The sequence below is a fragment of the Podarcis cretensis genome (assembly GCF_951804945.1).
Source record: "Podarcis cretensis genome assembly, chromosome: 12".
NCBI classification, from domain to species: Eukaryota; Metazoa; Chordata; class Lepidosauria; order Squamata; family Lacertidae; genus Podarcis; species Podarcis cretensis.
Window position 1 is genome coordinate 54377882 of NC_137181.1, and position 72089 is coordinate 54449970.

The following is a 72089-nucleotide window of genomic DNA, read 5'->3' on the forward strand; positions in this document are numbered from 1 at the left end:
GTTCGAAGTCACACAGAGAAATGGGTCCGTTTCTTAGCTACAGAACTGAAATGGTAGCTCCACAGGAAGGCCGTCAGAGATCATGAAGCGCTTTCTTCCCTGCTGGTTTAAGAAGTCCAAATTTGGGTTTCTGTAGACATGTGGCAGTATTTGCAACCATTTTGTCTCACTCACTTCCCCCGTTTTATTCAAGACCCATGAATTGGGGGGGGTGGGGGAGAGAGAGAGAGGGGGGCCTGTTTTGTCCACTGGCTTAAATGGAGGCAGAGTAGTTAAAAGTGGATGGCAGCAGACATTTTCTTCTCAGGTCACCCTATTAAGAATGTCACCTGACCTTAAAATGACATTTGTCACAGCTGATGGCCCACAGCAGGCCATCTGCAAAGCGGCAGTCTGGTCCAAGAGCCATCAATCCCTTTTCCAACAGCCCGCTGGGTGGAGACAAGAAGAGAGGGAGCCAGGATTGGCTCCACACACTCCTGGCTTTGGCCTTGCCCACAGTCACCATGAGACCCATGGCGGATCACTCCTAAATGTATGTGGTCCTTGATTTTAAGAAATGTTTCCCAGCCTTGAGCTAAGAGAGGCAGCTGCTTGAGGCTATGCTTGCAGACCCTCCAAGTGTCCCTATTTTCCAGGGGAAAGTTCTGGATTTACAGAAACCTGTTACGATATAGAAGCAATGCAGCTGCAAACTGCTAGCTTGAAAGCGAAACATGATGGGAATGTTGGGACTGTCCGTTGGAAACAGAGGGACAGTCAATTCATAGTGCGAAGCACCGGAATTAGCTCAGAGTGTAATATGAGCTGTAGAGGAAGTGCAGGAAGTTTTTTTTGTCACTAGACTGCTGGAATTTGAAGAGAGCAGTCATGTTTTTTGTAACACTGCAAAGACAGGAATAAAGGCATGTAAATACGTTTACATGTGTGGGGGACTACCCTGAGCCCCCTAACCTTGCCTGCTGGCCTCAGTCCTAGCAGCAAGATTCAAGAGCCAGTCCTGTCAGCTTCTGTAGGCTCAGTGCCTCGCAGTCGACCCAACTGATGGACCTTATTTGACCACCAAGAGCCACCATTTTCCACTAAGAATTCAAGGGATCATGACTGTTGAGATTGCCGGTAAAGCCTGAGGTTTTCCCTGTGGTAGTTCTTTGAACCACAGGACTGCTTTGACCAAAGCTATTGAAACCGAGGATCAAATGACCCAAATGTTGTTGTTTAGTTGTGTCCAACTCTTCGTGACCCCATGGACCAGAGCACGCCAGGCACTCCTGTCTTCCACTGCCTCCCACAGTTTGGTCAAACTCATCTTGGTAGCTTCGAGAACACTGTCCAACCATGTCATCCTCTGTCGTCCCCTTCTCCTTGTGCCCTCCATCTTTCCCAACATCAGGGTCTTTTCCAGGGAGTCTTCTCTTCTCATGAGGTGGCCAAAGTATTGGAGCCTCAGCTTCAGGATCTGTCTTTCCAGTGAGCACTCAGGGCTGATTTCCTTCAGAATGGATAGGTTTGACCCAAATACAGAGAGTTCATCGCGCTTCAGGTAGACCACTTGAGCAGGGTATCATGGCCCATGGCCATCTTCCTTTCTTCAGGTAGGGTTCAAATGTGTACTTAACAGCATATTGAACAGCAAATGTGGGAATTTAACACTGACCTGCTTCTGAGCGCAGGCCCCTATTGCATTTCGTGTGATAATATGGTCTATGCTCTACACAGGAAAGCCACTCAGTAAACTTCAGATAAATGAGTCTTTCTTTCATTGTGCAGTTGGGTTTTTAAAATTCATCCTTTTGTGCTCCTAATTTGTCATAAGTGCACACACCCCCTTGCAGGAGCAGCAACAAAAGACCAGAATGATGACATAATAGATTCTGAACTCCCTCCTCCACCCTCTAGCAAGAGAGATTTGTTTTCTTCCTTAAGAATAAGCTGGCTGGTTAAAAATGAGAGACGAGAGATGATATTGAGCTCTCCTCCACAACCACCCACACACATAGTTGGTTTTAATCACAGATGAATGTGCTTGCTGCAGTGCTGCATGTTTGTGTAAGAAGAAATGGCTTCTTAGTAGCTATAATAAAATAAGCCCTCATACTTTGTAAGGTGGGATAGGCTGCAAGGCAATGTTTGTAACTCACTGACTGCCACCATGACACTGGAGTACTAAATCTGGACACTTGGAATGCCCAATCTGTAGAGGTTTTTAATATTTTATTTTAAAGGGAGGTGCCAGAGAAAAAATGCACTCCTTCCAGTGTTAAGTAGCGTTAGACAGGGCAGTGGGCTGTTGGTGAGATCGCTGAAATAAAAACTCATTAATCAACTCTAGGTTTCTGATTTAAAATGCTTCATTAACTGGTTCAGGAGAAATTGGCAGCTAAGCTGAAACAAAAGCAAACCGTATTCGCTAACTAGTGCTTACACTTGATGTAGATCCTAAAACTATTTTCAAAAACCTATGTATGAAAGCATAGTATCCTGTTGTGCACAAATGGCACAGTTCTCCTTCTAGAAGGGAAACACTCAAAGAGCTTCATTAACATGTGAATCCAAAATTCCAGATCCCCCCAAACTGATGTCAAACTTTACTGCTAGTTTCATGCCATTTTGTGCTGCGAACCCTGCATTTTGTGCTGCCCCCAACCACCACAACCGAGTAATTGACACAGAAAATTGGGGTCACAAGTTAATGCCAAAAAATCCAGCCTTGTCCGATTGACTCTAAACAGGTGCCAAAGTTCTGAGCTCGTTTTGTGCTGCAAACCTAACGTTTTGTGCCACCCCAGAATCCAATCTTGTCTGATTGATTGCAAACTGCTGCCAAAGTGTTGTGCTAGTTTGGTGCCTTTTTGTTAATGAAGTCCAAGCAAAGCTTCTCCAGCCAAAAAGACAAAGACATGCCCATTCAAGGTTTTCCACTTTCGTGCACACACACTGGTCATGATACTTAACACATTGAGAGCATGCACACATAATATGTGCAGAAATTAGCATACTGTACAAAGGCAAAATTCACATTATTGCTCCATCCACTTTTGCCTCTGACCGCACTCACCACTGGCATGCGGCCCCCAGCAGGTTGCTTAGAAAAAAATGCGGCCCCCCAGTTCCTCCCTCCAGTCTTGGTTTATCATGCCACCCAACTCTGTCTTGTGGTTTGGTTTTGGGCTTAGTGTTTCTGTTGGTCTGGAGGAGAAAGGCCACAAGCCTGGGTTTGGATGGCATGCCAAGCCAAATCATGGCTTCACTCTGAGCAACAACACAATAAAAGGAGAACTGGGTGCCACAATCTCCTCTCCAGGAACCCACACATTTGCATTTAGTCATGGTTTGGCTGGCATCACACGTAAACCAGCTCATTGCTGAGCTTCTGATGAGGTTAATCCGATACTTATGCTAAATGTGGAAGGGTCTGCAGTAGCAAGTGCTGCTTCACACACACACACACACACACACACACACACACACACACGACAGCCAAACAGCCTTTCCAGTCATGCCATAGTGACCTCTGAATGGACTAACTTATTTGGCTGCTCTTTTTTTAAAAAAAAGTGCACTGATTTCTGATTAGTTTCCAGGAGCTGGCTTTGACATTTGAAGCACTTAAGTATTTTACTCATTTAAAAATCTTTATAATAAACCACCTTTCCAAATGATACTCTGCCAAAGGCGGCTTTCATATTAAAATTCTAAAACATATCATTTCTATCCTTCTCCCCCCCACACACAAAAAAACCACACACCTGTGTATCACAATACAAAGAGGAAGATTAGTGTTATTTGCACATGAAGTGATTGTTGTAGATCCCATTCCTTTGGGTGACATTCCTGTAGTACATTTTAAAAGAGTGTTGCTTGAAAAAATTATTTGAAACTGGCATTATTGCATACACATCCTCGACCCCAGTGGCCCCCAAACTATGTTTTGGGTTCCTTAGATGGAAGGTGATTGTTGACAAGAGCTGCTCAGTGTACTAACAGCAGACAAAATTCCCTCAAAGGAAGCTTGCACTGACCTCTACTGATCTCTTGGAATAATTAAATTGGGGAGAATATTTTTTCCCCTTGTAATTGATGTCAGGGATCCGCAGACTTCAAGCTTACTTTTTTTTACTAGGACCCCTGATATCCACCAACCTGAGCCAAGCCAAACATACCATTAGAATCAAATAGTTCTGAGATCAGGAAACCGTTTTTTTAAAAAATCAGAATTCAATCGAACTTAAGTATTTCTACACCAGCACGTGTTCTTTATGTCCCCCACCCTTGGCACACTTTCTTCATTCCAGCAGAATAACTGGGAAGGGGTTGAAAAGCAATGCTGTTGTTTCCAAGTTGGGAGTCAGAAATCCTCATGATAAGACTTCAAGCCACCCACGCCTCTCTAAAACCGATTTTACAACCTCTGTAGAAAAAAGGCACGAGTCAGTTATAAACACCAATATTTGTTTTGTTTTGTTTTCTAAAATAGTACAATGATGTATTTTATTTTGTTGAATTGCAAAAGTATAAAAAACCCCTTTAAAATGCATATAAACCATAATGAAACTCTAGAGAAAGATTATCTTTTTTGACACATGTAGGAGAACAGTTGATATCAAAGTAAGTTTGTGAGAAAAATGAGCACTCTCTCGTTATTCCTTGCAGTTTCTAGGAGACACGAGGAAAGGAGAAACGAGGCTGAGCTTCACAAATTCGCAGCTGCTTCTCACTTGCATAAGGTATTTCTGAACATTCTGCAAAAGTTAAAATTCTATGAAACTAAAAAAACAAAAGCAAAAAAACCCTTTCCTGTTGTTGAGGATGCTCCTAGCCCAGCTTGTGGGCACATATTTAAAAATGGAAAGTAAAGGAGATGAGGACGGAAGGTGAAGGGTTATTTTCTCTCCCCTCCACTCCCAACTGCTTATGCATTGGCTCTGAAAGGTAGAATGACACATCTAACAATGGCAGGAGTTTTCAAAAGCTGGACTTTTGCCAAGCAACTGCAAAGTAGCAGAGGGAAGGTGCAATTTTAAATGGGGGAACAGGAAACAGGAAGACACGTTTTCTCCTTAATGCAACCAATATCCATCTAGGACACTGGTGGTGGTAGGAGAGTGTTACAGGGTGAAGTGGGAGATGAGCCAAAAAAACCCTAAGCATCTACCCCTCCTACCACTTCTGAGTTGAATTGTGTCCTCTCCCAACACTTTGTGTACCATGGGACTCCCTGCCAAATATGTTGCTCCAGATTCCTGTTGTGGAATTGACTCTATTCTACTTAAAGCTTCTTTGAGTACTTAAAAAACCCCAACCCTAAATTACTAAAAGCCGACTGCTAACCTTCTATCCAAGTTACTATAAGGGGAGAACATTTGTTGGCAGGTTTCACCTTCCAATTTAATTTGTGTTTTCACATTTCAATACTCAAGTTATAAAATGTAAACAAAATACAACCCAAATCAAAGGAGGAGTAAACCTCAGCTTAAAAAAAATAAAAATTAATTATTTTCTTCTTCTCTTCATCATCTTTCTTGAGGGTTTCTTGGGGTGCAGCTCTTCAAAAGTGTCCTCTTCGCATTTCACTTCACTGTCCAAGTCTTTGTCATGGTCAAACTCTAAAAGAGGAAGAATTGTTCAATTTTAAAGACAAAACAATGTGCCAAGGAATACTTACTAAGCTGCATCCTAGCAGGGGGAAAATTTTGTGGAGTCCCACAGCCTTGTTGTTCACTTTGTCATTGGCAAATATGCCAGAATGGCTTGAATTTCTATTTTATCTAAAACCTTTTTCAACATATGTAAGCCTTAAGCCTGGGACGCAGGTGGCGCTGTGGGTTAAAGCCTCAGCGCCTAGGACTTGCCGATCGAAAGGTCGGCAGTTCGAATCCCTGCGGCGGGGTGCGCTCCCGCTGCTCGGTCCCAGCGCCTGCCAACCTAGCAGTTCGAAAGCACCTCCGGGTGCAAGTAGATAAATAGGGACCGCTTACCAGCGGGAAGGTAAACAGCGTTTCCGTGTGCGGCTCTGGCTCGCCAGAGCAGCGATGTCACGCTGGCCACGTGACCCGGAAGTGTCTCCGGACAGCACTGGCCCCTGGCCTCTTAAGTGAGATGGGCGCACAACCCCAGAGTCTGTCAAGACTGGCCCGTACGGGCAGGGGTACCTTTACCTTTAAGCCTTAAGCCATCAAAAGGAGGTAAAACTTGCACTCGTTAGATGTCACTTATGAAATCTCCCCTTGCACGTGCAAGTTTAAACTGGTGAAAAAATGCTGCTAGAACTTTATAGGGGTTTCCCCCCCCCCTTCTTCACTAATGAAGCTGCTGGATCTCATCTTGTTTCTTCTCTGGTCACTTAGCCCCCATTGCATGAGCTGCTCTGTGACAATGCATGAGAGATATACTTTCCAATTACTGTATCACCTTACTGAGAAGAGCCAGGTGAATTTTTGTCGTGCAGCTAATAAAAGGTCCATGAACCTCTGTTCGAAAATAAAAGTGAGGATCCTAATCTCCTTTCTCAGCAAGTTCATCTGATTCAGAAAACACACAATTTGGGGTAGGGTGGAGGAAGGGTTGTGTGTGAAAATAATCCAACTTCAATAGGACACTTGAAGTTGATGCTTCTGTTTAAATGCCTTACTGCAGTGGTTTTCAACCAGTGTGGCATGGTGCCCTGAGGTGCCTTGAATGATGGTCAGGGTGCCATGGGCAACACTGGCCTCCGTCCCTCTTTCCTTCCCTTCCCTTCCTCCTGATGCCCTCTTGCGTCTCTGCCTCTCAAAGGCTTGTATAGCTGTTTGTATAGAAATATACAAAGCTTGTATAGCTGGCTACAAGCTCTGTAGGTGAATGGTGCCTCTGGAGCTGGCCAGGGGGTGCTGGTTGCCAGGGGCTGAGGTGGCAAGAAAGTGGGCGAGGAAGTCCAGCCAGCCAGCCAGCCAGTGTGCCGGCCCTTGCTGTTGGAAATGGGCAGCAGACAAGTCCCAGGCCCCTGTGGGGCAGTGTGAGGAGGCACCTCTCTTTGGGGCAAGGGTGGCAGCTCAGAGACCAGGGGTGGCGGCAGCAGCTGCCCAGAGGACTCCCAAGGAGATGGGAGGAGGCTGATGGAACATTCCCCGAGGGCGGGTGTTGAAAAAAAGGGTGAGGGGCTGCTAGCTCAGCAGGCAAGGGGTGACATAACAGGGCTCCTGAGTCCCACAGGGGAGCTGCAGGAAGAATATAGTTGTTCAAGGGAGCTGTAGACTCAAAAAGGGTGAAAACCTCTGCCTTACTGAATGGCCCATGTGTCAATTCTAATTGCCAAAAGGAGGAGAAAGAAAATTCCTTGTCCCTTCAGCAGTTGAGCAAGAAAGGAAGAATTTAGTCAAGAAAAGCTCCTGACCTAGCAATAAGGCTGCATACATACTGAATCCACTATCTCAAATTACAAGTTCCATGCTAAGTAACTGAATGGGCTGCCAGCATAGTATATCACTATTCTTACAAGCCACAGTACTGCTTACTTCTAAACAATACACGCTTCAGCATTAACAGATGTAACCTTATATAGTGAGCTGCATGTACTTAAAATTTAAAACGTACCTTCCTCCTTTAGTAGGCGGGACTCTGTTTCCTTCAGCCAATTAGAAGCTTTGTCTACATTAGAATTCAAATTGCTAGCCAACTTGGACATGGTTTCTTCAGCTAAAACATAAAACAAAAAGATGTAACCAATTAGAATCATGGGTGTAATGGGAAGGGGTAACACCCCATTTAACACTTATTATAGGAATGTAGAAACAATGGAAATTTGGGACAAGGGGTGGGCAGGAAACCACTACTTTCATCTGAAAAGGCAAGCCATTATTTAACAGTGTATGTGCATGATGGCTGGTTCCTTATGAAGTGCTAGGGATTATATCTAACACTTCATTACTGGAGTGGACTGTTGTTGTTGTTGAAAAATCACATCTGCATAGTGTGGATCCTGCCAGAATGCTTATATTCACTAAATAATTTTGATGAATGACATTTCAGTATCATTCCCTGCAAAGGAGAACATTCCCTGACTGCTGAGATGATAGACGTTGAAACAACTGAAATGCCTTACCATCAGCCCACGCCTTTCTCCTATAGATGTCCTCCACCATATCAGAAATCTTCTTAATAGCCGCTTGGATTCTGCTTTGCATGTGGTTAGACTGCTCATTCGATGCAAAGTGGCCTTTGATGCACGTGTTATCGGCAATACTTTCCATCACATCCATCCCCTTTCGGATTAATGGCTCCACGTTAATTCTGAAAAACTCAAAATACCTCTGGTAAGAGGCAAAATTATTTCCATGTTCGTCCAGCATGATGTGATTTTCAAACGTTTCACCAGCGGCAAAAATTTCATTTCTCTCCATGTTCTCTTCCCAGTCTGCCTCCGTTGGTGTTGTCACTTCTGTGGGTTCTTTTTCAGAAGGTTCTGTCTGAGCAGCAAAGTTTGCAGGCCTCTGGAGAAATTTGACTCCACAAAGGTCACACTGTGTTGGGTCAACGTCTGCTTTTTTGAAGACCCCCAGTGCCATATCCGGGGATTCTTGCTTTGAAGAGGAAATCCTTTTCCATCTAATGCAACAATAGACAAACAGGAAAAGGCCCCGCAGCTTCCGCTTGGCAGAAGCCTTTTGCTGTTGCTTCTGCTGCCTTATCAATGCTATATTGGCTAATGGGTCTTCTCTCTCTTCGATGTACATGTCCTTTTCAAGATCTATTTCTGCCTCTTCGAAATTCCTTGCCTGGCTCAGATATGCAAATCTGTCCAAGTCGGCAACCTCAAAGTAGATACCTCTGACAAGTTTGTTGTTCTCATACTTAGTAACCCTCGTTCCTTTAGGGTCCCACCTCCAACAACAGTCCGCTAAATACTCTGTATCTCGACAAAACAGCAGCTCCTTGAGGCCATCGACTACTTCTTTAACACTGGACGTCTCACTCATCAGATCCACAATCTTAATCAATCTTTCAGGCACTTTGGAAGGGAAGTCCCTTTTCAGTTCTGCAAGGAATTCTCGGAGGGTGGGAAAAGTTTTGGCTAAGAGATCTTTATATTTCCAACCAAGCACCTGATCAGCATTCACCAACATCACTAAGCAAAGCACCACAGTGCGCTCAGCTTCCCCAGACATGATGAAGCCAAGGTCACCAAAAGCATCAAAGAGTACATTGAAGTTTTCATACCTACACAGAACATTGGCTAAATATCTCAGGTGAAGCTTAAATTTCTCTATGGCTTGCTTTGTGTCCTGGGGCTTATATTCTTGTATGACAGAAAAGGTGAAGGCGTCTTTACATCGGTCCCCTCTTGCGAATAAATAGTCCCAGTAATGGAAGAGGGCAATATAACTCTTGGGGAGGCAGAGAGTCATGGTTTTGCAGAGGCGCATGAGGACAGCACAACACAGGACGAACTGAAATTCCAGCAAAGCCACAGTGTTTCCTATGCTTGGAATTAAAGGGTCAACGCATTTCTTCACCAAGACATTCATGAAACGATAAAACAACCACCTGCACTGCTCAAGGTTTCTGTGAATGTAGAGCTGGTCCATGGATTCCTGCAAGAGTCTGATGAAACACAAGTATGTGCTTTCAGCATTCCCTGCATATTTATCAGGTAGCAGCATTCCATATCTGCCCTCTATGCCTTTGGATCTCCCTCTCCCCCTTTCGTCCGCCATCTTCAGTTCTCTATTATAGTCATCTTCTTCTTTGGAAAGGAGTCTATCAAACTCTTCGGGGTAAGTGGAAGTAAAGGCAAAGACCTGCATCATTCTCAGCCACAGATCCGTCGATTCTCTCCTGTTCTGGGCCGTCTCGTTTCTAAATTCGGACCGGATGCATTCTCTCAGAACCGCCCTGCAAGGATTAGAATTTTTATTGCTAAAGCGATAATGGCTCAGGATCTGTTTGCATACCACTGGATTTTCGGACACCATCCTCAGGTGGAAGTGCTTGGGAAATATTGCATTGATAAGAGATTTGCACAGTGCATACTTATCAGCGGTCAATAACTCATCAATGGCATTGGGTTCATGAAGCAAATCTTTTGGGAACACTTGCTTGGCTTCTAACAGAAGCCCATTTATTGCAGCCAGGTGCATTTTACACCGAAATATAGATTTTATCTCGTGAAGTGACAGGGAGCTATGGAAGTCCTCACAGGTTTCTTCCTCACACTTCAAGCCTACAATAAACTTTGTGCAAATATTTGGGAATCTCAGACCATGTAAATGGTGAATAATGGCAGTAAGCCTATTCAACAAATGTTTATTCAGTGCAAATTTCACCTCTTCCAGGCTTACGCTGAGCTTATCACTTGTTCTCTTTTCTCTCTGTTTGTAATTCTCGGACAAATGTTCTAGAATACAGCCCGCTTCATTCTGGGAGACCTGACAACTTTTCCCGTCTATCAGGACAATTCCAAAGTATTCAAAACACGACTTCACCATTTCCTTCTCGGCGTTGGTGCCTGCTTTTTTGAAAGCCTTGACCAGATTTAGGAGGGCTTCGATTCCATAGGATGTTAATCCCAAGATGGCCTCACTCTCGACATCACAGCTTGTTGCGCCAAACAGAGCTTCCACAGCGCCAGCATTGTGATTCACACGCAAAAACATTCCAAAGGCCTTCTTCAACGTATAGAAGTCTTTCTCTAAAAGTCCTATCAAATAGGTAGCCTCTGCACTACCAGACTTTTGGTCTGTTCGCTCAAACAGATCTAAGGCTTCGCTCAAGATGTCTCTCACGTTCTCCACCTTACAAATGCCTGCCACACTAAGGCGGGCCGCAGCAAGCAGACACGATGCTCGGAACTCTTTTTGGTTAGTGAGCTTGGCTGCTTCCAGTACAAAGCCATGTTGCATCATCAGCTTTGCGGCTTCTTCATCTTTGCCTTCCCTCTTCAGCAGGTCAGCAGCTTCAGCAAAGCATTTGTGCGTTTTCAAAAACACAAGCTGGTCTTCGGTGTCAAGGTGAGACAGCACCTCCTTCATTTCACTCATCTTGTTTGTGCGCAAGTACTTGGCAGCGGCTTCCAAATAAAACTGGTTTGCTGTGTATGAAAGTTTGGAAATTGGCAGTCCTTCTTTTCTCATCATCTTTTGATATCTGAAACAGACATATACAAGTAAACTTCAACAGGGAATTGGAAGTAGATGCACAACTTAACATCCAGTGAGATGTTATCTAACACTGCTATAAGTTGTTCTGGAGACTCAGAGCTTAATATGCAGTTGAGCCAGGTCTCAATATTTCCGATTTCCCTTTCTTCATAATACTGGTGTTTGGTTTTATTATTGGTGTATATTTCATATTATGTTTTATAGTCTGGTGTCAGGGAACTGCCATCGGAGCTAGAGGCGGAGGAAAGGCTCCAGAGCGATGCCGGAGAGGGTCCCAGTAGGGAGAGAGGCAGCCCATCTGCTGGGGAAGGAAATCAGTGTAGCACCAGTGGAGAAGGGGGGCAGATGGGGGAATCGGGGAGAAGGCTCCAGGACTCCTCGCCGGAGACCAGCGGGGAGAGCACGGGTCCTCCGCTGCCCACACCCTCCCTGCGCAGAAGACTTCTGCACAGGGAGAGTAGGCGGAGACTTGGCGTCAAAGAACTTCTTTGCTGGAAGAAGTTCAAGAAACGCCCACTGACGGATTCTGCCAGCGATTGAGACAGCCACGGATGGGTGGCTGTCCGGACAGAAAGGGTTCACCCAGGTAACCCAGCCAGGTGTGGCGACAACTTACGCACGAGCAACCCCCTAGAACCATTACATCTGGTTATATGTCATGGCATTTGGCTAGTACAATCAGCTCATTGGTTGAGTGACTGAATGATTTTCAAAGCTGATTTAAAAACAAAAAAGTACTGGGCACTGTTTCTTTTTTTAAAAAAAATCAGCACTTTTACTTTTCTATAAGATCTTTGTATATGCACTGTAGAAATGGCTTAAACCAGGGGTCAGCAAACTTTTTCAGCAGGGGGTCGGTCCACTGTCCCTCAGACCTTGTGGGGGGCCAGACTATATTTTGAAAAAAAATAATGAATGAATTCCTATGCCCCACAAATAACCCAGAGATGTATTTTAAATAAAAGCACACATTCTACTCATGTGAAAACACCAGGCTGGCCCCACAAATAACTCAGAGATGCATTTTAAATAAAAGGACACATTCTACTCATGTAAAAACATGCTGATTCCTGGACCATCCACGGGCCAGATTGAGAAGGCGCTTGGGCCAGATCCGGCCCCCAGGCCTTAGTTTGCCTACCCATGACTTAAACTATCTTTTCCAAGTAAAGTATTAACATTTTCGTAGGCTATTTAGATATGTGGTTCTAAACGGCATGCATTGCAACCCAAGGACACAAATCAGCAATCTTTTCATAAAACTGGCAAGGCAGAAGAAATGCTATTTTTTTTAATGAAACAGGTTCTTGAAATACAGACCTTTCAACAGATTTTGCTGCTTCTTCATACAGCTCCTCATGGCAACACATTTTAAGCGCTAGATCAAACTCTTGCATCTGCTCAAAACATCTGTATGCATCTTTGTAGTATTGTCCTCTTTTATAGTAATATGCCGCTTCTTTCACCTGTACGATGATGACACCACATGGATGCTTACATCAAGCATACAATAGCTGGGAACACCTCTCTAATTCTAGCAAATAGGGCTAGACTGACTGCAAGAGGAAACAACTTGCTTATGCTAATAGGCTATCATCAAACATCAAATAGGAGTTTAGTTATCACCTGGAGTTCACTCAAGCACCACATATTTCAAGTGAATAAATACACATTCAGCAGCAAGTCACCAAGTCTACCACGACAAATGTAAAGAAAATCAAATCAGGTGCATGCGTGTGTACAAATTTCTCCCTTTTAACACTTCTCACAATAGAAAGGAAATTGATTTGTCTGTCCTCACCACACAACAACACAAGGGTCAGCATAAAATATTTACTGGTTCCTAGACTTTCCAGACACTCTCTCTCCCACCCCCCACCCCCATTTTCTTCTCCATGGCTGACCTCAATTAAGTCTCACCCACTTACCTAAAATTAAGGCTTCATACGCCCATATCCACACAACACACATATTCTGTTGGGGCAACCAGGTGTGCACCAAGCTAGCTTTCATTTCTGCCTACTGACTATGCAAACGTGAAGTAATATGAACAACAGAAAATATGAAATAAGAAACCTTTTGCATGCAGAGTAGCTGTGGGATAAAATATACTGACCCAAACAGCTCTCCTGAGTCAAATGTCACTTCCATTAACTGTTAAAATAGCTCTCCATGCAATGCTTTGATGAGCAGAGATAAATCAACTTGGATTTCTTACTCTCCCATAGTGAAATACTAAAGAGCCCCCCCCAAAAAAAAACCTGGAAAATGAAAGATAAAGAAGTGGGGAAACCACATTTACCTTTCCTAATTTTTCATAAAGTTGTGCACAAAGCTGGTACTCTTTGGCATGGATTAGACATTTGAGAGCCAAATTTGGTTCATCACATTCTAGATAAGTTTTAGCCAGTTCCATATATTCCATTTGCTTCTCTCTGTTTATATATATAGAGAGAGAGAAATAAAACAAAGCAATCACATTTTGAAAAATAGGCAGCCAATTGATTCAAGGTATTTCATTCCATTAGCTATTTTAAAACATTAACAAGCTGAGACAGAAACAGATTCCAACACGCGCTCTTCATGCAGGAAAGAAATATAATAAACAGTGACTTCATTGCTCTAAAGGGACCTCAAGTCTTCTTTTTGAATCAAGCCATGGTCTATGTTACATCCATCACAACTGTCTTTATTGGAAGCAAAAAGGAGTTAAGTAGTTATGACAAATTTGTTCCATTGGCTTCAAAAGGAAGCTCTAGATATGGAAAGAAGAAGAAGAAGAAGCGTTTGGATTTGATATCCCACTTTATCACTACCTGAAGGAGTCTCAAAGCGGCTAACATTCTCCTTTCCCTTCCTCCCCCACAACAAGCACTCTGTGAGGTGAGTGGGGCTAAGAGACTTCAGAGAAGTGTGACTAGCCCAAGGTCAGGGAACTGCCATCGGAAGAACAGGTGGTGGGAGGGCTCCAGGAGGATAGAAGAGATTCTGCAGCAGAAGAGGGAACCAGTAGGGGGGGAGCAGGAGCTTCCAGGGACAGGAAGTCGGAGGGGAGGCTCTGGGACACTTCCAGTGAGAACAGTGAGGAGGTATCAAGGCCCCCTTTAGCGACCCCCACCCCTCGCCGGAAGCTGTCACGCAGGGAATCTAGGAGACGCGTTTCCGTCAAGCAGCTTTTATGCTGGAAACGTTTCCGCAAGCGCCCACTGTCGGATTCTACCAGTGACTAACGGAGCCATGTCCAAGGGCTCCGCTCAAGGCAGAGCTTTGCTACGTTAAGCAAACTCCGAGGGACTAATCCTTTTACGCACAAGTAGCTCATTGTCCCATCACACCCAAGGTCACCCAGCAGCTGCAGGTGGAGGAGCGGGGAAGCGAACCCAGTTCACCAGATTACGAGACTACCACTCTTAACCACTACACCACACTGGCTCACACTGGTGCAAAGAAAGGCCAGGCAGGAGAAAGTCTGACGGAGAAACTATGTGGAATGATAATTGTAGGAAGCAGAGGTGGTAGCAGCATCCTAAAGAGCTGGGTGTGCACCCTAGAGTAAGGCAAGATATTTACTTTTTATAGCATCTAAGATAGGAAGCATAAAACTGCCACAGATTCCCTATCACCACCATGCCAATTCACAAGTCACAGCAAGCCACAAATAATGATTTACCACGAATACGCAGATTGTTCATGTGACTCTCTACTAACAAGTTCAAAGAACAAAGCAAGACTGATCCCTGAGCTGCAAATCATGGTTTGCTTGGACCAAAATGAAACAACCAATCTCTGGTTCAAATTAACATTAAACCAAGGATTATGGCAGGCATAGGTAAACTCAGCCCTCCAGATGTTTTGGGACTACAATTCCCATCATCCCTGACCACTGGTCCTGTTAGCTAGGGATGATGGGAGTTGTAGTCCCAAAACATCTGGAGGGCCGAGTTTGCCTATGCCTGGATTATGGTTTGCTGCTTCTATGTGCTTAAGTTGGGGGAGGGCAGGGTTTGCTGTAAACCAGCGTTTACGGTGATGCATCAAACGACTTTTAACCAAACACTTTCAAACAGATTTATGTTTTTTACATTTAGAAGACACTTACCTTGGGTTCATTTTCTTTGACTGTACTTTAAGCACAGCGTCATGTGCCAAGGCTAGTTTTTCCTTCTCGGTTGCTCCTCCTTTTTGATAGCATTTAGCAGCCACCTGAAACAGGAAAACAACATTTATCTAGAGCACTGGTTGTTTCACAGAGAAGCAGTGTAACTCACTTATTTGAATGGCAGACAACAGACCAAGTAGGCTTGCTCATTGTTGGGTATTTTGTTTGTTTTTAATCATCTCTGGCTCCTGCGCCTGTAACAGTATCTTAACGGGCCACCATTTGAGATATCAATGCTTCCCCAAAATGCAGCGCTCCTAGAAGGCTTCACAAAGTGGCGGGACAGATGCTTGTAGGAAGCCCACAAGCAGATCATTGCCCTTCTTCACTGTTGCTGCCCACCCCCACCCCAAAACAAAACTCAACATGGACCTTCCATCTAGTCATCATAGCAAATAGCCGTGGATAGACCTTCCCTCCATGAATTATCTGTTGAAAACCATCTAAGTGTTGGGGGGTTGCCGGGAGGCAGGACAGGCCCCCTGGCAAATGACATATACATGCCAGCCCATCTCTCCCTTCTTCGTGCTGCTCAGGAGATCCATCAACCTACTTCCCCGACATGCTTCCATGACTCATGTCTTGAGGCGATGAGCACACATTGACTTAGCAGAGTCAATAACAGCAGAGCTAGGCTTGAGGTGTGAGTACCAAGCTACTTTTATTATATACAAATCAGGACAAAGGAAACCATGGCTCCTCTCTCTCTCTTCTTCCTCGGAGAGAAGGAATACAACAGTACAACAGAGCGGAACAGTGTAAAAACAACATCCGCTCCCATGACTCCATCAGTGATGGAATGTAAACACAGACATGTGATGAAACAACCCCACATATCTGCACAACGGGGGAATGGAATTCCAACACTAAGCAGTGAACACTTGTAGCAGTGAACTTCATGTTCATTATAAACTGCAGAAAGATGCAGAATCAGAGTTGGCTCGTCCCACGCTTCAAGAGCCACTGCTGCTACAGCTTCCATGAGAGGTGGCCATCCAGCCTCTACTTAAAAACCTCTAAGGAAAGATAGTCCACCATATTCTGAGGCCATCTGCTTCACTCTCTACCCAGACATTTGCCCAACCTTGGCTTAAGGCTTAAGCTGTAAATTGCAACATGCAATTAGTGTGTATGCAAAGAAATTGAGCAACAAACTGCAATAGAGTTAGATCCAAAGAAGTGTAAATGGAAGGAAAATAACAAGCCCTGTTGGCACAACAGCTTGATTTGGAGTTCACGCAGTGCTGTATGTAGCAGGGCAGGCTTCTACAGCCAAGAAGAACAGCATCTTTGAATTTAGTTTCATTTCTTTGCACACAACTCTGTAACCATTGCCCTTCCATAAACATAAGCTGCCTTCTGCATCTGGAAAAGCACATCTGGATCCATTCCTAAATGTACATGCAAACCTCTCAAGAACATTGGTTAAAAAATATAAAATTCTTAATATAAAATCCAAACTGCAAACAAAAAAAAAGAAAAGTTACAAAACACACTGCTTTTCTATATTAACAAATATATATAGAAAAGCACACCCAATATTTCAAGTGTACCAAAGGTAACCCAAAACAAGCTGAGCATGCTCTATAGCATTTGGTTAATTAAACTACTGGGTTAAAAAACAAAAGCAGCACTGGATCTAGCCTTAATTCTTAAGCATTTCTCAAAATTGTGCCAATTCAGTTATGACACACTGGTACATGACAACAAAGACAAAATGTGAAATTAGTTCCACAATTATCGGTCTACTTGCTATATAGTTTTCACTGAGTGACACTTTACCAATGAAAGCAACAAAAACAAGCCTTTGTGTTGCACTGCAAAAAAGAAAAAAAACACTATTTTAAGTACAGCAAACATCAACAGGGCATACAGACTTAAACACAGTGACTCAACAGGATTTGCAGGTGTGTTCCCGGTTGTGAATTAAGAGGGGCCACATCCATGGCATTTTGCCATGCCTCATCTGCAAAATTATTGAAAAGCATTAAAAAAAATACTCAATTAAATGAGGTTCTGCCCCACCCTAGCAGAAGCCTGTCCCCCACAAAGCTCTACAGGTACACAGCCTAGCATAATTCTAATCTGTATTGTTGTTTGTTTGTTTGTTTGCAATTTCACTTCTATGATTCATTGCCAGAGTTACTGTATTTTTCCTAAAATGCCCTCCCTTTTAAGCAAGTCTGTGAATTTACCTTCCAACACTGATGCTTTGCATAATATTCTCCTTGCGCAATCCATTCTTCTGGAGTTGAGGTTTTAACAAACATGCTGTCATCGAAATCTAGGAGGCAAAACAAGGATGGAAGGAATTGTTGCACTGTTAAAATTCTTGTGACATCAACTCAGCTCACTTTTAATTCAGTCATCTGAGCAGTTCTCTTGACTGTAAGCCTGCTTTGGGGTGGAGAAAATGGGAGGTTGGTTTCCCCAACTCACATCCCCTTCTCAAAATGGCCTTCTGACAAAGCTAACTGTTGACCACAGATATAAATGTTCTCGGATATGTGACAGCCTTAGCCAATGCTTTCCTAGTATGTTGCAGTCAGCTGTGAGTTGGTTCCAAGGAACTCTTGAAGAGACAGAGATAAGAAGAAACCAGGAATATATCAGACACATCTTTTTAAGTCAGACTTCTCCAACCTGGTGTCTGCCAAATGTTGTAGAATTACAACTTCCATCATCCCTGACCTTTGGCCATATTGGTTGGGGCGGATGGATGCTGCAGTTAAAAAGAGGAAGCTCATTAAACTAGCCCTAACATTACTGAAGTCATTGGGAATTTCCTAAAATGTAGGCGATAAAAAACATTTAAGCATAAATTTCTCCTTCCTTAATTATTTGCACCTTCTGTGCTAAAATCAAATGTTGATTATGAGACAGTCTAGTTTGCAGAATTTTGCACTTACCTTTATCTTCCTCTGTTTTGACAACCTGAACGAGTTCTCGCTTGATGAAATACCGAAATGCAGGTGCACGCCTGTCACTGTTTTCGTCAAAGATCCACAGATTGACTCTGGCCCTTGTAATAGCAGTATATAACTGCTTTAGCTCTCCATTAAGCATCTAGGAATACAATGTTGATATGTGCAAAAGACTATCATAAAGAGCAGTGCTGCAGCTAAATACATTTGGACTAATGTTTCATCAAGAGAAATCAAACTCTAGGACACCATGTTTGAAGACACAGTTATCAAAATAAATTTACTAGTGCAACCTAACATGCCATTAGACTGCCAAGCCAAGTGTGGCCTTTGGTTTAAACTCGCCTGTTTGGAATTCACTGCTTGTTTATAATACAACTATTTTCCCAGAAGTCTGAAAAATCAGCAGGTAATTTGGTGTGCATGTTCAAAACCTCATTATGGGCTTCAAGTTCACATATTAACTTGCCTGCCCAGGAAAGAAGGGCAATATATTGTAATGTTGTAGTTCTCTTGGACGCTAAGATACTTAAGTGAAACTTGGAATGTACTTTTATACAGTGGTGCCCCGCAAGACGAACGCCTCGCAAGACGGAAAACCCGCTAGACGAAAGGGTTTTCCGTTTTGGAGGCGCTTCGCAAAACAAATTTCCCTATGGGCTTGCTTCGCAAGACGAAAATGTCTTGCGAGTTCCTGCGGGGTTTTTCCCCCCTTTTCCTAAGCCCTAAGCCGCTTATCAGCTGATCCGCTAAAAGCCGCTAAACCGCTAATAGCGCTAATCCGCTAAGCTGTCAAAAAACCACTAGACGAAAAAACCACTAGACGAAGAGGCTCACGGAACGGATTCATTTCGTCTTGCGAGGCACCACTGTAAGCACAATTTGTATCCAATTTAAGACAATGGATGAAAGATTAAAAATGCATTACAGTGCAATATCTTTGGTTAGTCCTCAAAGATTGGGATGTCAACTATTTAGAGATGTATTATTTATTTATTCTACAGGCTGATTAAGAGACAGGACAGAAACAATTACTTATTTAAAAATAGGTTTAAAAATAGGGACATGATGATTGCTTCCGGTTTTATTTTGTAATCACCTTGTACATTTCTGGATTCAGAACAGGATGTTTTCCTTGAGCATCAGCAAATTTCTCCAAGGGCGTTTCAATGACCATTTTGGTTTCTTCAGGTAAAGGAGAGGGAGGTTTGAAAGAAGAAATTATTTTCCATTCTTTGTAAGCCTAAGGGGGGGGGGGCGGGGAGACAAAAAAACCATAGCTATAATAGCACTACTGCACCCAGAAAGCTGTAACCAAGTTTTCAATTTTACTCGTGTTTGAAGTCAACCTCAGAAAGCAAAACAATCTTCAAATCAGTGCGCAAAAGCACACAGTGCAAAGAAACAAAGAAACCCTCTATCTCGGGCAAAAATCCCATATCCAGTCCCAGATATGAAAATGACTCCGGCTATAAGCTACGTGGAACTCGTTTGTCAAGTGTTCCCAAAACAATTTACTTGGGGTCAATGTCTTCACTGGTTCTGAATATATTCTATAAATTAAGATGTGCTGATATTGCAAAAAACAACATGTGATGGAAATCAAACCAGCAGATAAAAGAACATATCATTATTAGCAGGAACAAAGGATGACAACTCAACCTAGCCTATTTGAGTTGTTCAGCTCTCCCCTAAAGAGAAATGAATGATATCCCCCCCCCCTCTCTCTCTCCATCTCTATTTTTACATACCTCTGAATCTGTGAAAAAGTTGTAAAGGAGCACATCATCAAATTCCAAGCCTTTTGCTTCGTAAATTGTTAGCACAAGAGCTAAACTAAGTTCCTCAGGGATCTTTTCCTTTGCTATTTCATTTGCTACAAGAATCACCTACAATCAAAATGGGAGACATTAGATCACCAAAACCAACAGCAACCCATGAAAATAATGCAACAAGTAGAAAGTTGCCTGAAGTTGAATCTAGGTCTTCAGATTCTGGTGATTGATAAGCCTAGACAGATCCTATCACTCAGAAGAATGGCCTCATTTAGGTGCCTAGGTTACTGTAGTTATCCAGGAACAGTTTCCACACCTCCATCTGAAATTAGGGCTGTGGACTTTTCTTGAAGATTCAGACCTGGTGCCCATAATTTACAATGTATTCTGATGCTCCCAAACAAATAAACAAGAAAAACAAGTGGTCTTCTCTATTACTACAGACATGCTTAGTTTTATTAACATTCTGAAAAGCTGTTCAAAGAACTCAAGACAGCACACTGTCATTTACAATAGCGAAAACAGCAACGTTCTGTTCTGGTACAGAACATTATATGCTGAGAAAAGCCTACCTGATGCGCTCCAAACTCTATCGGCTGTGTTTTTCTTTTGTTGCCTCTCAGCAGAATTGCCAGATCGCTAACACTGCAAGATTCCAAGACGGTGGGTTTGGGCCCATCAAAGAGGCCTGAATCCCTAGGAAGACGATCAAAGGATTCTGGGAAATAGTACTGAAGCAAGTCAACAACTCCCGAGGCCAAGTGGAGAATACCTGCAAACGATAATGAGCAGGTAGAATTGACCTATTAAATCTGTCTCTCGGGTGGGAAACAAAATAAAAGGGTAACTGAAAGAACAATATTAATCTTGAAAAGTTAGCAAATGCCTAGCTCAAAACCGCAGCTGGGACACAAAGCTGTTTTACAGCTATGGCTTAAAAGCTGCTTCATTGATGGTGGCCACATGAGGGGACAGAGAAGGGCAGAACATGGTCGAGTCATATACCCTCCTTCCACATTTCTGATAAACTCATGTTCATCAGAAAGGTGCACAGAAGTGGGTATCACGGAATCACCGCTTTAGACCCTAAGGAACCAACCCAAGCTGGTGCCAGGGCCCAATCCTGCAGCAGCTGTGAGAATCAGTCACCAAAAGCCTCAACAGTTCTGTGAGGAGTCATGTGGGATTGATTTGGGTTACATCTACGCCATACATTTAAAACACTATTATACTACTTCAACAGTCATGGAGAACCTTTGTTAAGATTAAGGGTGCTGGCAACTGTCGCTCTGTGATGTCAGCACCCTTAAAAAAACAAACCTAGAGTCCTCAGGATTAAAATAGTGCAGGATATTAAAATAGTGCTTTAAATGCATGTTTTCCATGTGATCTTGGACTGGGGTCAACTTCCAGATCAGCCATGGCTTTACTGGGAGCAATGATTCTCCACCTCTTTTCTCCGTTCAAGAGATGCTATAATCACAAGCCCACATCAGAGAACTGTTGCAATGATGGGTAAGAGAAATCACACAGGTCAAACGGCAGAATTACAGGAAAATCCTCTGTAAAGCAGTGCTTCAGTATAAGACTGAAGAGAATATCTGTACAAGCTAAAATAAATTCTCTTTCAGCCTGGAAATTATCGTTTTCATTCCAGATCAGTGGTTCTCAGTTAGCTAAGCACTGTGGACCCTGTTTTTCAAAAGCCAAGCCATAACCCCCCTACTTTTAAAAATGATATTTTTATGGTAGTTTTTGTTATGTGAATGGTGTGGGTGGCTTACACAAACCCCTTGGGGTCCGCAGACCACCAATTGGGAACCACTGTTCTAGGCATAGCTGTCAACTTTTCCCTTTTCTTGCAAGGAATCCTATTCAGAATAAGGGAATTTCCCTTTAAAAAAGGAAAGGTGGACAGCTATGGTTCTAGGTTGTTCAACCTGAATACTTTTAAGGAACTTTAGCTTAATGGAGTACAGCTATCCTTTCTTTTAAACCTCTGTCTCCTCAGCCCACCCCATGTAATGTATGTATATAGATTTGAGATTTTGATACCTGAATGAGATCTGTAGTTCTGATAAAGCTGGTATATCCTTTTTGGTTTTCTAACAATACTCTGTTTCTTGTCAGCAGAGTTTTTGCTGGCATAGTGGAAAAGTGATTTCAAGTCACTGAAACGAAAAGCAACTCCTTGCATAATGCTCTGTGCTGTGTCGCCAGTCAGGAACATCGCATTCGGGTCATCAATGCATTTCATTAGCAATGCTAGCTCTGCCTGGGTGAAATCCTGAATTTCGTCCCCATAAAGCTCATGGATGCTCCATGGTAGATCACTGAGCTTTAAGAGTCTTTGAGACAATTTGTGCAAGACATCTTCTTCATCAAAATAATTTCCTTGTGATCTTATTTGTTGGTAAAGGCCAAAGAGCTGATAAATTTCGCTACGGTCTTCTTTGAAGTTTGGGGACCTCTTCCGTCCTAGTTTTTTGTATTCCTCTTCTGTAAGTATGCCTTGGTGGCTGCTTAAAGCCTCAAAAGACCCTTTCAAGAAAGATTTTATTTCTTTCCAAACTAACGCTGGGTTGTAGGGACATTTGCCTTTTACCATTTTGGGCCAGATTTCATTAGCAAATATACCGTAAGTCACAAAGACTCGAGGATCACTCTCTCTAATATGGACTTCTGCAACCTTTTCATCCTCATCATAATCTACGTCAACGTCTTCCTCTTCCTCCTGCCAATTTGAGATGGCGAGATCTTCTTTAGTAGACCATCCAGCAATGGTGCGCTTAAGACTTCCGTCTTCATTTCTCAGAAAAAATGGTTCAGGCATAGAGGCATCAAGGAGGAGCAGCAATTGTCTGGATGTGAGGAAGAGAGGAAAGTTTTCGTCTTTAACATCCTGAAGTCGGTGAACATTTGGTTCAATGGGCTTGAAATGACTAGTTGCCTTTGAAGACTTGCTAAGCTCTATGAAGTTCCTCTGAACTTCTTGGCACAGAACATGGTTTTTAGTAACAAAGATCTGATGCAAGTGTTCCAGTTTGTCAGTTTCTTCTGCAGCATGTTCCTCATCAGAGTCATACCCTAAATTCATTTCTGGGTCTCCTAGATTTGAACCCTGTTCATCTTCATCCTGCTCTTGCTCATCTGTACTTAGAGATGTTTCCAGTTCAGATGAATCAGTGGGGTCGCTGCCATCTTGCTTTTCACTATCTTCCTCCTCAGTGCTGTTTTCAAAATGCATATTAAATTTCAATCTGTGCCACATCTGTCTGACCAGCAAGGGGCCTCCTGCCAACTCTGCTTTCTCCCAGTAAGAATAAAACTTTTTCCAAAGCCTGTACAAGCAACAAGTAGTCTTCCCAGTTCCACTCCGTCCAATTAAGATGATTGGCTCCAACGGTCTAGGGTTCAAGTCAATGACTGCGTATTCCAACTCGCCCACTCTGAAGGGGTATTCAACAGCAGTGGTCATGTCACTGATGATATTAAGTGCCATGTTAGTACTGAAACTGTGAAATTTCATGATGTTGTATTCCGTTTCCACCGCACTAGCTGGGGGAAAGTATTCAGGCAGAACATGATCTTTTAACTTTTCTGCCTTAGTATCTTCAATATATATGCGAGGAATGCGCTTTTGTATATTCAAGTTAGAAGAAATAGGAGTTGCGTTGATACCTTTAAGCTTTTTCCTCAAAATACAGGACAGCCCACGATTGTATGCTTTACATATCTTTTCAACAGCAGGGTCAACGGTGGCACGGTCAGCAGCGAGATCAACAGCACGGTCGATAGCGCGGTCAATGGCTCGGTTGAGTTTGCAGTGATCAAGCTCAATGTCCCATATCCTGATGATTTCGGTGTAAACCCTCCCAGTTTTTTCTGTGGGATGTGTGGCATTCTCATTCTCTATTATCTTTTCCGCAGCCTCGCTACAGCGAGGAGAAAAGTCTATGGCAAGCTCCCAAAGCAGTCTGGCCCCTTTGTCCAACTTTGCCTCGTAGAGCCGAATGTCACCTTTCAAATGTTTCAGCCTCTTTTGTAAACCTTGGGTCCATTCACCGTTTCCTAGCTGCTGAATTGCCAATACTACTTTCTTCTTCATGTGGTGAGGGAAGCTTTTGTCTCCTAATTTCTTAAGCACCTCAGAGGTGCACTCAATTTCCCATGTCATATTATCAAAGTCCTGAAGGCACGTCTCAATTTCCTGAAGCTGTCGATTGACTTCGGCGTCTTCTTCCTCTTCTGCTTTGGCCTCCTCAAGCTCATTCTGCACCTTCTCCCCCAATTCATCTTGGTCTGGGCAAGCATTATAGGCCTCATGGGCACACGCCTGCCGATATTCACTCCTGTCATCTGCAATCCTAGTCATGGAAGGTGGCTGCTTTGGTACTTGGGATACCACTGAGTTCTCTTTTGTTGAGACTTCATTCAGTGCGAGTTTTTGGATTAACTGTGTGATTGCTTGTACAAGGCAATCTCGCAGGGTCAATGGCTTATTGGTATCTCTGAAAGATGAGCTTTGAACTCCAGCAACTTCTGCCTCTTCCTCTTCACGGGAAGCAGCACATAGATTACGTTCTGTGTCTGACGGGAGTTCTTCAGGCGGCATTTTGGATGACCGTGCAGCTGAAGAATGGGTTGAATTAGGGGGCTCTGACTTGCCGCAAGCCAAAGTGGATTTCGGTATTTTAGTTTGATGTCCTGCTGATTCATGTCGGGACCTCTTCTTGTTCTCAGCCACAGCTTCATTCCAAGCTATAAGCATCGGATCAGTTTTTTTTATTCTGTGACGCACATCTCTGCCAGATTTATTTTTTAAATTCAAGTTAATTTCAAACTTTGCAAGCAAGCCTAACATTTTCTTAACATGCTTTGTTAGGTTTTTCTGAAAAATAATGTGCATGACTGTGTCCCCATTCTTGTCTCGCCTATTGGGACTAAGATACGAAAATTTGGACGGATCCGAATCGTACAATTCTAGAAGGAGACTCAATAAATGTAAGCCATTCTCATCTAGAGAGAGAAAAAACCAAAATATACAAAATTAAGTTTTGTATGTCCATTCACACAAGCCACAGTAATATTTTAGATTAAAGTTGATCCTTTTTATCCATACTGTACAATGCTCAAAGTGGTTCATAACCATCTCTGTTTCCATCCTTCAACTTAACTTACTTCTAATGAGATGCTGCCTACCAGACACAATAAAAATTTCCTGGCCTGAGAGAAAGCTAATGGAGGGCAGATATTTCATTCCAAGTGGAAGGAATTCTCCACAGCCTTGGAACAAGTTCAGAGTTCTGCAATCTCTTGATCTAGGGAGTGTTAGGTGAATTTTTCTTTTTAATCCTTTTGACCCACCTTAAGGAATATTTCGTCCTTTTTGGAAGGGGGTGGGGTGGAAGAATAGAAAGGGTGCTTCAAGAGCTGCACTCTGCATACAGGTTGTCCCCATTTTACTCCCATCTGTCATCACCAGCGTATAGATTCTCCATACAATGCAATGGTTCATTTGTTCCTAATTAACTTGGCTAAATCTCTCGGCTCTGTTGAACTTTATACTTAGTTGTTCAGGTAAAGCTTCCAAATGAGGTAGCTGTACTCTAAGACAGGACAGAAAGGAGAATAAAAAGTGCCACGCTGTGTTCTTTGTTATTTGAAAGAACTAACGAATATTACACATGATGTTGAAGGTTTCATTTGTTCATGGAACCACAAGTTGCCCATTTCAACTGGCAGCAAACTCTCTGGGTTCTTTGGCAGAGATTCTTCTTATGATTTGCTGCCCACAATTCTTCCGAGCAGAAATCGTGGGGGGCAGTATGGGGTAGTGGTTAGAGTGGTGGACAAAGACCTAGGAAACCAGGGTTCAGATCCTTGGCTCAGCCATACAGATGACTGCCACTGCCTCTCAGCTTAATCACCTGCACAGCGTCATTGTGGGGATAAAAATGGGGAGGGGGAAGAACTGTGCATGTCTCCTGGAGCTCCTCGGATAATTAATAATAATAATAATAATAATAGGAGGTAAAGGGACCCCTGACCGTTAGGTCCAGTCCTGACCGACTCTGGGGTTGCGGCGCTCATCTCGCTTCATTGGCCGAGGGAGCCGGTGTACAGCTTCTGGGTCATGTGGCCAGCATGACTAAGCCGCTTCTGGCAAACCAGAGCAGTGCACGGAAACGCCGTTTACCTTCCCGCCGGAGTGGTACCTCTTTATCTACTTGCACTTTGACATGCTTTTGAACTGCTAGGTGGGCAGGAGCTGGGACTGAGCAACGGGAGCTCACTCCATCACGGGGATTCGAACCGCCAACCTTCTGATTGGCAAGTCCTAGGCTATGTGGTTTAACCCAGAGCGCCACCCACGTCCCTAATAATAATAACAATAATAATTTATTATTATTATTTGTAGCCTGCCCATCTGGCTGGGTTTCCGGCTGGATGAAAGGTGGAGTATAATTGGAATACAGTGGTGCCTCGCAAGACGAAATTAATCCGTTCTGCGAGTCTCTTCGTCTAGCGGTTTTTTCGTCTTGCAAAGCATGGCTATTAGCGGCTTAGCGGCTATTAGCGGCTTAGTGGCTATTAACGGCTTAGCGGCTATTAGCGGCTTTAAGAAAAAGGAAACAAACTCGCAAGAACTTGCAAGACGTTCCGTCTTGCGAAGCAAGCCCATAGGGAAATTCGTCTTGTGGAACGACTCAAAAAACGGAAAACTCTTTCGTCTAGTGAGTTTTTCGTCTTGCGAGGCATTCATCTTGCGAGGTACCACTGTAATAAATAAATAAATATGGACTCTACATTGAGCTATGGAACATTCCCATCCCCTTCCTGGTGGTTTTGCAAACCATGCCACTGACTTTGCAATGGTGAGAGGATGGCAGGAGAAGCTGCCGTCAACATGGCTGATGAAGGTTATAAACTATTTCAATAAACCACCACTCACAAAAATACCAAGTCAAAGCCCTTACCTTTCTTATCAAAATAAATGGACAACGCAGCATGTAAAGGGGTATCGCCTTCTGCCATGGATATATGGTGTGGATTTGCACCCGAGCTCAGGAGCACACATGCCAGCTCAAAATCATTGCTCTTTAAACATTTCTGAAGTGGTTTTTCATGGCTTGCTCTACTCCCCTCAGGTGACGCTTTGGGAAACGATATTACAAATACCAACATTACAAGCGCATGCTATCGGGGGAAACAGCAGCTAAATTTCAACAGTTCTAGAAAAGGCACAATGCATCCACAGAAGCTTGTGAGATTAACAAGAAGGATTTCGCTATGACTGCATGCAAGCTGCCCTTTGTCTACTAGCGTTTAGGTTGGAGGGGAGAATGAGGCGAAAGGGTGGCTTTCATTGTGCAGCCCCGTGATAAACAGGGCAGAGGTGTGAAAGGCATAATGGGAGCCTCTCTCTTAAACTTAAGGCAGGCTTAACAAAAATGCAGCTCCCTTCTACGATTGGATTGAAGACTTACACAAACTCGCAACATATGAACAACTTGCACATAAACGCAGACTTGCCATGGACAGATTCAATGCTATTTGGAATCCACTCTTACAAATACTGTAACAGGTTAAGATTTGGTGAAGAACAATACAGTGGTACTTCAGGTTAAGTACTTAATTCGTTCCGGAGGTCCGTACTTAACCTGAAACTGTTCTTATCCTGAAGCACCACTCTAGCTAATGGGGCCTCCCGCTGCTGCCACGCCGCCGGAGCCCGATTTCTGTTCTCATCCTGAAGCAAAGTTCTTAACCTGAAGCACTATTTCTGGGTTAGCGGAGTCTGTAACCTGAAGCGTATGTAACCTGAGGTACCACTGTAACAACTTTGCAAAATATACAGTTTTGGGTGTGTCCCCCCCCTTCCCACTTTATTCTCCTTTATACGTGGGTTCTGTTTCTCTGTTTCTTACTCAAAACAGCTCAAAAGCAAAGTTTATTTCCATGGGGGCACTGTGGGTTCTTAGCGCTCTGTACCACAGTAATTCCTAGCTTCTTAATGTTCCTGCAGCCATCTACAATCAAGTTAAACCCAACGATGGGTACATCAAGCTTGCAACTGAGCTAGCAGTACCAAAGCAGCTCATAGCGTCACAATTCAATATTGCTTGATTGTATCCCACACCACCAAGCCTCTGCCACCAATTTTGCTTGGTCACCCTCTGCTCACATAAAGCGCCATCTTATTATGCGACACAATACCCACAGCTTTTCCACGCCATAGTTCAGCAGGCACAAAAGGCTATTGTAGTTACAGTCGTACCATGGTTTTCAGACAGCCTAGTTCTCGAACATTTTGGCTCCCGAACGATCGAAACCTGGAAGTGATTGTTCCGGTTTTCAAACGTTCTTTTGGAAGCTGAACATCCGATGTGGGTTCCGCGGCTTCCGATTGGCTGCAGGAAGTTCCTGCAGCCAATCAGAAGCTGCACTTTGGTTTTCAAAGGCTTTGGAAGTCGAACGGACTCCATTTGACTTCCAAGGTACGACTGTATTTTTTTTTTTAAAAAAAAGGCAGAAGAGATAGACTGGCATTAGTTTAACTCAAGAACGAAGAGATATTCAAATCTTCAAAGAAAGTTTGGTATCTGTGAATACTCACCTCCCCTCTGGATCAAGCATCTCACGAGATGCAGCCGTCGCCCATCTGACCTGTCCATGTCTTTCAAGACAGTGCCAATGTCAACGTCCGACAGATTGCAGTTCTTAATAAAGCCGTCTCCCAATGTCATATTCCCTGTGGTTTTTCGGGTCAGCAGCAGCATAACTTCATGCCACCTTTGCTTCTCCAGCAACAGCTTCATGAAGCTGCTGGCGCACACAGGAGGAATGTCACAAACTATTTCTTCAGGAATTTCTGAAAGTAGTCAAAATAAGGCTGCCATTATGCCCAGCAAAGTTACAAGATCTTTGAAATACAGTTGACTATAAAAACAAATTCCTTGGCACTTCGGATTTGATTATTGCATGTGTAGAGGCGGGCAACCCATTTCACACAACCATACCTCTTGAAGCCACTCCATGGTTTCGTTCCATCCAAGTCCCTTCATTCTCATTTGTTTCCCTTCTTATTTTTCCTAGCTTTTTAAAATGCCTTTTCTTCCCTATGATGTAGTTTTCAGAACAATTAAAAGAGGTAGTATTTTACCCACTTTTTCCCTAGTTGTATGGAAGTTTCCCTCCAACTCTGCTGGCATGTTCAGTGTGCTGTGTTTGTGGAGCACATTAAAGACAGAGGTACAGTGGACCCTCTGGATACTAATGTAATTCATTCCAGGGGTTCGTACGTACCCTGAAAAATCAGCAAGTAGAGGCTTCTGCGCATGCATGTGCGGCTAAACCCTGAAGAATACACTTCTGGGTTTGCAGCATTCGCAACCCGAAACGTATGACAAGAGTCCACTGCAAATTACACCTCTGGGTTTGCAGCACTCGCAACCCGAAACGTATGACAAGAGTCCACTGCAAATTACTTTAACCCGCTTTCCAGGAAAGTAGTCCATGGGGGTGGGGGAGTGATATAGGTATCTCTTCTAGATACTCACTGAATCAAACCTAATCAAACCCAGTGGGGCTTATTTCTGAGGAGGCCTGGATGTAAACTGGAAATTCTAATCTGATTTAGACATGGTGAAATTTTTCGTTGTTCTAGAAAAATCCAAAACACTTTCACCTTTTGCTCTGTCCGTAATATGTCACAACTTCTATTGTAATGAATGTATGGGGGCTGCTCGTGCGTAAGTTGCCACCACTGCTGGCTAGGTAGCCTGGTTAAACCTTTCCTGACTGGACAGCCCTTCACTTTGTGGCTGTTCAGTCACTAGCAGAATCCGTCAGTGGGCGTTTCTTAAACTTCTTCCAGCACAAAAGCTCTTTGACGCCAAGTCTACGCCTACCTTCCCTGCGCGGAAGTCTTCTGCGCAGGGTGGGTGTGGGCAGAGGAGGACCTGTGCTCTCCCCGCTGGTCTCCAGCGAAGAGTCCTGGAGACCCCTCTCTGATTCCCCCAACCGCCCCCCTTTATCCCTGGTGTTACGCTGATTTCCTTCCCCAGCCGATGAGTTCCCTCTCCCCCTGCTTGGCCCTTCTCAGGCATCGCTTGGGAGCCCTGCCTCCACTTCTGGCTCCGATGTCAGTTCCCTGACATCTATCTTATTTAAATGCCAACTGAATACGTTGACATACAAAGATGGGCACTGATTGCCCTCCTCAAAACACTTAACACAGTTGTGCATTATTAAAAAAGCTACAAACCTAGGGAAGAAAAAACTGAACTCCCTGTAAACCTGCAAAATAGCCAATGTGACGTTTCAGTTCTCAATTTATTTAAGACAGGAAGAAGGCAACGAAAATACATCATTGTTTCCCTTTTGTTTCTCAGAAAGATTCCATTGGTGTCTCCTATTTGCTACAAACCGTAGATCACAAACTAGCACTAGGGTACATCAAACTTTCTGGCAAGCACTGAAAGGCTTCTAAGTGAGGCAGGAGCTACAGCCCCCGACAACAAGTGCTTTTCTTTTGTTAATCCAACGATGCGATAGAATTCTCTATGTTCCTCGACTCAGTTGGTTACCTTTCACAGAAAATCAGTTTACACAGCACATTAAAATATCCAACTGGACAACTTTTGCCGCCTCGAGGACAATATAAATGCTTTGCAATTAAGACTTTCTATCTGATATGCTGATCCCTCTGAAGACCGAAAGTGGACATGCATCAGGACTGCAGCTGTCTTTCTGGGGTTTTATGGAGCACATCAAGACAGGAAAACAAAGCAGTTAAAATGGATTAGTAAATATTCAACCTTCAGAATGTTCAAGCAAGCAGAGGATTGTATTTCAAACTGCTCCTATGTAAAATATCCCCCGCTGTGCTAATTTCCTACATACAGCAGCAGGGTGCAAGGGGCGGCAAGACTTGAACAACTGCCAAAATTGGCTATTTAGATGAAGCAACATGAATGCTCAAGTTCTAAAAATATTAAGTAGTGGAGGATTGGTCTTTATAGCAAACATTTTATTTGGTTTCCAAGTCATCCTTGTGTTTCGGAAATGATTCAAACAAGTCCCTGGCATATATCAGACACTGAGAATGAAACATATTTACCTCTTATTGAATTCAGCAGGTTCAGAAGCCTCTGAACTTTTTCATGCCTCAATACACCGATGTTATGCACTCTGTTTTCCGAACGACAAAACCTCACAAACTGCTCAAAAGCATCATGAAGCAAGGCAATGCTGTCTGCAGGGTCTGTGCATTCAGTCTGCTCTGTGGGGAACAACATTGAAAACCTCTCTGAGACATTTTTTCTCTCCTTTTTCGACGGGAACAGAGCTCATGGATCTGCAATCCATGATAAGGGGATATGAAGGAAAAAAATCAATAGTAAAGTGGCCCAACATTTCTACTTCCAATAGCCATATATTTCCCAAAAACCAGTGGTTTTCAAATTTTTGCATCATCCAAAACCTTCCGCTGTAACCATCTTGAAAGTGGCAGCTGTGACAATACCTCATGCATATAATCATGCTTATAAAATCATGCCGTTTAAAAATGGTTACATCTTTTAACTGCTATGCCATGGGACTCTTGTTGTTTTTCTCTTCAGGAACACATCAAGGTAACGTGCCTTGGAAATCCTGTAGAAAATTCTAGGAAACATTCTTGGATAACTCTTTCTGTTGGACACATAACTCTTTTGTGTTGCCTATAGATAGTTGTGATGTATGGAAGTGACAGCTGGACCATAAAGAAGGCTGATCACCAAAGAATTGATGCTTTTGAATTATGGTGCTGGAGGAGACTCTTGAGAGTCCCATGGACTGCAAGAAGAACAAACCGATCCATTCTTCAGGAAATCAGCCCTGAGTGCTCACTGGAAGGACAGATCCTGAAACTGAGGCTCCAATACTTTGGCCACTTCGTGAGAAGAGAAGACTCCCTGGAAAAGACCCTGATGTTGGGAAAGATAGAGGGCACAAGGAGAAGGGGACGACAGAGGACGAGATGGTAGTTCTTGAAACTACCAACTTGTGTTCGACCAAACTGTGGGAGGCAGTGGAAGACAGGAATACCCTGCGTGCTCTGGTCCATGGGGTCAAGAAGAGTCGGACATCACTAAACAACATATACAGTGGTACCTCTAGTTACGAACTTACCATATTTTTCGCTCTATAACACACACCCAACCATAACACACACGTAGTTTTTAGAGGAGGAAAACAAGGAAAAAAAATTCTAAACGAAACAGTGGATGTATGATTTTTGTGATCTGACAGTGAGTTTGGAGTAGCCCAGTGCTAAAATCCTGAGGATCCTTTGTAACCACGTTTTAAGTGGGGAGGGAAGGAAAAGCACTCAAGGGACAAGGAGCATGCGTGGGGTGGGTGGAGAAGGATGCTGCTAATAATGAAGAAGAGAAGGCTCCTCTCCTCTTCCGCTTTGCTCCTTTAAAGCAAGCAGGCTCTGCTTTTCTCCCTCCTCCCCACTCATCCCCAGCTTAGCGAGCTGAAAAACTTTATTTAGCTGCTATTTAGCTAGCTGAGTGGGGAGGAGAGAGGGACAGAGAGCCTGCTTGCTTTAAAGGAACCAACCGGACAGGAGCCGCTTACACTTGTGTAAGTGGCTCCTCTCCTCTCCCACTTTGCTCCTTTAAAGAAGCAGGCTCTCTGTCCCTCTCTCCTCCCCACTCAGCAGCTCTTCTCCCGCTTTGCTGTTTCAAAGCGAGCCACGGAGGAGGGAAGGAAGGGGAACCATGGATCCTCTGCTCACGACTGCAGCAGATCCCCCCCCCCCCCACGACCCGTAGGCATTCCCTCCATAACATGCACAGACATTTCCCCTTACTTTCTAGGAGGAAAAAAGTGAGTGTTATGGTGCAAAAAATACGGTAATTCGTTCCGGAGGTCTGTTCTTAACCTGAAACTGTTCTTAACTAGGTGTGCTTTTGCTCTTGTTGCTGCTGCACCGCCGGCACATAATTTCCGTTCTCATCCTGGGGCAAAGTTCTCAACTCAAGGTAACTCTTCCAGCTTAGCGAAGTTTGTAACCTGAAGCGTTTGTAACCTGAGGGGTTTGTAACTCGAGGTACCACTGTAGATATAGTTGTTGAGCCTTAGCACTGGGCCTATAACTGAAGAGCGTGCCCTGGAATAGAACTGAAGAACCTGTGTCTCTCCAGATGTTTTAGACTCCCATCTGCCCCAGCCAGTGCTCAGCGATGACGGGAGTCTTGAAAAATCTGGAGGGCCATCCCTGCCCTAGAATACACCCACAATACTTCTCAGCCGTTGTGAATTGTAGGAGTGAGCAAGATTCTTTCAGAGAAGCGTGTCTGGCATCTTCTCGTTGAAGATGACCTGAAAAGTTTCAGAGGAACCCCAGAGTTTCCCAAAAGAGCTTTAGGGGAAAGCTCCATCACTAGCACATAACAACACACAATTATATGTATCAACCAAAACAATGTCGCCATGCAGCCCTGTCGCTCAACTGGTGAGATATTACTAGTGCAGTAGCGGGCATACAAGCCTGAAGGACTGCACAAATCTCCTCGGCCTATGTGTGCTTGTCTCAGCTCTGCACCGGTACTGATAGCTGTCATAGTGTAGCAGCTTTCGGTTTCCAGTATCAAAGCCCAGTTTCAAAGCTTTGGCGACAAAAATACTTTGCAAAAACCAAACAGGAAGCCATGGTTAGGGGTGGGCACATGGGACATGGATGAAATTAACACAGAGATGGAAAGGAGCAGAATGATCATGACCTCCAGTCCCTGAATAATGGTTAAGTGTTATGTCTACAGCAGGGTTTCCAGCTGTTTTTGGACTACAGTTCCCATCATCCCTGACTACTGGTCCTGCTAGGTATGAATGATGGGAGTTGTAGTCCAACAAGAGATGGGAGACCCAACCCAGAAAATGAAGAGGACACTTTTGCCAAGTGTGGGTTATTACTGAGTTGAACAAGGAGGTCTGCTTCTGAAGTACCTGGTGACTCATCCCGGTGTAGATTAAATCTTTCCATGTGCTTGCTGATTATATCTATAACCCTGAACTTCTTGTGTTTTTTCAAGATATCCATAGCAGACCTTGACTGGGCATCACAGATCTTTGGATCCACCCCAGCGTTCAGAAGCATGACCACATTTTCTATCAGATCTGAAATACAAAACAAATAAAAGGAGTCTGCAATATTCTTGACTTGAATCACAACAGGCTTCACGTCATGAGTTCAGCTTTGTGATTTGACACTTGCAGGAAGGAAGAACCTCTGAGAAGTGTGTGGCGCTCGTATGCAGCAGTTCTGAAGCTGGTCCAAAGAGCAAACAATGAGTAACTGATTGCAGCAATCCATGCTTGCTAGAAACATCAAAACACACCACTCATTCATCTACCCCTGGTCTGTCACACAGGGAAAAGGGGATAACAAAAACTGCAAAAAGTTCCCAGGTCACCAATTGGGGCTGAGAAATATATGGTGGAGGATTCACATTTTGGGTGCCCACTAGACTGATAATTATTTTTTTAAAAAAAGAGGAATATAGGTGCATTTTTCAAATGGAACAGATAGATGCTTAGTTTCTCCCCTTCAATCTCAAAAAGGATTGCAAGACAGGAAGCCAACAAGACACCTGCTTCCCCGCTCCCTCACAAAACTAGTGCAAAGCAATACAAACTGTTACAGTGGTGCCTCGCAAGACGAAATTAATCCGTTCCGAGAGTCTCTTCCTCTTGCGGTTTTTTCGTCTTGCGAAGCACGGCTATTAGCGGCTTAGCGGCTATTAACGGCTTAGCGGCTATTAACGGCTTAGCGGCTTTAAGAAAAAGGAAACAAACTCGCAAGAACTCGCAAGACGTTTCGTCTTGCAAAGCAAGCCCATAGGGAAATTCGTCTTGCAGAACAACTCAAAAAACGGAAAACTCTTTCGTCTTGCGCGTTTTTTGTCTTGCGAGGCATTCGTCTTGCGAGGTACCACTGTATTTCAAAAAACCTGGGAGCACAAAATTATTGCTTTTCAATGGTGGCTCCAATCTTATGGAACTCCTAGGTTTAGATGGCCCCATTTTATTCTGGGACCTTCTATGCCCAGAGCCATTGTTCTATTAGTGAAATACAGTCCTTCCTGAGCATGTCTTTATCCCATTATTCATTCCCTTTCCGCGACAGCAGTGAATTTATTACTCATGTTATTCCAACTTTTCGGTCACCCAGTGGCTCTGGGAAAATTAACACGATGATGCTTACTACTGCCAACCCACTTATACCTAGGAGTAAGCCCCACTGAACTCAGTGGAGCTTATTTCTGAGTAGATCTACCTAGGATTGCACTGTAACTGAATTAGAAGCCTACTCTTGATGCTGGAACAGACACTTGTTTTCCCACTGCCACCTCATGGGCAAAATAAAACTTGCAGAAACTATCACGCTACAATTCTATGAGAATATGTCCACTAGAGATGGTCTCAAGGAAAGCAGATTCCTAGTCTGAGTATTCTGTTTGAAATGCAGCAACACAAAGCCAGTCCCTGTTAAAAGCACAATGTTAGCCAGAGTTAGCCCTTTCTAGGGTTTCTGTAAAAAGAATAGGAGAACAAGAATTAAACTAGCAAGATAGTGTATTGTCCAAAAACCAGGTTACCTAAACACACACACACTTACTTTTCATAGGATAGCCAGCTGAATGAGATGCTACAACATGGAGAACTGTGGCCCCCTCTTCATTTTGCTGGTTGATAAGATCCTTCAGTTCAGGCTTATAATTCAATAACCATCTGAAAAGGTAGTTTCCATCTAAATAATTAAAAAGAAGAAATACACCATCAATTTAAGGAAGACTGTGCTTAACCTTTCCAGAATACATAAAAAGGATAGGATATATCTTTGCAATATAATTTATTTTCCCTGCTTGGCTTTATCTAGTCTAGTTGGTGTATAGCAAAGAACCTTGCAGGGCAGAGATAGCCAATGTTCTTGGCACACGCGGTACAAATCAAGTCCAGAATATGAAATGGTGCCACTCTAGTTTGACGGTACAGTATTTTTACAGCTCCTCCCTGCCTTGGGGTTTGTTTTCTCTTTAAGACCAGTTTAAGGTAAAGGTAAAGGGACCCCTGACCATTAGGTTCAGTCCTGACCGACTCTGGGGTTGCGGCGCTCATCTTGCTTTATTCGCCAAGGGAGCCGGCGTACAGCTGCTCTGTCATGTGGCCAGCATGACTAAGCCACTTCTGGCGAACCAGAACAGCGCACGGAAACGCTGTTTACCTTCCTGCCGGAACGGTACCTCTTCATCTACTTGCACTTTGAGGTGTTTTTGAACTGCTAGGTTGGCAGGAGCAGGGACCGAGCAATGGGAGCTCACCCCATTGCAGGGATTCGAACCACCGACCTTCTAATCGGCAAGTGCTAGGCTCTGTGGTTTAACCCACAGCGTCACCCGCATCCCAGTAAGACCAGTTTACAGATACTCTAATATACTGAGGAAGGGAAAATACCAGACTTTATAACATAGCTACTTCTACGCTGCCCCCAACAAGTGTCCCCCCATCCAAAGGCTGGCCAGCCTATATTGTACATCTCTCACTATTTTCATAGGACCATAGCTTTATGTTTTGCATATAAAATTCATCTCCAAACTACCTGCAGCACCATTCAGGACATCATTTATTTTGATTTGATTTTTTTAAGCACTTACTTGCTTTGATACAAAGCATTATGATAGCATGAAGAGGATAGGTTCCAACACTTCTTATATTTGCTCCAAGGGAGACAAGCCACTCCACCAGTTTGGGCACCCTTTCCATTTTTTCATACTGGCCAAAGAGAACATATTTCTGGTTCAAGAGAAACAAAGAATACATGTTTAAGGCTCTGGTCACTTGGTGCACATAAAATCTCAATCCTCCATCATCACTGTATTATGATAAAATCCCCACCACGTAGAAATGCTGATGATTAGGCAGCATAACTTGGATACAAATTTTATTTCTGTTGACAGTAGTATTTTATTTAAGCACCATGTTTGCCTTAAATAAACAAACTAAAACCCTGTTATCCACGTCCACCCACAATTAAGGGAAATAGACAAGTCTGTTAAAGCAAGCTAGTAATGGAGTTGGGTTTTGGTTTTGTTTTTAAGTTTGCTGGACTGCATGCAGGCTCCTCTAACACCCTTTAGTTTGTAAAACAGATATCAGTTACCTATGTCACCTGCCATTCATGCAAGCCCACTGGTGAAATCCATTTCCTAATTCCATTCACCCAGGCCCCAGTAAAGGATTTCTACTGGAAGATTTCGACAAACCTCAAATAGCTCTCTTAGTGATAAATTGGTCACTTGCAGATTCCTTGGCAACCGGTCTTTCTCAGCAGCCAACAACAGGCAAGACTAGGGAGTGAGGGAAAATATTTCTTTGTTAGAACTTTAAATGCATGTAGACCTCACATCTTTTTCAGATCACAGCGACACCTGGTGCTTTTGCTAACAAGAACAATTCTTTGAAACTATGGAAAGGGTGAAAAGGAAATATATCTGGCTGTATTCTGATTCTATTTTCTCTGTCTAGGTGCTACTGTTAGTGAATAAACACAAATGCCTTATAATTTTGCTTTTCCTGAATCACCATAGATTACAACTCGTTACTGTTGAATGAGACAGAAGTGTTCACTTGTTGGGGGAAGGGACAACTGAATTCAGTACAGTGGTGCCTCGCAAGACGAAAAGAATCCGTTCCGCGAGTCTCTTCGTCTAGCGGTTTTTTCGTCTTGCGAAGCAAGCCCATTGACGGCTTAGCGGATTAGCGCTATTAGCGGCTTAGCGGCTTTTAGCGGCTTAGTGGATAAGCGGCTTAGAAAAAGGGGGGGGGAAGGAAAAGAAACCCGCAGGAACTCGCAAGACATTTTCGTCTTGCGAAGCAAGCCCATAGGAAATTCGTTTTGCGAAGCACCTCCAAAACGGAAAACCCTTTCGTCTAGCGGGTTTTCCGTCTTGCGAGGCATTCGTCTTGCGGGGCAACACTGTATTGCTTCCTCAGAGATTATTGGCATCAGTAGAAAGGTGAGAGTTAAGAACCACCACATGTGTATTGGCTGAGAAGCGGGTAATTGCCTCCTTTTGCTAACAGCCATCACTGATCAACACAGGTTACCATTGCAACAGGCTGCAAGAATGTAATTACCTAAACAGCCATGAAACACCGTTGGTATTGCTATGGGAAGCAAATAAAGTGCTTTTTGCTGCATTATGACCTGCCAACATGGAGAAAACTGCAGTGGTTGTGCTTCCCTGCTCATGCTACTGGTTTAGCTGCTGAGAGCTAAACCAGTTTGGTTTACTGTTCTGTATGAATCTGGCCTCGTCATTGGGTCTCACTTCAACAAGCCACCAAGTTTTGTCCTTGGCTTGCCATTGTGGTTTGTTTGGAGTGAGATAGACCACAAGACAATGCTCAGACATAACATGAAGCCAAGCCATGGCTGAGCTCCCAGTAGCATGGCAGCAGGAGCACAGAACGACTGCAATGGCTGTGATTTTCTCCCAATGCACCAATATGCTTGCCTATCCACAGCAAGCCACGGTTTGGCTTACTATTACCTACATGGTTCGTCTCTCTTTTTCCTTCTTTAAAAGGTGCAAGCAAAAATAATGAACACTACACCAAAAACTGTGCTAAGCTTACACATTAAGGAAGCACACCTACAATTCACGTCAGCTTATCCCAATTCTAAGCTGGGCTATGTAATCACAGGGCTGAAACGTCGAAGCAGACAGATTCCAGAACCTGCGATCACCTACTGTCATACAGGTTTTGAAAAGCCAGCCTGAGCTCAGGAGAAAAAAAGATGTCATTATTTACAATGATAAGATGCCTACCTGCCACAGTCCTTTTCTGGCCAGCTTTTCAATCACCTGCTGCCAAATTGGTGGCGTGAAATTATCGCTCACAATTTTTTTACAGACAGATAATAAATGTGGGGTAATAGTCCTTTCATCTAAAGGGGGGGGGACAAAACAAGAGAGGCTTAAGCTTGCATAATCTTCTTCATCATCATCATCATCAACAACATTTACAGTTTGTGCTCTTCCAACTTAGGAAATCCCCTCACGGCATCAACAAGAAAAGGGAAAAGCCTTTACACAACAGAGAAAACAAACTGCACAATCACCAATGCTCTCTCCCTAGGGCTCCCTTCAGCTGGTCTATACAAGCAACAGAATGAGGTAGGAAGTTGAGGGCAGAATGTTGTAGTGGTAGAATGGGCTGCATCATTTCAGCCTGCAGGTTTCGAATGCACCAAAATTTATACAAATAGAAAACTAACGCAGTTGGTGGGGGGTAATTTCATTCTTTTCCTGCTTTTGGCTTTCTGTTTGTAATGAGTTTTCAACGTAGGGAAGTGCTGAAAAACATTGTCACCCACCTGCAGATATAGCAGGGGGCAATGCCAAATGTGCAGAATCCGGGCATAGGGATTGGAGCACAGGTTCCTTCCCTATCCCCACCACGTCGTGCGAAGAGAACCACCAGACATTGTGCACCTGAAAGCGCATTGCAAGCATGGTTCTTCCATCTGCTCCCTGAAGCTGCTTCTACGCGGCTAACTCCCTCGCTGGGCCAGGGCAAAGATCTTGCCGTTTTAACCTAGCATTGCAGACATTTTACCCACCAGCCTGAGGTCACAAATCCATTTTGCAAAGGTTACACTATAATAATGATTGTGGACAATGACCTGGTTTGCACATCATTGTAAGCAATACTCTGAAACACATTATAAATGACTGAGAATGAGAAACCGGCTGCTGCCCGCTGCTCAGTTATGGCGCACTTCACTTTGCCAAGCCTGTAAAAAAGAACACCATGGATTGGCTGGCGTAGTGCTGGATGCAAACCAGTGTAGTGGTTTGTTTATCTCTGAACAAAACACAAGTAGCAGCCAAGTTTCGTTCTTGGTCTACTGCTTATAGCTTATTTGGAGAGAAATAAACTACAAGCGTTGGTTTGCACATCCACTCCAGAGTTTGTTACTCAGCTCAGCAAAGGGAGTAGTGAACCACTTGCATGCTGCTCATTCATGGTAATCCATAGTTTCTTTCAGACTACGGTTTACTGTGATTTGCAAACGAGGCCATTCATTTCAGGCACTCACCAGCCATCAGCTGCCCCCATCCTGTCCATATTGTGACAGTTTAATGAAGACAAAATCTCACGTTATCACTTACCGTTAACGCTTGAGAAGATACCGACTATAAAATCAGAAATTTGAGCCACATCTGATGAACCATGGAGATAGTCTAAACCTTGATAAAACGTTTTAACAGCATCGAGAGGCTGTCTCAATTGAATCAGGGAGTAGCCAGCTCTATAGTAGCCCTAAGAAAGAAAGAAAGATCCCAAGAGTCAGTCTTTCACTTCAGGAATATATGTGAAGGCTAACAGACATTTAATAGCAACATTTCAATATAAGAACGGAATAACCTAGCAGTAAATACATTTAAAATGGCAGGGTTGAAACACTTTTGCACCAAATACAATGGGCACTAGTCAACTATGTTTTACTCAGAATATATACTCAGTATTAACGAACATTATAAAATTAAACATTCATTTGGTTTATTATGGCTTTCTAAACTATAGGAGGGTGATTGCTTTTGTTTCTTACTATAGTGTGGTTTTTTTAAACATGGATACAAATCTTATTTCTGTTGTCAGTAATATTTTATTTAAGCACCATATTATGTTTTTTGTGTTTTTATATTGCAAACCATCCTGTGAGCCCCAGATGAAGGGTGGTGCAGAAATTAAATAAATAAATTTCTGAATGGGAACACTGTTCTGAGCCAATAGCTGCTCTGCAAATAAGTTTATGTTCATATTAAGTAAAAGTGACTTGCAAGCCAAAAGGTGGAGCTTCCGAATACAACAAAATTTAACAACCAAATGCAAATCCAAAGTTCTTCAAGCTTTAAGCTCCTTTAATGTCAGCGCTCAATCCTTGCATTTTCGGTCTTGAAATTTCTCTGTTTAAGAGTCAAAGCACACATTGCTTCAAAATATCTTATACAGTGGTGCCTGGCAAGACAAAATTAATCCGTTCCGTGAGGCACTTCGTATAGCGGTTTTTTCGTCTTGCGAAGCAAGCCCATTGACAGCTTAGCGGATTAGCGCTATTAGCGGTTTAGCGGCTTTTAGCGGATCAGCTGATAAGCGGCTTATCAGCGGATCAGCTGATAAGCGGCTTAGGGCTTAGGAAAGGGGGGGGGGAGGAAAAAAACCCCGCAGGAACTCACAAGACATTTTCGTCTTGCAAAGCAAGCCCATAGGGAAATTCGTTTTGCGAAGCGCCTCCAAAACGGAAAACCCTTTCGTCTAGCGGGTTTTCCGTCTTGCGAGGCGTTCGTCTTGCGGGGCACCACTGTATTCAGAACTCCTAATCCTTATTTTATTTTTTGATTAAAAAACAACACCCCTGCAACCTAGGCTTAAAGAATCATAGAACTGTAGCGTTGTAAGGGACAGAGCCGTCTTTCCTATTGGGTTTACTGGTGCGTTGTGCCAGGGCGTGGGCCTCTCAGGGGCGCCCCAGCAAGTGGGGGAGCTGCGTGGCTTTGCCGGCGCTTCCCCTTTCCCTCCTCCATGCCCACCAGCTGCTCCCCGTCAACCATATGGCTGGAGGATGTGCAGCTTCTATCCCAAGCCCCCGCAGGAGAGCAATCCCCACAGAGGCTTGGGAAAAGGTTGACAACTCTGGGAAACGGGGGTGGGGCGCCGGAGGGATCTTTGCACCACGGCGCTGGGTATGCTTAAGACGGCCCTGGTAAGGGACTCTCTGGGTCATCTTGCTCGAATCTCACCCATGACAGATGGCCTCTTAGCCTCTGCGTAGAGTACAGAATACCTTAACGTAAGCTGGATCCCACTGGAGGCTCTGTCTTGCTGAGCAGAAGGCTTCTCTCCATTTATTTAAGTTGTAAAAGGCATTTGATCGGTTGCAGAGTAAAACTGCCACATCTCGCCGTTGGGAAAAACTAAGAGATGAGAATGTTAAACGTAGTTGCGTCAAGAGAAACAGCTTTATAGTTTTACAGAACACATGAACAGATTCCCGCCCCCCTTCCTCTAACACAGAGTAGAGGGGGGAATTGTTATACCTTATGCATTCCCTTTATTAAATCCCAACAGAACACTGCTATGAAAAGTTGAATAAAGAGTGTAAAGAAAATGGCAAATAATTACTGCAAAGATCACAGATAACTTGGTGACTAGAATCCAAGTTCAGTAGCTTCACAGAAGGAAAGCTCAAGTCTAGAAGCCAGCGCTAGACAGCTCACAGTTCTCTAAGAAAGAGCTTACCTTACTGCCCGGTGTAAATAGACCAGTATGTTTAGTGCTTCGTCATACTTTCTGATGGCAAGAGCATAGTTTCCATTTTTGAAGTCTTGATTCCCTTGCACTTTCAAGAACTCAGCGTAACTAATGGGGTCCCCAAAGCTGAAGGGATCCATTCTGACAAAAAGAGGAAAAAAATATGCTCTGAGAGACAGCACAAATTTCCCTTACCCCACAGCATGAGAGCATTTTCAGTTACTTAACCAACACCGCATATATTTAAACACCAATAAAGTGCTTCTACCATCAATGATAAGCTGAAGTAATTATCAGGACTATCTAGACCAGCGTTTCCCAAACTTGGGTCTCCAGCTGTTTTTGGACTGCAACTCCCATCCTCCCTGAACACTGGTCCTGCTAGCTAGGGATGATGGAGACCAAAACAGACCCAAGTCTGGAAAACACTGGATCTAGATCCAACATAAAAGAACACAAGGCGTCACAGGAAGGAAGCCTTTTATAGAAGGAGCTGAGGAGAAACCGGCCCTCTCCAACTTTGGTTTGCTTTTGCCTCTTATTTTAATTGCATCTGTCTTCTACCGCCACCGCCCGAATTATTATGGGGGTGGGAGGAGGAAACATTTTATAAATACAATTTTAGAGGTCAAAAAGTTTGGCACATAAGAAAAATCCCAAAGACCATATTAATGTAATATCTTTATTAACCCAAACAAAATACAGTGGTACCTCGGGTTAAGTACTTAATTCGTTCCAGAGGCCTGTTCTTAACCTGAAACTGTTCTTAACCTGAAGCACCACTTTAGCTAATGGGGCCTCCTGCTGCTGCCGCGCCGCCGGAGCACAATTTCTGTTCTCATCCCGAAGCAAAGTTCTTAACCTGAAGCACTATTTCTGGGTTAGCGGAGTCTGTAACCTGAAGCGTATGTAACCTGAAGCGTATGTAACCCGAGGTACCACTATATCACAAAGTAACGTGCAATCCTTTGAGCTCTGCAGAACTCTCCCATCCAGACAGATGGTAAGCAAAGCAGGAACATGGGGCAGGGAGACTCAAAGTGCCTATCTGGTGATAAAACCTTTATCCCTGTCTGCATCTTGTAAGGTTTTTAAGACTGAGGGAGAGAGGAAGTCGCAGGCAATGATACGAGGCCCTTTAGGTGCTATGCAAGTATCAGGTTGCTGGGAATGAGAAGAGTAACAATGGGGTAAATTCCCCATCTCTGGGGCTACAAAATTAGCAGCTATTGCCCAGCTTCATCCTTGTCTCCATCCTTAAGCAAAGCACAGAGAGTCCTCCATAGTTTCCTTCCTGTTTTTGAACTAAGTCAATCTTCATATTAGCAAAGGTGAAAATTAATATTAGATGGTTTGCCAAGTCAAAAGAAACCAACGAGGACAACTGCGCCTAGCAGTTGAATGAAATGTTTCCTTGGAAAATAAAGCCCTGCCCTCAGGTGCCCTCAGTTTAGGATTCTGCTGTTAAAACAACCAAATTCATTATTTTCCAATCACAACCAGTCTTTTCCTTACTGCCACCTCTGCAGCACCTAAAATACCTACTATTTTTTGCTTTGTTTACCATCTAGTCTGATAAAGAGTTCCAGAGTACTCAAAAGACTGGATGCTATTTTGCAATATTTTGGTTGGCCTAGTAAAGGCATTGCCTTAATATGGAATTTAGAGATGAAATATCGGTGTAAAAGGGGGGGGAGAGAGAGAGAGAAAACTCTGTCCTTTTATTTGCAGCAAAACATAGCATTTGGCTCCAACAGACTCCCTCACACTGTACAAGGAACTGGAAAACAATTTCTAAATTCAAAAAATATTAATTTTGCCTAGTGAGCATATAAACAGTGACCAAAACAGCCAGAACCACTCCAAAATAAACAAAAAAGCGATTAAAAATAACTGACAAAAGGTGAAAAATGGTAAGTATTCATTTACTAGTGAAAGCATGATACAAAATAAACACAATGTATAAAAATGAGTGCATGGATAAATAAACAATGCAATTACAATGAGGCTACTACAAGAACTAAATAAGATATAAGGCTTTGTATTAGCTGCTTCGAGTATGCAAGAAAGCAGTTATTTTCTTAGCACCCTCTTCCTCCGGTCCAGTTAAAAGCAATAGCACTTAAAAAAAATTTTTAAATCTGCATTATAAAGGTAATTAAAAAATACAAGAAAAATTAAATAAGATTTAGCATAGATGTGTGTCCCTAATATTGGGATAGACTCAGGGACTTTTAGGGAACAATGCGTCCATATCTACCAGACCTGCTGTGGTCAATTGGTTTCCACTACAAGACTCCTGAGCAAAAATAATCCACAAGGATTAGAAAAATCAAAAGCCGATCAAAGAAGGAAAAACGCTTAAAAAAGCCAACATCTATGAGCCACTTCAAAAGCTCAGGCCTAGTTTTCAAAACCCCAAAGCCTGCTTGCCTCCATGGAACTGACATTGTTTTTCCGTATTTTCCATAATACAACTCTTCTCATTTCAAATCTCCAGCTACGCTCCAAATTGTTCTCTTTTGTAACACTCCTGCACAATTTTACCCTCATCAAAATGAGTCATTCTTAAATTTATGACTTCCACCAACATTCTCTACCTTCTCTGGTTCTTCTTCACTTTGATCCCGAAATCTTTCAACCTTCCTTATCAAAACCACAACACAAATTCCACCCAGTCTCGGAATAATGACCTCGAAACCATCTGCTTTCTAGCTAAGATTGTTCCCTCCTTTCTCGGACTAATTGCCCAAAACAAAGGCTTCGCTCTCTCTCAATAGAGACAAAAATGTTGGTTAAGGAAAAATAATAATATTCTAACTCAACTAACATATCGTACAAGGTACACACTTGGACAATTATCAGATAACACTCACCACCACAGGCTTATAGCGCCCAGTTCAAAAATTATACCCCTCTTTTCACCCCCATAATTTATAATTGGGATGTTTTTCCTTGAGCAGCTGCTTCCAATTTAACTAGAGATATATTGTAACTTAAACTCTGAATGGGAAGCATGTAAAATCAAAAGGGATCGAAAGATGCAAATGTATCAAAGTAATAAGATAAAGTGAACATTTGTGTAAAGGGTCAGAGAGATACATTTTCTCCTTTTTCTTATTTTGAATTAAAATAGAGAGTAATCAGAATTTGCTCCTCCAGAGACCCCTTTGGTGCTGTTCTCAGAGGACTGTCAACCACACAGACACAAGTCAAAGTACCGTAAGTTATAGGGCTCATCTCTCTGTTTATCTCTTTAAAAAATAATAATTATGATTTTAAGTTTTATACATTTCAATAATTTTACAATCATTTTAACATTTCAAAACTCGACTTCCTTTCCCCTTTCTACAGTTCCTTAAATTTATGTTTTATATTTTCTGCATATGCCAAATTAACTTAAATTTACTGATTTATGCATCTACTTTAAATATACACTCTTATAAAACTGCAAGTTATTACAATAATCCTGCCAATGTTCTTATTGGTTTACAGTTTATTTGTAAATATTCAATAAACCATTTTCATTATTTTATTAAAAGTTTGCTATCTTTATTTCTTATTTTTCTGGTGAGTTTCGCCATATCTCTCTGTTTATCTCAAAGCCTCTAGGGTAGGAATAATAATAATAATAATAATAATAATAATAATAATAATAATAATAAATTTATTTATACCCCGTCCTCCCCAGCCGAGACTGGGCTCAGGGTGGTAAACAACCAAAAATAAAAATAAGTTGATTAAAATACAACTTAAAAAACAAGATTAAAATACAACATTAAAACATTAAGATGCAGCCTCTTCACAGGAGGAGAAAGGAAAAAAGAAAGAGCCAAAGGTCAGCTGGAACAACTCTGTCTTACAGGCCCTGCGGAAAAAAATCAGATCCCGCAGGGCCCTGGTCTCATGAGACAGAGCGTTCCACCAAGCCGGAGCCAGTGTTGAAAAGGCCCTGGCTCTGGTTGAGGCTAATCTAACTTCCTTAGGGCCCGGGACCTCTAGGGTGTTGCTGTTTATGGACCTTAAGGTCCTCCGTGGGGCATACCAGGAGAGGCAGTCCTGTAGGTACGAGGGTCCTAAGCTGTGAAGGGCTTTAAACGTCAAAAGCAGCACCTTAAACCTGACCCTGTACTCCACCGGGAGCCAGTGCAGCTGGAAAAGCACTGGGTGAATATGCTCCCATGGCGGGGACCCCGTGAGGAGCCTCGCTGCAGCATTCTGCACCCGCTGGAGTTTCTGGGACAGCTTCAAGGGCAGCCCCGCGTAGAGCGAATTACAGTAGTCAAGGATCTGATGGTGCAATGATAACATCATTTCCACTCCTTCAGCCTTCAGCATCTGCAAGTTGATCATCATGGATTCCTGAAACCATACTTTGTATGTGGAACTGCTCCCTGTGCCCAGCACTACAGGAACCAGAACGGAAGGACCTAAGTAACTACTTGCCACTTGGCAAGTAGCAGATTCAATAAAAGCACCTGTGGTCTCAACAGTGATATACAACAGGTTTTTTCAACAGGGAGGGGTGGGACCATGATGCCCCTTTGCACAGAATGGGCATCACTCTCTACTACTGGTGCAAGATGGCAAATGTGAATTCAGCAGCGAAGGTGCTCATGACGCCAACCCAACTTTAACTGAAAAAGGGTCTCCTTCGGACTAGCTGCCGAAGGTGCATGGAAACATCTCGAGCTGTTTCCTTAAAAATAAAATAAAACCAGTCTGTCTTGGGAGCTACGTAGAAAGAAGTTGCTGACACCCAAAATATAATGAAATGGTTGCTAGATTTATTTTTGTTTGTTCCCAGCAAATCAAGGGGAGGACAATCTAAATATTGTGCTTTCAGGATTTATCGTAACAGAATGTCAGGCTGGAAAGCTATCAGAGAGTTAAATCACCTTGCTAAAAAGTGTGTTTTTTGCCAGCATACAAGAAGAAATACCACTGGCCCACCTATCTGTGCTTACCTATGTTAGTTATTTGTGGCCTAAACATGGAGGGGAGCCTTTGTGAAGTTTCCCTGCCCATCTGAACCAGCTCTAAGAATGGTAAAACAATAATCTCTCCGCTTAATAAGCCAATATACGAACAAGCCTTTTCTTTACAAGCCACAATTAAACTAGGAAGCCTGTAATTAAACAGTGTTTCCATATTGTCCAAACCAAGAAACTATGGATACCAACTTCAGAAGAAGCCATGCTATTAAAGGAAATCTTGAAGTTGTGTATAATATCATGGCTTGTTCCAAAGCTGGCAACTATAGTTTTCAGCCTTGAATGGAAGGCTTTCTGGTTTGGTTGCTCATACCACAAAAGGAGGAATGAAGGGACAAAAGACTAGCTCGTTTCTCAGCTTATCAAGACGACATCCGTTCATCTGGTTATGGCCTTAGTCACCACAGGTTGTCAGGCCAGTGGCTATTTACATGCCTGCTTCAAACTCTCAAATATGGAAATTAAAGTTCATTTGTGAGTTCAAGGAGGACCCTTGCAGATATTCCATTATCCTCTGGGAAACGGATGGCAGAACACAATTTGCCACTAAAGGCTGGACGAGGAGGAGACAGAGGCAGGAGAAGAACTGTGAGTGGAGATGAAGATGATGGAGTTTATGGAGCTGGCTGATCTCACCGGGAGAATCCGCGACCAGAAAGAAGAGGAACACCAAGAAGATTGGAAGAAATTTAAAGACTATTTGAATAAATATTGTAATATTAAAGATATGTAACCACTTGAAAGAACTAATTAGGCCTAGGATTAAATTAGGATTAAATAAATAAATAAGAAAAAGTACGATAAGAAAAGTTAGGAAATTTGATTATGACTGTAATATTGTTTTATGAAATAATGATATTGGAAACTGCTACATTTAATTACAAGGAAATTCAGATGGAAGAGATTAGAGGAAGTCAAGTAATATGTTTATGAAGATGGATCTTAATTAACTAATTAGGTTTTAGTTTATGTGGTGATATATGGGAAGTTTGGAGTATTTTATGTTTCATATTCTTTCTTTTTCTTATTATTGTTTATTCTCTTTTTTGTTATGCTTTTGTATGAAAATTAATAAATATTATTGTGAAGGGGGAAAAAGAACTGTGAGAGGAGGGGCACTCTTTTTTCATCCTTGGGAGCCCCTGGCAAACTCACCAAACCTACTGCACCTGAAACCAGGTGTGGAGAGGGCAGCTGACCCTTTAATGGGACTCCATCCACCCCGGGGCTTGCCCATAAAAAGCAAACCTAGAGGGGAAACTAGAGTGATGCCCGCAGCAACCCTTCTCCTAGCGGCACTTTTTGTGGCTGCACTGAGACCTGGGTGAGAATTAGGGTGGGAAGGTAGAGTCCGGGGTGAAAGCAAGAAGCTGAGAGGAAGGGGGCTTCCAATGGCAAAAGAACCGATATTTGTTGATACGTATTAGCAACGCAGTCATGCAACTTTTTCATATGTTGCCTGTACAGTGGTACCTCTGGTTACGAACTTACCGTATTTTCCGCTCTATAAGACGCTCCAGACCACAAGACGCACCTAGTTTTCGGAGGAGGAAAACAAGAAAAAAATATATTCTGAATCTCAGAAGTCAGAACAGCAAGAGGGATCGCTGTGCAGTGAAAGCAGCAATCCCTCTTGCTGTTCTGGCTTCTGGGATAGCTGCGCAGCCTGCATTCGCTCTGTAAGATGCACACACATTTCCCCTTACTTTTTAGGAGGGAAAAAGTGAGTCTTATAGAGCAAAAAATACGGTAATTCGTTCCGGAGGTCCGTTCGTAACCAGGGTACTACTTTAGCCAATGGGGCCTCCCACTGCCACCGTCGCGTGATTTCTGTTCTAATCCTGGGGCAAAGTTCTTTTTTTAAAAAAAAAAATTAGTAGCAATTTCAGCATAACAAAATTTCAAAACATATCATATTCATTATTTTATCCCCTTTCCCCCCCCCACCCCCCTCAAACCCTCCCTCCCCCCGAAGGCTTCCCTCAGCTCCTCTCTCTGATTTATCAGCACATATTATTCTCTGCATGTTATAAAATTATACATATCCTTACATTATCTATCTACCATGTTATCAACCAATAAATTTGTGTATGTTAATTCAAAACCTGCCAAGGAGTCCAGTTCATTTTGTTGTCTTTTTAAATAATTCTTAAATTTGTAATTTGTAAAAAGCTCCCATTCTTCCTTAAAGTCACAGTTGTCCAGGAAGAATCGATGAAATTTAAAGACTATTTAGTTAAATATGTCAAGTTAAATTAATTGGAAAAGCTTGCAAATACCAGATAGGCTTAGGATTTAGATATGTAATGTGATGAATTAATATGTTTAATGCTGAATCGGAAAGAAAGAAAGAAAGAAAGATGTTAAGTGTTTAAGTCAACTTTATAAGAACTTAGGTTTTGGAAAACCGTTAAAATGATATACACTGAAATTCAACCAGGGGGATACGAGGAAGTCACTTAACAATATTACTAAGTTTGGTTTAAATACGGTTGAGATTTATGTTTGTTTGGTTGTTTATTTGTCTTTAAAAACTTTCTGGAAAATTAATTTTTAAAAATGAAAAAGAAAAAAAAAATAAAGTCACAGTTGTCCTTGTCCCGCAATTTGTATGTCAATTTAGCAAGCTCTGCGTAGCTCAATGTTTCTTGCCACTGTTCTTTCATTGGGATTTCCTCGTTCTTCCATCTTTGTGCTATCAAGATGCTTGCCGCTATTGTAGCACATCCTGGGGCAAAGTTCTTAACCCTCAAAAATCTCCCTCCCATGCTTCAAGCAAACCTGCAACCATTCTCTTTTTACAGTTGGACACGAGATCAGATCAGAAGAACTTTCATTTGCATCAGCCACTAACCATAGCAATAAAATAAAATATACTGAAGATAGAGGCAAAAGCTTAACTAGACAAAATACATTTTGAGGGAATTGGACACTACACATTTTGGAGAAGAGAGAGAGCAAGACTTCGCTTTTTCTAAGCCTTGCACTGGCAGATGACAGCACCCACCTAAGTTAAAATACAAAATGACAACTGCCCACAGTCCTCATAAGTCCTCATAAGGCTGTAAGGTCAGGGGCAAGAAACATGTTCCACTACCCTTCCAAGAAGAAAATAACAACATATACTGCCCCTCATCCCCTTCATCAGAAAATTAGTAGGAAATGAGTAAGGTCCTTTACACATGGCGTCTAAACAAAACTCATCTATGTGATCCAAAGTTTTCCATTTTGATGTTGCTAGTGTCATTCAATTTATTTTATATTTGTGATCCTGAGGGGGCTTCTCCATAGCTCAAACCCAAGCAGAGCCCAATAAAAGATACACATTTATCTGCTTCAGAAAACAAGTTGCTTGGCCTGAATTTCATCAGGAGCCGCAACGAGGACATACCGTCCAACATTTCTCCGATGAAAATAGGGTTAGGGGTAACATAACGATAATTTTATTATTTATACACCACACATCTTACTGAGTTGCCCCAGCCACTCTGGGCAGCGTGCAACATATATAGAAACATAATAAAACATGAAACATTAAAAAAAACTTCCTTATACAGGATTGCCTTCAGATGGATGGGGGGGGGGTTGAATGACTCCATACCCTCCAACAATTTCTCCAGTGAAAATAGGCACAACCTAAGGAAAAGCAGGACATTCTGGGATCAAATCAGAAAGAGGTACGACTTCTCTAAATCAGGGACATCCCTGAAAAATAGGGACACTTGGACAGTCTGTGAGGAAGCAGATCGCGCCCTCTGCTCACCACATGATTATATTGTCACTCTGATGTGTTTGTTTACCGTATTTTTCGCCCCATAGGGCGCACCGACCCACAGGGCGCACCTAGTTTTTTTGGGGGGAAATAAAGGGGGGAATTATTTTTCCCCCCCAGGCGCGGGGCTGGGGCAGGGGAAGCGGAGAGCTGCGCGAAGCCCGAAGCCTGGGGAGCGCTGAGCTCAGCGTGCCCCAGGCTTCGGGGTGCAGGCAGCTCTCCGCAAGCCGTGGGAGAGCTGCGCGACTTCGCGCAGCTCTCCCACGGCTTGTGGATAACTTCCTGAAACCTGGAGAGCGAGAGGGGTCGGTGCGCACCGACCCCTCTTGCTCTCCAGGCTTCAGCAAAAGCCTGTATTCACCCCATAGGACGCACACACATTTCCCCTTCATTTTTGGAGGGGGAAAAGTACGTCCTATAGGGCAAAAAATACATACAATTAAGCATTTTGGCAGGCTTTTGTTCAGTTGTTTTATTTTTATTTTTATCTGCACAACCCTCTCCGAAGGAGGATTTGAAAAATATTTCAGATGAACCAGCGGCAATATAATTATGTGCCAGGGTAATGCAGATTCTGCATGAAGAAAAACTGGCATATAATTTAAGAAAACTTGCACAAACAGGATCCAAAGAACAGTACCAGCCATTTATGTGGACCTTTGCCCCATTTCTTAGCCAGCAGCCCTTCACACTACACGGAAACTGAGATTTTCAAAAGCAGCTTGAGACACAGCAGTTCTTTATCTTACACAAGTCATTCTGCTCCTGCTAGTTATAGAAAACAGCTATGCAATGTGAATTAACTGCTACAGTAATCCTGCTCAACCCTGCTCTGTCTTCCGCGATTTCTTGGTTAGCCTTTATTTACCCACACATTCAAATGAAAGCAGGGGCTAGCAGAAAGCTCAAACCTCTGTCCTGTTCAACCATCCCACATAGAATTTGTGTGAGAATCTTAAGGGAATTTAAGGGGAGGGAAGGAAAACATAAAAGGACCCAGGGCATAGTCAAAACTTCCTTCTGGGCACGGACTGATGTAAGGAGTAGCAAAAATAAAGTTGCAAGAACATGAAAGTGGCTCACTTACAATATCAGGAAAATCATAAAACACAACAGGAATACACTGAATTGCAATTGGGTCTAACAGAGACAATACAGATATAGCGGCAGTTAAAAATATATATTAAATCTTGATCACTAAAATATAACCTAAAAATGTCATTTAAAACCTTAATCATTTTAGTAGTACAGCTTGTTTCCTAAGTTTTATGGCAGTCGCACAGAATTTGGCCACCCTTAGTGTAATCTCTAGATCAGTGTTTCCCAACCTTGTGCCTCCAGCTGTTTTTGGACTACAATTCCCATCATCCCTTGCCACTGGTCTTGCTAGTCAGGGATGATGGGAGTTGTAGTTCAAAAACAGTTGGCACAAGGTTGGGAAACACTGCTCTAGATCCTTGTCCTCTACCAAGAGTTTTAGACTTTGAAGTTCGGACCCCTTTGGAGATTTTTGTATAACAGGAGTCATAAATACCGAGTGTATATCCCCGTAGAAACGGCAGCGTAACAAGACATGAGAGAGAGTTTCTACCTCCATCAAGCCGCAGGGGCAGACTCGTTCTGCGTATGGTTTACCCTCGAATCTGCCCTGTTATAAGGCAGATGGCAGCACGGTGACTCTAGCGAGGGTAAATGACCTTCTGTATTTGGGCATTTGTAATTTTGAGAAATAATTTGCTGCGGTAAATCCTCTCCCATTATCTTTTCTTGCTGGGTGTTTATTCACATGAAAGTGGCATAAGCAATGTTTGTCTGGAATAATTTTCTTACATTCTGGAAGCATTGTTTTTTAAAAGAAATACGTTTTCATAAGTCACCTGTATATTAAGGGAACTCGATACTTCACAGTACAGTATAAAGCAGTTAACATTGGTTAGCTTCAGGCTTGTTGGTTGACTAAAAGGTCAGTATGGTAGACGGCTTCTGGACAGTGCTATCGCACTTTAAACTAAAGCAGTAAAGACAACCGTAACATTTTTTTCAAAATGCCCTTGCTTTAGATAAGAACAATCTGCCTGCAAACAACAAGCAGGAACAAAACTGTACGGTTTTGCACTTCCATGCCAAAACTTAGATAATATTCAATCCCTGGAGGATCCAGCGAATGGTTACTAACATTGTTTGGCTTGACTGCTTGTTTTCCAATGCAGATTTTTACTGCTTTGTTATTGGCAACATTTTTTTTCTGCAGTAATGCCAGGGATTCCCAGTTGCTTCTATACGGGAACACATTGCTAATGCAATTATCAAAGAGCTAAACTAACTTGATCTAGAAGAAGCCAACTCTCCAAACATGCACTCTAGTTTTTCAGATGAAGTTTTATAATGGTGCTATAAAATACAAATAAAAAAATTCCAAGTTCATCTCCGCTTGAAGAAAGGCTGTTCCAAATTCAAAACCAAAGCCCTTGAGAAAAACATAACCTAAGCAGTCAATCTTTTTTGGAAACAGTTTTACTTACAAATATTTAAAAGTTGCCAGAAAGTTTCAGGTAATTGTTCTGCGTGCAAGAAAAGCAGAGTGGGTTTTTTAAAATGTTGACTTGATAACAATCACACCACTACTATTTCTAGGCTGGTTAAAATTTCCGCTATTAAAATAAATGTATACAATCTTTTCTTCTTTGGAAGTCATACTTTGCATTTGCAAAACATGGCCCAGCCAACATTCAAAGGAACAGCAGAGGGAATTCAAGGATGGGGGAAAGGGAACAACTTTTGTAACATGCCTTACGATTTCAGAAAGGAGGGTTCAGGGAAGCAAAACTCTTGCAAAATTAAAAGAGAAAGGAGAAGTTGCCTCTCTGCCCTGTTTTCCTCAAGGAAGAGGATATGACATGCAATGGAATTGGCGATGCATGTAACATTTACCGTAATTTCTAACGGACATGGTACAGACTAGAGACAGAATAATGTGGAACTATATCTTTATATACCAGCATGAGTTTGACCAAACTGCAGGAGGCAGTGGAAGACAGAAGTGCCTGGCATGCTCTGGTCCATGGGGTCACAAAGAGTCGGACACGGCTAAACAACTAAACAACAACAACATATCTTTAATGACCCCCTTCATGCGTCTCATAAAATGGGCTCTGGCCTACAGTAAACATGACAGCCTTTTCAAAAGACACCAGACTCCACGCTAGTTTTCAAAATGCCCTGCATCCTTCTTTGAAAACTGCATTTAGCGTGCTATCAACTTCTCAGTTCTCAACAGACTTTCAATGCCCCCCACCCACCAAAGGCCAACTCAGAGGCCTCACAAAGTTGCACAGAAACCAGCTGATGTGTCTAACAGGGGCACTTCACTTTTCCTGGACCAGCTTCTGTTAGTTTGCAAGCTCGAGGGTTGGTCGAAGCTCTCATACTTCTTTTTTTATTTGCAGGACAACTATTCTGAAAGAGCCAAGCCACCAACATTAGTCAATTGGGTCAGACGTCACCACCAACATTTATGTTCGTTTTCCTACGAAGGAAGTGTACACACTTCCTTTTACTCTGGTTTGGGAGAGCAGCCTACACAAGTGGAAGCGAAATACTGTTTTTAATGCATACTCCTCCAAACCAGTTTCAATCCAAGTTGAAAGAAGAAACAACCTAGGTCTGAGGAGGACATGTTCTCTCAAGTGTGATCCTGTAACAATACCCAGATCTGTTCTCTCGCAGTGTGTGCCTTGGCAGGCAGGAGGCAAATATTTTTTTATCTAACCCGGGCAGTGCAGGAAGTTATGTTTCTTACAACCTACGCTGGCGATCAGTGCGACAACCCCCGGCCACTTTTCTGCAAGGCAAGGCAAGGCAAGGGCCTAATCTTTGGCTCTCCGGATTATGTTGGACTCCAATTCCCATCAGTCCTGGCCAGTGGTCATGGATGATGGGAATTGTAGTCCAACAAATATGTGAAAAGAAGCAGGTTTTAGCCACTCCAACCCTGCAGAAACACCCAAAGAAACCTGTGGGACCATGCCTGATTCCTTTGGTCTGCTTGCTTGCTTGCCCTCCAGTTATATTTAAAACCCAACTTAACTTCCCTGCCGCCCATGACTCACAGCTGTTGACTGTGCATTTCCGCACAGAAAATAAACCAATTACCAGGGAGCTCCAGGAAACTTAATCTCGAAAAGGATTGCACCCTGAGGCTCAGCTCTCACGCGAATCCTGCAACCACCCAAGGAAACGCAAACCACAAAAATTTCTTCCACCTTAACAATGGGCGTGCAGGATTAGGGTTTACGTGGCAAAAATTTAAAAAGTGACGAGGGGAGAGGGGAAAGCCATGCAAACCAATTGCTTCCATTGCCCCGGGATAACACACCCGCGCAAGGAAACGCTGCTTCCGATTTGGGGCTAAACACAAAACATGCACCGTGCGCGCATGCATATACATACGTTTATGCAAAAAGACGCGCCTCTCCTTCCTTGCTTCCTGGACTGGAAGTAACCCGGCGCTCCTCGCTGCTTTAAGGCGCGCGCGCCCGGCCAAAGCGGGAGCTGCTGCCGCCGCCGCTCAGCTGCTGCGCATCAAGCAAGCCAGCCATCCTGAGAAGGCGCGCGCGGGTGGAAGCAGAAGAAGCGCAAGCCGCGGGCCAGCCCCGCCCCCGCGACGTCATTTCGGGGAAAGGGGCGCTTCCTCGCAGGCAGCGGGTTTCCTTTGCGAAAGCGAAAGCGAATAGGAAGCTTCTCCGCCTTCCAGCGCAGCGCCTGGGAGCTGCGTGCACAGCTGTCAACTTACAGATTTGAAAATAAGGGACCAGCAGCCTCGAAAATAAGGGATCAGCAGCCAAAATAAGGGATTTTGCTTAGCTTAATCAGATTGAGGTTGAATCCTGACAAGACAGAAGTACTGTTTTGGGGGGACAGGAGGCGGGCAGGTGTGGAGGATTCCCTGGTCCTGAATGGGGCAACTGTGCCCCTGAAGGACCAGGTGCGCAGCCTGGGGGTCATTTTGGACTCACAGCTGTCCATGGAGGCACAGGTCAAATCTGTGTCCAGGGCAGCTGTCTACCAGCTCCACCTGGTACGCAGGCTAAGACCCTATCTGCCTGCGGACTGTCTCGCCAGAGTGGTGCATGCTCTGGTTATCTCCCGCTTGGACTACTGCAATGCGCTCTACGTGGGGCTACCTTTGAAGGTGACTCGGAAACTACAACTAATCCAGAATGCGGCAGCTAGACTGGTGACTGGGGCGGCCGCCGAGACCATATAACACCGGTCTTGAAAGACCTACATTGGCTCTCAGTACGTTTCCAAGCACAATTCAAAGTGTTGGTGCTGACCTTTAAAGCCCTAAACGGCCTCAGTCCAGTATACCTGAAGGAGCGTCTCCACCCCCATCATTCTGCCGGGACGCTGAGGTCCAGTGCCGAGGGCCTTCTGGCGGTTCCCTCATTGCGAGGGGCAAAGCTACAGGGAACCAGGCAGAGGGCCTTCTTGGCAGTGGCGCCCGCCCTGTGGAACGCCCTTCCAGCAGATGTCAAAGCGATAAACAACTACCTGACATTCAGAAGACATCTTAAGGCAGCCCTGTTCAGGGAAGTTTTTAACGTGTGATATTTTACTGTATTTTTGCTTTCTATGGAAGCCGCCCAGAGTGGCTGGGGAGGCCCAGCCAGATGGGCGGGGTATAAATAATAAATTATTATTATTATTATTATTATTATTATTATTATTATTATTATTATAGCTTATACAGAAATCAGGCACTGATGGAGCCATGCTGCTTTGGCTGCCACTGACTGTGTTTTGCAGGGGGTCGGACTAGATGATCCTAAGGGTCAACAATTCTGACCAAAGAAGAGGGGCAGACAAAACTGATGAACGACGTCGAGATGGCAAAGCTTACAGGCAGAATTAGAAACCAGGAAGAGGTCCTCTTTTATAATTTAGTTGAAAAGCTATTGTAAAGAGTTACATACATTGGTAGGATTGACAGAAAACTTGTCATAAAAATTTGAACTGTGGCTGGACAAATGATTTATAAAAATAGAGTTATGAAAGGGGGGAAACCACTACATTAAGATGCTGCACTGGTTGGAGGGGATGCTAAGCAGCACGTCGGGGCTGCCGTCGTCCTGGCGCGAGGAATTCCATCGGCCCTTCCCCGCCCAAGAGAGGGGGGGAGGGAGAGAGACTCTCGCCCATGCTGCCCGCGAGGCCGGCATGAGGCAGTTGCGGTGCCATGGCGGCCGCTGAAGTGCCACCCTTCTGCATCCCTCCCCATCCCCTCTTCCTTCTCCCTCAGGCCGCCTCCTCAGCTGCCGCCACCGCTGCTGCCTCCAGCTTCCCCTGGCAGCATGGTGGAAGTCTCGCAAGAGAGGGGCTGCCTGCCCGCCCACCGCCACCCGTCTCCTCACAATGCGCCCCTGAGGGGGAAAAGGGAGAGACGGAAACACGGCAGCTTGTGCACGCGCTCTCTCTTGCAGCGGAGGACCCCGAGCCGCTGCTTCCCTCCCTAGGCAGGCGAGCATGAAACCCGGGAAATTTAAGGGACATCATCAATAAGGGACAGCAGCGGGACACGGCGCTGGGATAAGGGAGTTTCCCGCCAAATAAGGGACAGTTGACAGCTATGGCTGGGTGTAAAAAAAATCGGTTTCTAGTCTGACCTTCCACCCTGTCTTTTGCCTGTGTCTCTTGTCCAGGGTTCCCTGTCTCAGAAGCAAATTGCATTACTGTATAGGACACGAGAGATTTTTCACCTCTGGGAGAAACTTTGGGGAAGCGACTTGAAATCTACAGCATGATGTTGTTCTTTGAAGGAGAACTATCTGAAAGTGATTCACAGGTTGTCTCTAACTCGGAGTGGGCTTGCTAAGATTTCCAGGGCAGAATCAGACAAGTGCTGGAAGTGTAAAGAGCTGGAGGGAATGTTCTTTCATATGTGATGGACATGCAAAGGAATACAGTGGTGCCCCGCAAGACGAACGCCTCGGAAGACGAAAAACTCGCTAGACGAAGGAGTTTTTCGTTTTCTTAGCCGCTTCACAAGACGCATCTCCCTATGGGCTTGCTTCGCAAAATGAAGCTTGCCCCGCAAGCTCCGGAGATAGCGGGGAAGCGCAGCGCGTCTTCCCCGCTGTCCCCGGACCTCTTTTGAAGCAAGGGGCGGCGGGGAGAAGATTGCTTCCCCTCTGTCCCCGGAGATTGCAGGGCAGGCAACGGGGAGAAGCAATCTTCTCCCCGCCGCCCCTTGCTTTAAACAGGTCCAGGGACAGAGGGGAAGGTGCGCGCCTTCCCCTCTGTCCCCGGACGGTCTCCATAGGAACGCATTGATTGATTTTCAATGCATTCCTATGGGAAACCGTGCTTCGCAAGACGAAAAACTCGCAAGAAGAAAAAACTTGCGGAACGAATTAATTTCGTCTTGCGAGGCACCACTGTATTGGGAAATGATTTATAATGAATTGGAAAAAAAGTTTAAAATTACTTTACCAAAAAAACAAAACCCCAGAGTTCTTTCTGTTGGGGATAACCCAGACTGAAATCCCTAGGTGTCAGAAAAGATTATTTATATATGCAACAACTGCAGTCCCTCCTTTGTTAGTCCCCAAATGGAAAAAGAGTGAGGTCCCAACGAAAGAAGGTTGGCAACTTAAGTTTGCAGAATATGCACAACCTGCAGACTTAACATATAGAATAAGAGAACCAGAAGAACATATGTTTAAAGAAGATTAGGAAATGTTTATTGAGTATATGGAAAATAACTACAGCTGAAAACGCTGGCAGTGTTAAGATAAATTCAACAGTGTAAATAATCTGTGATGGATGTAATAATGAAAAACTGGTATAGTAGTTGTAAAATATGCAGAGATATAAGATATGCAAAATGAACCATGGAAAGAGAAGAAGGGAAGTCACTGATATTTTAAGTATGTATAATGTTTATTTGAAATTGTAAAACAAATTTTAATAAAACACACACCCACACACATATAAATTGCATTATAAGGTTTATATAATTAGGGCAAATGTCATAAGGCAGCCTGCAAAAGCCACGCAGAAGCAATTTAAGGCAAAATTTAGCCCCCTTTAAAATGGGGAGGGGGCACTGGATAAAAATGGACGAAATGTGGATCTGATTAAAAGCTGATATGAGAGTCTTTAAAAAAAATTATTAGGGTGATGGAAGAGTGCCTCTGGCCCTCAATATCAATTAGGCCCAACATGGATCCCCCCATTTGACTGTTATTGACTAAACCATGCCTACCTGCCCTACACAGGTATTTAACTTTTTATTAAAATCAGAAACCTAAAGTGATCGTCACTGGCAAGAAGCCCCACTGCTGAGGGGGTGTGCTTTCCCTTTTCTCCTTCTGCAGGAAACAGTTTGGATACAAACTGCTTTTCTCCAAACAGCACTTTCTTTGCTGAGGCAAAACAGGATGTTTGCAGGTTGGCTCTCTAAGCAGACTTCAAAGGGGCTTTCTGAGATCTCCAGTGAATTTAGCAGTTGCAGCAAATCCCTTTGCAAAGCACCAATGAGCTCATTTTAAAGGCTCTTGCTGTAACCACTGATAGGTTCAGTGACGCCTTTTGAACTCTTGACACCTTTTAATCATAGCTGTCAACTTTTCCCTTTTCTTGCGAGGAATCCTATTCAGGGAATAAGGGAATTTCCCTTAAAAAAGGGAAAACGTTAACAGCTATGCTTTTAATTACTTGATGTCATTACAGTATTAGGAAATGTGAGTGATCCCTATAAAGTTGGTCTGTGTGGAGTGGGGAAATTAAGTTTTCAACCCATCGTCCGGGTTTGGTTGTCCACCCACATCCTTAGGGGAGCATATTCCATAAGTATAGGACCACCACTTAAACAGACCCCGTCTTTGGTTTCCATAAGCCTAACCACTGTTACTGATGGGTCAGAGAGCTGTCTCCTTCTGAGGAAGCATGTATAGGATTAAGCTGTCCGTTGAATTTAAGTCCCACTGATTTCAGTAGAAACTAAATGCAATTAACTTACTGTGGATCAAATCCAATCACTATTGTAACACCTCATATTTCTGTCCAAACTACTCAAAGATCGACATCCGCAAACTTTGGTATGTTGGAGCCTCAATCTGAAAATCCATTTTTAAATTGTAATTACCTGTAAGTTTTCAATAGATGATATATGCTATTAATGTTTAATTTAAAAAAAAAGATTTTTGTCTATGTTTTTAGCTGTTCCTATTTTATCTATAAATAAAATAGATAAAAATATTTTATCTATTTTATCTATTTTACCATGATGCTTTTGAATTACGGTGCTGGAGGAGACTCTTGAGAGTCCCATGGACTGCAAGAAGATCAAACCTATCCATTCTTAAGGAAATCAGCCCTGAGTGCTCACTGGAAGGACAGATCGTGAAGCTGAGGCTCCAGTACTTTGGCCACCTCATGAGAAGAGAAGACTCCCTGGAAAAGACCCTGATGTTGGGAAAGATAGAGGGCACAAGGAGAAGGGGATGGCAGAGGACGAGATGGTTGGACGGTGTTCTCGAAGCTACAAACATGAGTCTGACCAAACTGCGGGAGGCAGTGGAAGACAGAAGTGCCTGGCGTGCTCTGGTCCATGGGGTCACGAAGAGTCGGACACGACTAAACGACTAAACAACAAACAACAACATTTTATCTATAAGCTGCCTTGTGTCTCTGTTGGGGGGGAAAGGTGGGGTATAAATATAATAATTAATAATAATAACAACAACAATAACAACAATAATAATTTATGCTCCATATGCCTTCATGCAAAATATCCTTTATGCCTCACACTGGAAATGCAAATTAGAAACATGTTTAGATATTTGTGCGCTGGACTGCCCCAAATCCTATCACATATTAATTATTGTTATTTTAGCACTGCTGAATTCAACAAACACCATCATGCATCCATGATGGTTCAATGCTGGCTTTGATTTTAAAAAACCCAAACCTTTTAACATATTTGCAAAGCGAAGCAACATCTACTATGGTTTCAAATTGGATGGGGGACCCATATGTTGAGATTCCAGAATTTGGACAAGATGACCCCCCGTATCCTTTCCAGCTTGGCAGTTCTGTGATTCTATGACCAAAACGGATGACAGCAGAAATATCCAGCTTGTATCTTTTTGCTGAGATGGAGTAATAGCCTTGGCATTTGGGAGGCTGAAAATAAAAACGTGTGCTTGCAGGGTATTTCAAACACTACCGTAGTGAGAGAAAACCACAACACGGTTTTATTTTGAGAATATACTGATTATGCAATGGATTTACATGATGGTGTGACCACAGATAAAATGTTCTTTGTCGCATGAGAAATTCTGGGCATGTACTCAAAGGTGGAGAAGTCCCACTCATGGGCTCTATTCCAAAGAGATATGAAGTGTCAGTTAAATTCAGCTCCGGCCCATCTTGAGCTGATATGGCTCATCTTGGATCGAGCCCAGCAGAGTATACATCCAGTGAGGCAGGTATGGCGCTACATTGCTAGTAGCACATTGCTACATTGAGGGCCAGTGTGGTGTAGTGGTTAAGAGCGGTAGTCTTGTAATCTGGGGAACCGGGTTCGCGTCTCCGCTCCTCTACATTCAGCTGCTTGGTGACCTAGGGCCAGTCACACTTCTCTGAAGTCTCTCAGCCCCACTCACCTCACAGAGTGTTTGTTGTGGGGGAGGAAGGGAAAGGAGAATGTTAGCTGCTTTGAGACTCCTGAAGGGGAGTGAATATCAAATCCAAAACTCTTCTTCTTCTTCTTCTTCTATGCTTTATTTCTAAGCTATGCTGAGAGCATACAAATATACATCTTGTCTCTGTGGGAAGCAGAGACCAACTCCAACAAAGAAACGACAGTACAAAAAAAAACAGGAAACCAGTAAACGTCACATCCCGTCTCCCTTTCCCGTGGGAATCCAACAGTATCTGGACTGTGGAATGAAAACATAGTCTTGTGACTACCAGCTGCTGCTCAGTGAGGGAAACAGAAACCAACATGAAGGTCGGCTCCTATTTCTGATTAGTAAAGGGAAAAGGTCGTTCTCTCTGCATTCAAGTCTTCGTCTCCTTTCTCTTGCTTGCAAATATAAGTCTTTGCAGGATGGGAACCTCTGAGGAAATGTAGGGAAATCGAGCTGAAGCACAAGTCCTTCAAGTCGCATATCCCTTTGCGCTATCAGAGCATGTCCGAGTTAACTGTTCTGATCCCTGCTGTTCTTTTAATCATATTGCACATACTTATTACATCGTACTACAGTGGCGCCTCGCAAGACGAAATTAATTCGTTCCGCGAGTTTTTTCGTCTTGCGATTTTTTCGTCTTGTGAAGCACGGACTTTGGAAGAGCTTCAAAAATCACCAAAGTCTTCAAAAACCTCAAAAAAGGCTACCACACCGCGTGCTATGAGTTGCTCCTCAAAGTGAATGCACGGTTTTAAGAAAAAGGAAACAAACTTGCAAGACAAAGGAAACAAACTTGCAAGACGTTTTCGTCTTGCGAAGCAAGCCCATAGGGAAATCCATCTTGCGAAGCAACTCAAAAAACGAAAAACTCTTTCGTTTTGTGAGTTTTCGTCTTTCGAGGCATTCGTCCTGCGAGATACCACTGTACCTTGTTTTTAGCAGGCATATAAAACAGCACAATGAGTTCCTATATTTAACAATGTATTAGCCAGTAGGCATGTGAACACACCCCTCCATTGCTGAATTCCTTGGTTTATGATGCAGTGACGTTCTGCATAAATGCATTTATATAGTCCATACCTAGATGGTGTTTCTACCCAAATGCTGTATGCCATGAAATGCCTGAGTGACTTTTCATGCTGTTTCACAATGTCACACAAGTGTTTCCAGTAATTGGTCCCAGTACTCCCCAAAGGAAGAAATGGCCCTAGCAGAGCCACCATCTGGATAGATGATAGATAGATAGATAGATAGATAGATAGATAGATAGATAGATGATAGATAGATAGATAGATAGATGATACATTGATATAGATAGATAGATAGAAACTTTATTTGCATTAGCCACTAACCATAGTAAGAAGATAAAATATACTGGGGAATAGAGCTAAATAGCTAGCTATACTAAATACATAACAGAGGTTTACACCAATGCAAATGATGGAAGTGATTCATGATCCTTTAGCCACAGATAAAATATGTGAACCAATAGGCTTTCTGTCGAGTTTTTTTTGTTTGTTTTTTTAAGCTGAGGACTGTTAGAAAGTTGATCAAATAATATCTCTTATTCTAAATTGCCCCTGCAAATTGCCTCTGCAAATGTTTTGCAGCAGAAGCAAAGAGAGAAACCTTGTTGATACCCTCCGAAAGACAAGCCAGACCCTCTCAGCTTCTCACCATTGTATCAAACCCTTTCAGCAAAGGTTTCTCATCTAGAGGAAACGCCGTATCCTCGATTTCACTTGGCCCATAGGAAATCACCGTATATTCAAATGCAGGATGCGTTACTTCTGGCCACAGTACAGGACAGGAAGTGCTGTTGATGGGTGTAGTATTTTAAGGTACCTTCTCTTTTCCTCTTTCAGTAGACCTCTCGTTGGCTCAATACGCAGAGCATGAGACTCTTAATCTCAGGTCCATGAGTTCAAACCCCACATTGGGGAACAAGTTTCCTGCATCTCAGGGGTTTGAACTAGAACGACCCTCATGGTGCTTTCCAACTCTGTGATTCTACATCAATGGAAACTGGATCATCAACAACTGAAGAATGCTGAAGGAATCCTATAGTGGTATCTCGAGTTAAGTACTTAATTTGTTCCGGAGGTCCGTTCTTAACCTGAAACTGTTCTTAACCTGAGGTACCACTTTAGCTAATGGGGCCTCCCATTGCCGCCGCGCGATTTCTGTTCTCATCCTGAAGCAAAGTTCTTAACCCAAGGTACTGTTTCTGGGTTAGCGGAGTCTGTAACCTGAAGCGTATGTAACCCGAGGTACCACTGTACTACTTGCTGAATAATCCAGGGAGTCTCCCCGTCCTTCTGCGACCAGTTCCCTACTGGGATCACTAGGCCTGTGCTGTATTGGTTTATTCAAATAAAGAGTTATCTTCACGGACACCGTGTTTGTTAATCCTAACCTACACGAGTATCCAGCTACGGACACCATATAAGAAAGAATGAAGCACATCTACAGTGGTACCTCGGGTTAAGAACTTAATTCGTTCTGAAGGTCCGTTCTTAACCTGAAATGTGCTTAACCTGAGGTACCACTTTAGCTAATGGGGCCTCCTGCTGCGGCTGTGCTGCGATTTCTCTTCTCATCCTGAAGCAAAGTTCTTAACCCGAGGTACTGTTTCTGGGTTAGCAGAGTCTGTAACCTGAAGCGTCTGTAACCTGAAGTGTCTGTAACCCGAGGTACCACTAAATATCATTCTGCTTGATCCCAGGGCACGGAGGAGCTGCTGGTGAGAAGGTGTCCCCTTGGCTTTGAACGTGCCCAAATGATGTTGTTTTGGGAACAGAGGGGAGAATCGCACTGCGACATAACAGCAGATGTGGTTATCTGGCTTGGAGTGGGAGTGAACCAAACAGGATGAGTCAGTATTGATGCAATGTGGCTTACTTTATTGGGGTAAAGGTTGCCCTTTTACGCTGCAGTGTTGTTGCTGTGGGGAAAGGAACAGCCGGAACGGAACCAAAACGGCAATAGCTGCTGTTCATGAGATGAAAGGCAAACGTGAACAGCAACAAGCTGTTTCTCAAAGCTATGGAGAAGAAAATTAGAAACAGCAACACCCCCTTTCTGTTTGAAGCACCTACATTCAGATATAAAATGCACGTTAGGAGTTAGAATCTGAATCTAGGAGTGAGTGCATCAATCAGCTGAAAGTTTTATATGATTAACCACAGAAGGTTTTTAATCACAGCAAACAAATTGCAGCTATGCTGGCTAAAATGTAAGGATTAGTAATTACAGTGGTATCTCGAGTTAAGAACTTAATCTGTTCTGGAGGTCCATTCTTAACGTGAAACTGTTCTTAACCTGAGGTACCACTTTAGCTAATGGGGCCTCCTGCCGCCGCCACGCGATTTCTGTTCTCATCCTGAAGCAAAGTTCTTAACTTGAGGTACTATTTCTGGATTAGTGGAGTCTGTAACCTGAAGTGTCTGTAACCTGAGGTACCACTGTAATTATTTTTAAAATTATTTTTCTAATATATTTTTTTAATTCCCTTGCCTTCTAACAAAAGGTTGTTCACACTACCTTTTGTGTCTGCTGAGATACTGCTGGGGGCAAGGGGTGGGGTACGACACCGTAGTCTCTGAGGCCCAGAAGCCACCTTGAACCACCAGCTACTTCATGAGTGGCCTGCAAACACCATTTCACGGAATGCTGTTTTATATCCCCTGTATGACTTGGAATGTTCTCAGATTTTGTGGCCATAACTCAGTGGCAGAACACCTGCTTGGCATGCAGAACGCCCCAGGTTTATTCCCTGGCATTTCCTGGTAGGGCTAGGAGATCCTGGAAAGCTGCTGTCAGTCAGTGTACACAGAATGTATTGCGTGTCGAGGTCCCCAAGCCACCCCCCAATAACTCACACATCACACATCCATTTTGGTTTGGGTTTTTGGCACGATTTTGGCCACAACTTTATTTAAATACACCCAAGTGAGTGGTTGGTTAGGCATTGGTTCCAACTATCTGTCCTTGCCCAGGGGACAGAACTGGACTTCTGGATTCCAGCGGAAGCCAGTCAGGGAAACAATTTTGGGGGAGAAAATGAAGCTGGGCCTCAGTCCCTCACTTCTCACCCTCACGCTCCTGGTGGCTTGCACGGCCCAAGTCCGATGCCAGGGACAAGGACGAAAGAATGGCAAGCCCCTGGATTCCTTTAACGGAATTCCCTTTCCGCACCACCATTGGAGGGGTAGGCACTTACCCCTCCACCAACCAATTTGAACCAATGCCTAACCGCAGTGGCGTACGGTGGGGGGTGCAGGGGGGGCCGGCCGCACCGGGCGCAACATCTGGGGGTTAGGGTTAGGGATAGGGTTAGGGGGTGCAAATCCAGGGTTAGGGGGTGCAAATTGCTTGCCTTGCCCCGGGTGCTGACAACCCACGCTACGCCACTGCCTAACCGCCAACCTTACAAGTTGTGACGATTTGCTACACAGTAGGCAAAAACCAAATGTCACCAGCCAATCAGCCAAATGGACAAAATTCCTACCAGGCCCCTGCCTCAAGGCAGACGACCCCATGACAGGCATAGCAAGGTCAAGCGAACAACCCCCCCAATACAGGGAGGGTGGGCGGGTCATCTGGTGCGAGCAGCCAAGAGGACGCCCAAAGTTGGATGTCCAGTATTTAAAACCTCTGACCCCTCCTTCAAAATTGGCAACAAGCAATTCTCCCCAGCGACCCGATTAACCAGTTCACTGCCCGGGTCCCTCCTCAAATCCGCCCAGCCACAATGGGGTGGCCTGTATCCCCCACCGCAACACATGCTTTCTGCTAGGGAGAACACGTTTTCCCCGACGTCCTTATATCTGCAGCAGAGCAGAGCCCTGCCTCATTACAGTTAATATTCTGTAAAACTGAATGGTTAATGTGTACCAATCTGTTGGCAAAACTGGATGGGGGAAGGGCGTTCTAAAGCCAGCTCACCTGCCCTCTGTGCAAATCAAAGGGTCCCAACGTGGAAGCTGCTTAACAGAGCTGGCCCTGAAAGGATGCAGATAGGCTTATTGCCAAGCACTGCAGAGGAATCCACTGTGGCCACGTGACCTTGCAGAAACAGAAACTTACAAGTTTCCGCACTTTGAATAAAGCAGCTGCTAAAGGAAATGAAACCTAAGCTTTATATACGTTGATAGGTCTAATCCTTAAACGAAAGGAAAGGTATCTGAAGTATTTGTAATAGTTTCTCCTCCCACCGAAAGCAAAGCGGGTGGGGAGGCCAACCCTTCAAGCTCTTGTTTACATTTGTGCTCGACGTAATTTATTGTAATGCCTGGACTTTTTGCCTTTATAGAATCATAGAATGGCAAGATGGAAGGGCCCCAAAGGTCATCATAAGTGGTAAAACCACTCCTTAAGAAACCCTCTCTGTATGGATGTTATAGTGACAGGCAAGTGTCAGGCTTGCTTCTGTGAGGAGGGCATTAGTTACAAGGAGAGGGTGCCACCACCAAAAAGGCACTCTTTGTTTTGTTTGGTGGGGGAACCTGGAGAAGCCTCTCTGAATAAGACCTTTAAGCCTAACCTTTTTTTCATTTTGTGTGAAATAGGTAGCTTGGGTGGGAGGATATGGAAATCATAAAGAAAGAAAGAAAGAAAGAAAGAGAAAGAAAGAAAAGGAGAGAAGAAGGAACTATGTGTTTATAAATGGGGCTGTGGGCAGGCTTATGACATTGCAGTACGGACCTCCGAACGAATTAAGTACTTAACCCGAGGTACCACTGTATTAGAAAATATTGTGCACCCAATATAGTTTGGCATATCACTTTCTTCCAGGGCAAAGAGATTGTTCACTCAAAGTTGTTCAATCAAAGCCGGATGGTCTCCCTTTGACAATATAATTCTGCCTATGTCTTACTCAGAAGTGAGCCCCGTGAAGTTCCATGTGGCTTATTTGCAGGCAAGTGGGGACAGTCTTGCAGCCTGAGCATCATTTTGAGGCTTCTCCTTTTGCTACACACACAGCGGTCTCATTGCATTGAGAGATCTCAGGGGTCCCAAGAAGGCCATCTATTGTCAGAGGAAGTATGCCTCTAAATACCAGTTGCCTTGAATTTGCACTTAGGACCTGCTTGCAGGCTTCCCATAGGCATCTGGTCCAATGGGGCTCTTCTTCTTTAAGCGCCATTGAACTCCATGGAATATACTTAATCCTACTCTATTACAGGTACCGTATTTTTCACTCCATAAGACACACTTTTCCCCTCCTAAAAAGTAAGGGGAAATGTGTGTGTCTTATGGAGCGAATGCAGGCGGGAGGCAGGCGGGAAAAGCCTCCAAGAGCCGCACACACACTCCACGTGGCTCTTGCAGGCTTTTCCTCAGGAGGGAGAAGGGACTGATGCAGCCAGTCAGTCCCTTCTCCCTCCTCGTAGAAAAGGGAGCCCCTCAGTCCCTTCCCCCATCTCCTGGAAAAGCCCCCAAGAACCGCACTCCCTTTCACAAGCCACGTGTAGCATGTTTTGGGGGCTTTTCTCCCTCCTGGGGAGGAGAAAGCACTGCACACACGCTCCACGTGGCTCGTGAAAGGGAGCGCTGAGCAGAGCCTGGGATGCATACAGGCTCTGCTCAGCGCTCCCTTTAAAAATATTTTTTTTCTTGCATTTCCCTTCTAAAAACTAGGTGCGTCTAATGGTCAGGTGCGTCTTATGGCGCGAAAAATATGGTATTTGAAAAAAAAAAATTCCATGGCCTCAAAGCATTCTCAGCCACCTCTTACACCAGTGGACAGGATTTAGAGCAGTCCATGTTAGACCTAAAAGCTCCAGGTTATCATAGCTCCTTTCCTACAAAAACAGGAGGTGTGCTCACAGCCTCCCTCAGAGATGTGATTGTGTTTCAGCTTCTCACGTGGCTCTGTTTTCCACCCGCATTTCTTCCTCTTTCTCTGCAGCTTCCAGAGCGGAAAACCCCCCCTCCTTACTTCTGTTCTTCCAGCTCCACCCTTCTGAAGTACAACTGAGCTTCATTCCAAACAGCTGGTGCAGTTGGCAGCCTAGCAACTCTTCTAGCCTCACCCAAAAAACAAAAAGACAAAGGCAACTTAAAACTGGTCAGCTGTGGGGGAAAGAAACCGGTCAAACGTGTCTGGGGTTTTCATTTTCGTTTGAGGAAAACTGAAACATCAATATGCTTCAAAACTGAAAGCCAGGCAGCTAACTGCACTTTTGACAAGATGTGCTGTGGTTGCAATTTCACAAGAAAATGGGGTAATTTGTTTTTCTGACCATTTACAGGTCTTTTTAGGGTGGGGATGTTTTCACTGGTTTTCCAAGTGATTGCACAACAGTTCTGATTCATATTTACAGCAAAAATAACAGAAACACTATATTCTGTTCTATTTTTACTGTCTCTAGGGTCATCCTAACTTTGGAACCTAACTCTCCACAAAGATTCATGGTCACCTCCAGAAGTTTATCTCTCTCACACAACATACAAACCAAATTCCTTCAAACTTAGCCTTTCTCACACTGTTGTTGCTCAGTTTTTCAAGGATCTTCGTTTTCCGAACCGAAGTTGTAGTCAGAGTCCTGCTCTGACTTCCTGTTTCTCACAACTGCTAATCTTGCTGCTGCAGAAGGAGAATCAGCAAGTCTTCCTTTTATGGTATGGTATTGAAATAAAGGAAAATTATTCTAGAAAGGAGCTTTATGTTAAAAAAAAAAAGCTCCTTGTTGTTGTTGTTTAGTCGTGTCCGACTCTTTGTGACCCCATGGACCAGAGCACACCAGGCACTCCTGTCTTCCACTGCCTCCACCAGTTTGGTCAAACTCATGTTGGTAGCTTCGAGAACACTGTCCAACCATCTCATCCTCTGTCGTCCCCTTCTCCTTGTGCCCTCCATCTTTCCCAACATCAGGGTCTTTTCCAGGGAGTCTTCTCTTCTCATGAGGTGGCCAAAGTATTGGAGTCTCAGCTTCAGGATCTGTCCTTCCAGTGAGCACTCAGGGCTGATTTTCTTCAGAATGGATAGGTTTGATCTTCTTGCAGTCCATGGGACTCTCAAGAGTCTCCTCCAGCACCATAATTCAAAAGCATCAATTCTTTGGTGATTAGCCTTCTTTATGGTCCAGCTCTCACTTCCATACATCACTACTGGGAAAACCATGGCTTTAACTATACGAACCTTTGTTGGTAAGGTGATGTCTCTGCTTAGGGCTGCACTAACCATCTCTCCAGGATGTTTCCGTACATGTGATTGGTGTCTAGCAATTTAAGCTTGTTGAAGGGCATGAGCAGAGAAGTGGAACAGTTCTGGAGATGAGTTCCTGGAGCAGATGACAAATCCAGTGTGTGCTCAGCCACCCAGGAGGTGAGAAAAAAACACACACACACACACATAGTAATATAAAAAAACTGTAGGAAAATCATAAGACACACCCACAGAGTCCTGGAAAATGCTGAGCCCACACAACAAAGCCTGAGAATTGTTAGTGGAATATCTCTCCTATTTTATTTTGTTTTGTTTATTTAATTTTCAAAAGTTCACGTACTTTACCATCAACAATACTTTTAATTTATCCATTGACTTCCCATGCCCCCTCCATGATGTTCTATGTTTATCCTTTAATGCTGCATATTTTAACTTGTAACGCTTCCTATATACATCCTAGATTATTAGCCTCAATGTCTTTCTGTTGCTCATATTTCAACTCCTACTCTTGTTTTCATGCAATTATAATAGTTCTTTAGATATTCCACAAAGGGTTCCCAAGCCTCAAATAATGTTTTGTTGTTTTGATCTCCAATATTTGCTGTTAGCTTTGCCAAATCGGCATACTCCATCATTTTAATAAGCAGTACTTCCTTCATTAGAATATCATCCTCTGAATTAATATCTCCGGTTCTCCCTGACCTGCTTGCTGGGGATCATGTGAGTTGTTCTCCCCCAAAATCCGGAAGGCTTGCTCATGCTCTCGAACAAACAAAAGCTATGAATGGAAACAAAAGGCCAAAAGCGAACTGGAAAATGTCTGAAGATTCCCTTTAATGCAGAGATTCCTGCTTTTCTTGGCATGCAGAAAGTGCAGAGGGGTACTCAAGAAACACACAAAACGTAACCAGCTGTACTTTTAAATAAATAAGGTATACTATTCATTGTATCAAATTGTAGATTTCAACGGAAGTCTCATAAAGTTAAATGAAAAAAACAGAAGACCCAGTGGTTCAGTTCATTCTCTAGTCAGTTCATGCATAAGGTCCATACATGTATAAGTGTCTATTCCACCTGTCTGTTCGTAGAGTCCAATAATCCACATGAAGGGTTGTTACAGTTCCACAGAATCCTTTCACAGAGTCTAAGACAAGGAACTTTATGAACTTTATGACACTTCCGTTGAAATCTGCAATTTGATACAATGAATAGTATACCTTATTTATTCAAAAGTACAGCCGGTTACGTCTTGTGTGTTTATTGAGTATATTTCACGTAACCATAGGTTTGTAGTTGTTGTTTTGAAAGTGCAGAGGGGGGCATTTCACTGCTCAAACTCCTGTCCCCCACATGCCAACAGCACACCCTTGGGCAGGGGTGGGGAGCCTCAGACCTGAAGACCAGATTTGGCCCCTCAGGCCGCCCTATTTGGCCCTCAGGTCCCTCTCCAGATGTCAGGGTCTGGTTGGATGCAGAGGAATGATGGAAGGAACCAGCTGGGGAAGAAGGCTCAGAGCTTGGGGATTGGTGGTGGGTCCACAATGAGTGATCAGAGGGAGAAGTATGGGGAGAGGTGTCAGAAGTAATAATAATAATAATAATAATAATTTATTATTTGTACCCCGCCCATCTGGCTGGGTCTCTCCAGCCACTCTGGGCGGCTTCCAACAAAGATGAAAAGTACACTAAAATGTCACATATTAAAAACTTCCCTGAACAGGGCTGCCTTCAGATGTCTTCTGAATGTCAGGTAGTTGTCAGGTAGTTGTTTATCGCTTTGACATCTGATGGGAGGGCGTTCCACAGGGTGGGCACCACTACCGAGAAGGCCCTCTGCCAGGGAACCGCCAGAAGGCCCTCGGAGCTGGACCTCAGTGTCCGGGCAGAACGATGGGGGAGGAGACGCTCCTTCAGATATACTGGACTGAGAAGCTGAAGAGATAACAGGGCTTAATGAGCAGGGAGACTCTGTGGCAGAGAGAAGTCCAGAATCAGGGGCAGAAGATGAAGGTGGTGAGTCAGAGGACAGAGGTCAAGAGGCAGAGAGTCACTACCAGCTAAAGTGAAATGTTAGCTAAGGTTC

At 43.6% G+C, this 72089-nt stretch overlaps 1 protein-coding gene across 1 annotated transcript; it reads right to left on the reverse strand.

Annotated features, from left to right (window-relative positions):
- Positions 1-4435: 4435 nt before the first annotated feature.
- On the reverse strand, positions 4436-55737 carry TRANK1 (tetratricopeptide repeat and ankyrin repeat containing 1). Its single transcript, XM_079947502.1, has 24 exons — positions 55586-55737; positions 42359-42511; positions 41904-42033; positions 40228-40378; positions 38881-38999; positions 37312-37395; positions 36703-36841; positions 35667-35798; positions 33995-34165; positions 31119-31280; positions 28614-28868; positions 26974-27150; positions 22049-25012; positions 20566-20765; positions 19970-20107; positions 19318-19461; positions 18204-18360; positions 17490-17578; positions 15235-15338; positions 13438-13570; positions 12456-12601; positions 8081-11121; positions 7573-7674; positions 4436-5606 (listed from the first exon to the last, which is right to left on the reverse strand). Exons 2-24 carry the CDS (start codon positions 42508-42510, stop codon positions 5494-5496), a joined length of 9003 nt encoding a protein of 3000 aa, XP_079803628.1. The 5' UTR covers position 42511; positions 55586-55737; the 3' UTR covers positions 4436-5493.
- Between the last annotated feature and the right edge of the window lie 16352 nt (positions 55738-72089).

Coding starts and splice junctions, on each gene's coding strand:
- TRANK1 (XM_079947502.1), bottom strand. CDS start 42,510: ATGGATCCCTTCAGCTTTGGGGACCCCATTAGTTACGCTGAGTTCTTG. Junction 31,281..33,994: donor ACACCGGGATGAGTCACCAG/GTACTTCAGAAG, acceptor TGTTCCCCACAG/AGCAGACTGAATGCACAGAC. Junction 18,361..19,317: donor TGAATCCAGAAATGTACAAG/GTGATTACAAAA, acceptor TTGTATTCCTAG/ATGCTTAATGGAGAGCTAAA.